This window comes from Chenopodium album, chromosome 19, assembly GCF_948465745.1.
Source record: "Chenopodium album chromosome 19, dcCheAlbu1.1, whole genome shotgun sequence".
Lineage (NCBI taxonomy): Eukaryota > Viridiplantae > Streptophyta > Magnoliopsida > Caryophyllales > Amaranthaceae > Chenopodium > Chenopodium album.
In genome coordinates, this window is record NC_137852.1 from 5,470,284 (window position 1) to 5,538,201 (window position 67,918).

The 67,918-nt window shown below is 34.1% G+C and overlaps 7 protein-coding genes, 1 non-coding gene and 2 pseudogenes across 8 annotated transcripts; 4 read left to right on the forward strand and 6 right to left on the reverse strand.

The window, feature by feature from the left end:
* Nucleotides 1-6,238: 6,238 nt before the first annotated feature.
* On the reverse strand, nt 6,239-11,038 carry LOC145595165 (uncharacterized). Its single transcript, XM_081651538.1, has 5 exons — nt 10,820-11,038; nt 9,663-9,952; nt 8,900-9,110; nt 8,245-8,803; nt 6,239-6,623 (listed from the first exon to the last, which is right to left on the reverse strand). The coding sequence occupies exons 1-5, from the start codon at nt 10,887-10,889 to the stop codon at nt 6,620-6,622; spliced, it is 1,134 nt and encodes a 377-aa protein (XP_081507664.1). The 5' UTR covers nt 10,890-11,038; the 3' UTR covers nt 6,239-6,619.
* A 2,073-nt stretch (nt 11,039-13,111) lies between these two features.
* LOC145594853 (pentatricopeptide repeat-containing protein At5g15010, mitochondrial-like) lies at nt 13,112-15,143 on the forward strand. Its single transcript, XM_081651199.1, has one exon. The coding sequence runs from the start codon at nt 13,265-13,267 to the stop codon at nt 14,768-14,770; it is 1,506 nt and encodes a 501-aa protein (XP_081507325.1). The 5' UTR covers nt 13,112-13,264; the 3' UTR covers nt 14,771-15,143.
* A 1,276-nt stretch (nt 15,144-16,419) lies between these two features.
* TRNAN-GUU (transfer RNA asparagine (anticodon GUU)) lies at nt 16,420-16,493 on the forward strand. Its single transcript has one exon. It is a non-coding gene; the product is annotated as a tRNA-Asn (tRNA).
* Nucleotides 16,494-23,753: 7,260 nt separating this feature from the next.
* LOC145594833 (putative serine/threonine-protein kinase PBL7) lies at nt 23,754-27,276 on the forward strand. The gene is made up of 6 exons (XM_081651173.1): nt 23,754-24,434; nt 24,804-25,061; nt 25,157-25,329; nt 25,419-25,498; nt 25,622-25,769; nt 26,490-27,276. The coding sequence occupies exons 1-6, from the start codon at nt 23,885-23,887 to the stop codon at nt 26,826-26,828; spliced, it is 1,548 nt and encodes a 515-aa protein (XP_081507299.1). The 5' UTR covers nt 23,754-23,884; the 3' UTR covers nt 26,829-27,276.
* Nucleotides 27,277-28,019: 743 nt separating this feature from the next.
* LOC145595880 (polcalcin Che a 3 pseudogene) lies at nt 28,020-28,280 on the reverse strand (annotated as a pseudogene).
* A 630-nt stretch (nt 28,281-28,910) lies between these two features.
* Nucleotides 28,911-33,742, reverse strand: LOC145594463 (putative fructokinase-6, chloroplastic). Its single transcript, XM_081650769.1, has 7 exons — nt 33,412-33,742; nt 31,806-32,017; nt 30,505-30,717; nt 29,875-30,072; nt 29,642-29,779; nt 29,440-29,556; nt 28,911-29,288 (listed from the first exon to the last, which is right to left on the reverse strand). The coding sequence occupies exons 1-7, from the start codon at nt 33,575-33,577 to the stop codon at nt 29,154-29,156; spliced, it is 1,179 nt and encodes a 392-aa protein (XP_081506895.1). The 5' UTR covers nt 33,578-33,742; the 3' UTR covers nt 28,911-29,153.
* A 3,982-nt stretch (nt 33,743-37,724) lies between these two features.
* Nucleotides 37,725-41,673, reverse strand: LOC145593868 (uncharacterized). The gene is made up of 5 exons (XM_081650233.1): nt 41,551-41,673; nt 40,248-40,409; nt 40,004-40,147; nt 38,286-39,922; nt 37,725-38,145 (listed from the first exon to the last, which is right to left on the reverse strand). Exons 1-5 carry the CDS (start codon nt 41,671-41,673, stop codon nt 37,725-37,727), a joined length of 2,487 nt encoding a protein of 828 aa, XP_081506359.1.
* Nucleotides 41,674-44,203: 2,530 nt separating this feature from the next.
* Nucleotides 44,204-45,086, forward strand: LOC145594788 (putative calcium-binding protein CML23 pseudogene; annotated as a pseudogene).
* Nucleotides 45,087-49,557: 4,471 nt separating this feature from the next.
* LOC145595356 (GDP-L-galactose phosphorylase 1-like) lies at nt 49,558-53,706 on the reverse strand. The gene is made up of 5 exons (XM_081651753.1): nt 53,018-53,706; nt 51,689-52,116; nt 51,361-51,546; nt 51,000-51,260; nt 49,558-50,213 (listed from the first exon to the last, which is right to left on the reverse strand). Exons 1-5 carry the CDS (start codon nt 53,142-53,144, stop codon nt 49,875-49,877), a joined length of 1,341 nt encoding a protein of 446 aa, XP_081507879.1. The 5' UTR covers nt 53,145-53,706; the 3' UTR covers nt 49,558-49,874.
* A 2,659-nt stretch (nt 53,707-56,365) lies between these two features.
* On the reverse strand, nt 56,366-60,242 carry LOC145595357 (receptor-like protein kinase FERONIA). Its single transcript, XM_081651755.1, has 4 exons — nt 60,093-60,242; nt 58,629-59,237; nt 57,927-58,363; nt 56,366-57,519 (listed from the first exon to the last, which is right to left on the reverse strand). The coding sequence occupies exons 1-4, from the start codon at nt 60,236-60,238 to the stop codon at nt 56,507-56,509; spliced, it is 2,205 nt and encodes a 734-aa protein (XP_081507881.1). The 5' UTR covers nt 60,239-60,242; the 3' UTR covers nt 56,366-56,506.
* Between the last annotated feature and the right edge of the window lie 7,676 nt (nt 60,243-67,918).

Below are 67,918 nucleotides of genomic sequence, written 5' to 3' on the forward strand. Positions count from 1 at the left end.
TTGCACTCGCAAAATGACTTTCTTAAGTACCCTTGGCTCATATAACGCTGTCCTATGCAGCCTCTTGCAAGGGGGTCCGGCAATATGCTGTAGTTTCTGACGTGAACCTTCATTGGCTCAGAATCCCGTACTCCTCGACCTGAAATCAAAATTGGTGTCGTACACTTCACCATAGACAAGACAATCTCCGATTCAAACACGGATATCGGCATGGAAGCATAACCCTTAAGTCCAAACCAACAGAAGATCCAACCAAAGCCCCATAGCCAAAAAACCCGGCTTAAATCCTGCACCAGAAGATCGGTACACCGATCTGCATGCCCCATGTCACCCAAACACACCACACAGACAGAAAAAATAACAAAACTAAACAGCACACAAAGACTCCTAAAACAAAAAACAGGAAGAAACTTAAAAACTAAAACAACGAACAAAACCCTAACAACCCACCCCGCCGCCACTCCGAGCACAACCACCAAAGCTCCGAGGACCACCAACCTAACCCACATGTCGCCTGACAATAAAACCCGAACCACCAAGGCCCGCCCGAGAAGCCCATACCCCCCACACCTCTGAACCGCGGCAGCGACGACCCTACGCGAGGGACTAAGAACGGCCCTACGTGAGGGACTCAGAGGGATCTCCCTCCCCGTTCTCGACAACAACGGCGCAACGACGGACAAAACGAAGGGGAATAGCCACGGCGGGGAAGCGGCAACGAAAACCGGCGGCAAGCCGGCAGCAAGGCCGGTGAGAAACTGTAGCGGCCGAAAAGGGGAAGCAGAGCGCGATGCTAGGCCGGAAAAACAAAACACCAAAACAAAAACTAAAACGCAAGAGAGAAAGGAAAAAAACAAAATAAAGGAGGAGATCGGAGGCTCGCCGACGCCGTGGCATGGGCGGTGAGCCGCACGCCGGCCGGCGAGCCTCATGACTGGAGAGGTTAAGGGGGAGGCGAAAGGGTTTGAGAGAGGGAGAGGGGCGCTTGAGGTGGACTTTTTTTGCTACCTTATATTATATCATTAATATCAATAATAATAAGATTATTATTACTCGAGAATTATTTGTACAGTAGTAAAAGACAGTTCACCTAAGCTAATTTAGTAATTTATCCATAATTATACGTGTTAATTTTGGATTGAAATTGTATCTTGGGAAGCTAACATAAGTTTAGGACTTTAGGCTGTGTTTGTTGTTGATTATTAACGAGTTACAAATTCTACCTAGAGTTAGGACTTTTTTTGTGGTTTATAGGAATTAACAAGTTTAATTAATTTGAATTTAGGAGTACTAATTAATCAGTTTGCATCATAGTGTAGATTTATATATATTGGCGTCATCACGACTTAGCTACAGTAATGAGTGGCAGATCTACAAATTCTATAATTAGGTAAGCACAATTATAGGTTTTCTCTGTTTGGTATTACTTTGTATTAGTCAAATACAATTTTAGTACGGAGTTCTATTTTGGTAGAGGATGTTCTTATATTAGCTCACAATTTTTTTTTTATTTTTTTTTGGTACATACGTTTATTGAGTTGAGAATGTCCTGGCTCATTTAGTGGCAAAATTTAGTCCATCTTGAGTTCTTAACAGAGTAGAGCATGTTTGTATCATATCGACAGTTTAACAACTGTTTCACCCAAGATATCATAATCTCAACAGACTTACAGACGATCTAGATACTATTATATATTTCAATTAATAAAAGTTCATTCATCGTCATTTTCCCTTGAAAAACTTGATTGGTGAGGGGGAGGAGACTAAGTCTTCCACATATAAGGTTATGCAAAACCTATCATTTTGGCTTGATTTGGAGCCATCAAACCAACATGGTCATAAAACAATGTTTTAGTCCATCCTCCGTCCTTGTAAGTTCTTGTCAATATTATTGTACTCTGGATGGAAGGGGTTCTTGATCCCACCACTAGATATTACGTATATAATATTAATTTTTATAAATACAATTACGCTCAAACAAATAGTTTATTGGTAAAACTTTTTATGAAATGGTTCAACAACAATAGTCATAACAATTAGTCAATTAGTATATGGTGAAACACTGGTTTTCTTTTCAACTGTTCAAGTAATATCTTACCTTAGTTTAAGTAGTAGCTAACTTGTAATGATGTGTTACAATAAGCTATAATAACTGAGACAATATATATATATATATATTATGAATATCATATGCCTATCTACGGACATCTACATACAAATTGTTTTCGTGTTCTAATTATAAATATTTTTATTGGTTGGTAAAAATTGCAGATTCTTGATATAAATATAACCGTTTTTGTTAATACGGCCTATATGGTAGGCGGTAATAAATCTCTAATGAAAATAAAGCAAGTTAAGTTACATACTATACATCATATGAGAATGAAGTTGGTTTGCCGGCCATATAATTCGAGATTTTTATTATTAAATTACGTATATTTAATTCATTCTCATTATTTTAATTTTTCATTACCACGTACCTATAGTATTTTTAATCAAAGTGTGTAAAGATTTCTCAAATAAATAATGGTATATTTATAAATCTTCATTCGAAAAGTAAAAAAAGAATTTGCTTGAAATATCTTGCAACAACATTTAAAGCTTCGATCTATTATACGTAAAATGCCATGAATCATGATGCTCATCATAACTTTGGTGAAATCTTGAATATCGAAAATGTAGCATTAAAAGAATGTGTACTAGTACATAGAATTTGAATAAGTCGTGAATCATGAGGGTGAAACAAGCTAATAAGAGAGCACATGTTTCAGTAAAAGACATGAATTGGAAGAAGAGGCAGTATACAGTATAAGTACAACAACGTTGGGGACCAATTTATGACTCTCATTGTAACAAGCGCTCGCACTTCCCTTGTCTCTAGGAGATTATGCTTTTCCCACTCTATTCTTCAGTTTTTAAAACTTGCTTACGTCAAATTACCTTTTAATATCGTTTGGTGATTATCGAATTCTAAGGAAAAAAAAAAAAAAAAACCTATTATGACTTCTTATACGGAGAACTCTATTCAAATTGTATCGATTATCAAGTTAAAAAATTACACATCATTCAACGTTGCTATGTCATATTCCGTAAATGAATGTAACCCTAAGCTAAGCATGATGCTACCTTTGTAGTTTTAGCATGAATTCCCATTTGAATTTGAAATATTTCTGATTGGCAATGACTTTGTCCAAGGCTACCACATTATCAAATCCTATTCCTACTTTCCTATGCATGTAACACATTATCAAATCCTATTCCTACTTTCCTATGCATGTATGACGTTACATCTTTTTTAGGGTATATAAGATAATCCATAGACACCTTTCATTTAATTTATATGAAGATTAGATTCCTAATTAAATTGCATTATTGGGTAGAATATTATTCCATACTAACTCTAACCTAGATGAGTTGTAACTTTTTCAATCTTATTTACGGGTCAAATGACAAGAATTATCTACCGGTTAGTTGTTAAAGAAAGCTAAATGCATTACACTCCAGATATATATCAAATTCCTTACCATTATTAGAAATATCGAAATGGTTCTCACAAACATGACTTCGCTATCTTAACTATAAAAACAATCATAAGAGGTTTATCCGTAATAATCAGAGTAGAGTTTCTTTTACTTACCTCCCAAATGAACTTTACGGGCACCTTCTATGTATAGAACAATTCCATAGGACTAATAGGAATTAGTATAAGGTTTAGATTAGCCAAAATGAACAACCATACTTCCACACATAATTACGTTAACTTATTCCTTATTCGTAGTAACAATTTTCGAAGCAACTCATCGTACATTATTCACAAATTAAATAATTCCAAATTTTCTTTTACGATTAGTTCATAAAAATAAAATAAAATCCTTCTTGAGCCACTAGCTATAGACCAGACATATTAATTGAGCAGCGGGTATGATTAAAGAAATATTATTAGTGGAAGTAGCAATTATGAATCATATCACAACAAAAATCTCCATTATTTTTTTTTTAAAAAAGAAATTAGTACAAAATTGAAAATCTCACTCTTGGATTTTGCAAATTACAAAAATTAATAATTATACTCCAGTAATAAATGAGGTGGTTGTACTTTGTGCTTAGGCATGTTGGCTCTTTGTTAACTTCCGAGGCTCTTTAATGTAATATATGAGCATTTCCGTGTTTTTGCTAATTTCGAACAATATTGTTGACATCTCCTAACATCTGTCTTTAATTCAAACTATTTTCTCTCTTTTTTTATGAATCAAGATGTTAGATAAATGGAAAATGATGTATTCGATTTTATAATGAGCTAAAGGCAGAATGTTGTATTCGTACAAAGTACTCCATCCGTCCCTTAATACAAAGTCTCTTTCATGCATTTATTACTCATATAATAAAGAGAAAGAGGTTTTTAATTTAGAGACGGAAGGATTACTATTTTAGAAAATATATCTTGTGTAGATAGAGTTTTTTTAGCTCCAATTCATAGATCATAGATATACGTACTGGAAGTCTTCAGATCATTAATTGGTTTTTTTGTACCCATTGTAACTTTATCTCTATGGGTATGTTAAATTTCACCTGATTTTTACTTATCTGATCTTATTAGACCTAATTAAAACTTATTTTACTTGTAATTTAAACTCGGACAACCCTTATTAGAACTTATTTTCCTTGAACTGAACTTATCTTAACTTAAATGAACTTATTAAAGTTGAAATAAGTGAAAATAAAGTGAACAAAATAGACCCTGCACTTCTTTCTTTAAGAATGATACAACAATTATTTAAATTAAATTTAGAGTTACTAATTAATATTAAACTAATAAAAAAAAAAGTGGAATTTATTTCTGACATATCTCCAAAAACAAAGGGAAACTAGAGTTTTTTTTTTTTTTTTTTTTTTTTTGATAAGAAAAGGGAAACAAGAGTTACTACATTTTTTTAGTGTTATCTAGATCAAGCATACACAAACTTTACAAAAGTATCACTTTGGGTAAATGGGTCGGATTTAGTATGGCCGGGTTTGGTTTAAGTTTAAAACATACTAAATTATTGTATCTATATAAATTAGGTCGGTTTTATTTACCCAGAATTAGTATGGCTGGGTTTGGTTTAAGTTTAAAACATACTAAATCATTGTATCTATATAAATTAGGTCGGTTTTTGACACCTCTAAATACACTTTGTAAGCTTGTTCATAATGTTACAAGTAAACCTTGCCCCCATAATTCGGACTTGATAAAAAAATTTGGAAAAAGGAACTTTCAAATACTTGGAATTTAGCTTGGAAGTTAGTCTAATTTTGTCCTTTCTTCTGATCTTATGATTGCAAAAATATGCTTATGTAGAAAAAACAAGGTTTTTATCTTGTTGACTTATTATGAGCCGCTAAATTGTAAAAGGAAATTAGGATAAATAAAGGCATAATTTAGCATATAATTTTGAGTAATTTTCAAACTTTGTGGGCGTATCTTCATATTTTTGTGCCCTTATAGCTGCGGCTGCTCTTAGCATGGTCCAAAAATCCAATTGTTTGAAAGAAATAAAATAAGAAAGAATTATTTTTTCATAATAAAACCTAACAACAGTATAATTTCACCAGAAAGGAACAAATAGAGATTTTTCTGTTGTATCTCTTCAACCAGTTTAATCATCCAAGGAGACACCGACAAAATACACATTTTCTTTGAATTTGGATTTTGGAATACATTTATTAATATTTTATTTACAAAGTAGCATTTGGTTTTTAGCGCATGAGAAGCATACACCAATTTTACTTTTTTATTTTCATTTTTTATTTTATTAATATTATATATTTATATGAAAAAAAAAAAAAAAAACATACACCAATATGGCTTCTATATTATTATGATAATAACAACAATGTAAAATTAGGAAAAAGAATGTGTCAAAAAAAAAAAAAAAAAGGAAAAAGAAAAGAGTCTACAATTTTATCGTCCAACAGACATCCCCAAATCTAAAAGTAATACTAAAATTGTTTGCGCCATGAGTACGTTTTTAACACGGCCCAGCCCTGCATACGCTACTCGGCTCTCCTTAGGCCAAAGTCCAGATAGTTGGCCCAATGTTGGCCCAAATAGCCTAAACTGAAACCAGTTGGGCCCATTAGGTTTTGAACACCTTACATTCTCCCACACAATAACAAAATCTGAACTCTGAGCTAAAGCTGTGAGCTTGAGGCTCATAAGACAGTCATTACTCATTAGCTGTGTAAAGTTGGTTAACTGTTAATGACAAATCGAAAATTGAGTATTACTCCGTCTTTACAACCATAAAACATGATTTGATTCATGGTCTAAAATAACACATTTTAAATTACAAAATACTACTTGTTTGTTACAAAAGTTGGTCTGCCACATACAAGAACCCAAGCTAAAGTAAAAACTAATTGCTTGCCACTATTTAAAGGCATGGTTCCTAATATATACAACAAAAGATGGAAAATCATCATAGGAACTTTAAATACACAATGTAGTAATAGTTGGCAATCTTGGTATCATTTGACAAAATGGTAGTACATCAGCAAGTCTATGCGCATTCATATATCTCTATCAGGTTCCACTTGTTCGAGAGTTGTCTTCAAATACAACAAAGGTTCAATACCGGTATTACCTAGTAAGAGGAGAAATTAGATCACTGAATCCTGTAATTATAAGAAAAGATAGAATTGTTGAAAAAAAAAATATCTGTGAACGGAAGTTCACTAACATGTTATAAGTCAACAAGCTTCAGCATATGTCATGCACACATGAAAGCAGCACAAGCTTGAAGTAGAGAGAGCCTCCCCCCGCCCTTTAAAAGAAGAGACGGTATTGGGAGCTCAACAACAATTATTACAACTCAGGGGAAAAAGTTTGTAGTAGACAATAATTGACAAATTAGTTCATTTTGGAACTGAATGTCAGACTCACAGATCTGTGACCTGCAAGACATAATGCACAAATAAACCTCACACTACTTAAACCAAAAGGACCTACAGAAAGATACAATTAATTACTCCATTTGAAACAAAAGAAAAGTGATTTCACCTAATCCTTCTTGACCCAATATATACAAGTTGTTCTACAATACCAATGCATTACTAAATATCATTGTAGTAACATTAATCAAAACAATACTGTGTGCCACTTAACAATGTTAACAATATTAAAAAATTAGCTTCTTTCTTGATACTTTTATAAATTGCTGACACGACTCATTTATTAGATCAAAGGAAGTTAGTAGTAACACATGCAAATCATGCATAAATGTGTAATGTGTGTAATGCCTAATCTCTTAGGTGGCAATGTAAGCCACCAAAATCTTTGTCCATAAATGTGTGTTTAGCAAATCATGCATGACCAACTTACAGCAGGGGTTAAGGATTCCAATAGATAAAGGAGCCTAACCCAGCAGATTTTGTGGATTTGAAGAAGCCAGAGGCTCTGCATTTAAGTAGGAGGTCAAAGCAGTTATTGCAGCTGCTGTATACAGTTTATGACAAGCTAGGAATGATTCAGTTTTGAACAAGGTAGATTTTGTAGGGAGATTTGTACAAATTGTTTAGCATACAGTAAGAATATAGATTATTGTATAAGGCACAAGGCAGGTAGAGATATAGACTGGTTTTACAGTTTGTGATGATTACAGTTATATTTTGAGATGTTTAGTATATGGTATACAAGAAATCATGTTTTCGACATCATTCAGTCTTATCTCTGAATTCATATAATCATACACGATATTAAGTTCATTGCAAAAAAAAATTGAGATTATGCACATGATCAAAAAGAAAGTCAGTACAGAGGATAAAAGTTGGTCTAGAGTGTGCAATGTATGTACTGGACCAGGCTGTTGGTTTATGTACTGTTTAGCCTTTTGGTCTTTGGGTGATCTTAGAATTTTGTCCAATTTCCAACTCGGCTTAAATGTGTAAAAATGTTTTGGTAATAGAATTTTACTTAACAAAAAAATGTAGTCGTGACCAGGTTGTGGCCACTTTCATTTTTAAAACTTTAGCATGTCCTTCCTGTAAAATTAGTCCCTTACTCCCCATGCTTAAGATTTAATTTTAAAAAATTAGTCGACAATACTCTACTTACCCAAGAAAGAAAAAAAGAAATTACCAAGACACTAACTTTAGGCCTATAGGGTATTGACAAAGCCAAAGATATAACCAGGTAGACATTCAGTGCCCCAAGAACATTGCGAAATGCATACAAAAATTAAAACAGTAAACCACACTTAGACTTACTGTATTTCAATTTTGGCTTTCTTGTTAGCCTTTTTCTTCTTTCTACGCTTCCTTTTCCCCACACTATCTGATGCATCTAAAGGAGTTGTTTCCCCCAGTGAAGATATAAATTCAATAGTAAGCGGAACTGGTTCAGAACATGTCTCTAGTACTGGCTTTCTAAATTCATCTCTGGGTAGAATATGAGACTGTCCCCGGAGAACATTTAATAGAACACTACCAATCCCATTACTAGATTGGTCAGTGACTTTTTCCTTTTCACTCGATTGCTCTGGGAGGGCCAATGCAACAACATTCCCACCACTAGCTTGGTCAGCACTATCTTCCTTTTTGCTTGATTGCTTTGGTAGGGCTAATGCAGCAACCTTCAAAATCTCACCAGCTTGACAAGTACCTTCAGCATCTCCTTTGATTGCAGTAGGCCCAAGGGCGGTTCCGGAATTTGGCTGCAAAGAGGAGACACATCTATCTGCATTTGCATGAATATGTTCATGCACTGCAGAAAAAAGTTTAGCTTTGGATTTTATAATCTCAGATAGATGCATTCCTTCTTCAGTTGCTGCACAATCAAAGATACCATGTAAAGTGCTATATATACAATCGTGCATCACATCAAACTTGAATGCATAAGTTTCACATTAAGGTAAGAGCGTACCTAAAATGGATAAAATAACAGCACGTGCTGCTAACTGCTCAGCCTCTTTCTTGTTTACACTAGCTTCACCAACATACCTTACCCCTCTGAATTCCAAAGTGGAAATGAAAACAGGAATAAGCCCCTCTGACTTCACAGTATCATACTTGGGCTTTTCTATATTCATTTTCACAGCGAACTCATGAAGAATAGACTTACAAAATACCTTATCCTAAAACATGGATTTGAATATGAAATATTAGAGGAAATTCAAAGGCACAAATCTGAACTGAAACTTGAAGAAATGAAGATCATTTTATCTTCAAATGCTGCCCATCTTTCTAAGATATGTCTTACATCATTGTGCAATGTTAGAAAGAGCATGATAGTCCAGTCATATACAATCAGATGAGATGACCATCTGCTTTTCTTTGATCTGGGAAGTTGTGATACAAATAGCCCTGATTATTGTTGTATGGTCTCTCCCACTTGAGCAAGATTAATTTGGTAGCCCAAATTGAAGGATATTTTGTATAATTAATCATCATTCAATAGACCTAATTATTCAGAATTGGTGGATCTAAGAAAGGATAAAGAGCATTTATCAAGCATCACACAATAGAACACGAAATTATGGTTGCAATAAATAATACTTCGTAAGAGTCAAATGAGGAAAAAAAATCACAACTCTAAGTTGATGAAGAGGTCCAAAGCAAAAAATCAAAGAATATTGACAAACCACAAGCACTAAATAATTTCAACCTATTATTGATAGGTAATGTACCTGAAAAATTGGAGGAAATCCTCCTTCAGTTGTCTTCTTGGATATACAATTCTTTATCTTCTTAGATATTCCTTCCAATGCATGCTTTGCAGCATCTTGCTCAGCTGCCTTTCTGTTAGTAAGTGTGTCCATAGATGTGTAAGTTTCTCCATCTATCTCAACAGTAGATGTAAATCTTGGAGCTTGTGAAGGTCCTCCATTGTTTATGGTACGATAAACTGGTAATGGTATGTTTGCTCTTTGAGCATACTCTTGCAAGCGATTCTTGTATAGCAAATGCTCAGTGATACCTACATTAGTGTGAGACACAGAAACTTGATTATACTCCACAAGTTGATTACGCTCAGGAGTCAGGAATGACTACTTCAATGTGAGACACGTTTTTACGTTAAACCCTAGCACAAATATGAATAGTGCACAAAGATCATCCTCGGTAGTACTCAACAGTCGCATATAAGCAATCTATGTGCAATTTTTGTAGAGCTACTCCCTCCGCCCCCAAGCATTAATAACATTAATCAACGAGTGATTTTGTCATGCATTCCAATTAAATACAGAACATCATATTAAGAAAATATATTGAATGCTAAAGATTGTAAAAATAATACGGAGTTATTAATGCTGGTAATTAGTGGTCTTGACTCTTAATACAAGCCGGTTTCGAGGGCGACAGAGCAAGAGAGCAACATACCATGGCTCAGACTCACCACATAACAATACTGTACATCAGTAAATTATAAAATCTGTAATCTTCATTGAGTTTGTTCACTTTTCTCCCCAATTCCCTCATTCAAATTTCAACTTTATGCTTCTTAATCCTATTTATTTAGCCGTTAATTCAACAATTACCCACTAAACCCAGAAACAAAATCAAGCATGCATACACTTATTTAAACAAATCTGTAACAAACAAGGGTAATAAATTCCAATTAAACCCACCCCAATTCCCAGAACAAACAGCATTAATTCAAATTTATTCACTTTCACTATTTAAAAAAAATTAATAATAATAAAAATAAAAAAAATCAAAATGTATTCACTTTTACATAATCAAATAAAAAAGCATAGAAGCTGAAATTTAAATTACTAAAGCCCAAAATAAAAAGAACGGTAAAAAAAAAAAAAGGGAAAATAAAAATAAAGTAAAATAACCATACTTTGAGAGTGTTCTGGTTGCTGGGGTAACAACAGCAGTGAGCTGGGCTGGGAACCAGCTTCTTCCGCCATTATAGTACTTGATTTCAACTGAATTTTAGTAAAAATTGAAATTAGGGTTTTTCAGTAAATTTGGGAATTTGGGGAAGAAATTAATCAAAAAGTTGGTGAGTATTAATTTGAGTAGACTACCTTAAACTAAATCTGTATCCATAAAACTGAAGTAAACCCCCCACATTTTCGAGGTGAAAAATTACTCGGAGATATATTGCCCAAGTCTGTCAAAAAATAAATAAATAAATAAATATTGCCCAGAGGGCAGAGGCCACTAGGCCAGGCCCATATATGGTGAAACTGTGAAAGCTGTCAACCCAACACAACTCTTTCCTTACATTTTTCCCCAATTTTAGAAAATTAAAACTACAATTTATGCTTTTTTGTTTTTTGGTTTTTTGTCAATACAATTAGAATGGTCCAAATTTCGATCATACGGAGTATTTAAATATTTTTAAGATAGAATTATGTTACTTGTTAATTAAGATAGAATTATATGACTGGTTAACATAGAAGTACTACGTATGTTAATGCGCTTTTAGTTTTCTTTTAACCAGGGCAGCTAACGCGCGCGATGCGCGCGTCATAGCTAGCCATATCTTGAAGGTTTTTTTGGTTTGACTTTTAAATCACAAAATTAGTTAAATTAACAATAAGAGAAATTTTTTCTAAAAAAAACAATAAGAGAAAATATGTAATCAACTATATTTATGTGGTATAAATGTTCAAGACAACTAACATTTATGAAAGCATAAAAGTACATAAATATTTTAGAGGGTATAGTTGTCTAAACACTATTCATTAAAATAGCATCTACATATTAATGAGGGTATGTATGTAAATACACATTTTGAAGGGTATAATTGGCATTACACTATTCATAAGAGTATGTTTCTACTTTTTATAAGGTAGGGAACGCAAATTTGTCTTACTGATTTTCATCTATGTTGATATGGAGAAAGGAAAAGTTAATAAGAGTGTTGAAAAGACGAAGGGAGATGATGGATTGAGTGAAGATAACATCAAACAAAAGTACTTCTCCACGATCATATCGACAAAGAACAAATATCAACGAAAGAATTGTATAATCGTTTTTTGGAAGAAGGAAGACTGAGTTTGCAGGAAGAAACATTGATGCTGCAGTAAGAAAGCCACTTAATTTTGAGGATCCTTGTTCAGGTTATGCAATCCAAATGTGGTCTGATTCAAGGGAGTTAATCATGGATAACGATTGGCTTTACATGCAATCTGTACTTACAGATGTTGATTAATAATATATTTTTCAAGGTTAAATATGCAAAATGTAATTAGATGATTAGATCAATAATTCCATTTGCATGAAGCAATACATATAAATCAACAAAAATAACTTAAGATGACTTAACTATGAGCATCAAACACCAAAATTTCGAACCTATTTTCACCTTTCAAATAATACAAATCCAATAATTTATTCCTCACAGGAGTCCTAGCATCAACCATTTTTATCAAGTTTACACATTAATTATCAATTTAATGATATTTCACATAAGTAACTCAACTCATAATTCCATTTGCATAAAGCAATTCATATCTCAATAATAAACCAAGTATAACTCAAGATCACCCAACCCTGGGTAATAACTCAAAAATTTGGACCTCTTCACCATATAATTCACATAAAAGTGTAATTCACATTCAATTTCATTTCCAATTTAGGAATAGTTATCGAATAATTACAAACATTTACCAATATACCTTGAATATAAAATTCCCACGATACCATTCAATTAGATTAGGTATGGAGCCACGGAGCCATGGCCTCATTCCCTTAGCTTAGGAATTTTGTGTGAGAAACTTGAAATCTATACTTAGTATTTAAAAAAGCAAACCAAAAAAGACATATGTCATCAATCTATTAAACTTCCCTATCAATTCTTCAACTCAATGTGCCACATGTCGTTTTATATTTTTTATTTTTAATTATACAATTCTTCTTAACTCTTTCATTACACACTTTATCTTCATCTCCCCTCTTTAATTCAACCTTTTTATTTTCTCTCTTTGATTTTAATCCCTCCATCTTCTTTCTATTAAGTTTCATTTCAAATTAAAGTCCCAAAATTTTTATTTCTTTAATTATGTTTTCAGTTACATATTACACTCATAATTATTTATTGATTTTTCCTCACTCATCTCTCAATGCAATTTTCTATGAACAAGCCGTGCATTGCACGGGCCAGAAGGCTAGTTGGAAATTAAAAAAAAAAAACCAAATTGAATTAGGGTTTATACTACTTCCATTTTCCAGTAAATAAAAATAATCTTTTTTATTCAAACTCTCCGAAACCCTAACAAAATTCTCCCTTTAATCACCAAAATTTCTGGGTTTTCTCCATTGGAATGGTTGCATAATGAAGCAATCAAAGCGGCGTCACGGCCGCGATCGATCTCCATCACCACCATCATCGAAGAAGCACCACCATATTCACGGCAAAAGCCCTCAACGCCAAATTCATGATCTGGGTAAGCATCGCCCAGCTTTTATTTCGTATCTTGAATCCCCAAATTTACCCCCAAAAATCAAATTAATGTGTGAAATTGTAGCTAGTACCCCACCTTTATCAGTTGCGAAAGTTCTAGATGATAATGGTATTAGGGTAACTCAGGAAGATGTTGAACAAGTTCTTAAATTGTCATATGGTTATCCTGCTGCTGCTGTGAAGTTCTTTAGGTGGGCAGGACACCAATTGAATGATAGACATAGCCCTTATGCTTGGAATTTAGTTGTTGATATGTTAGGGAAGAATTCATTGTTTGATGCAATGTGGGATGCAATTAAGTCTATGAAGGAAGAAGGGATTCTTTCGCTTGCGACTTTTGCATCGGTTTTTAGTAGTTATGTGTTAGGGAATCGGGTTGATGAGACGTTTATGACGTTCGAGGTTATGGATCAGTATGGTGTTCCCAGGGACATTGTGGCATTGAATTCGCTATTGAGTGCGATTTGTAGGGAAGGGAAGACGGAGAAAGCAGATGAGTTTTTGAGGATTGCTAAGGATAAGATTAGGTTGGATGCTGATTCGTTTGCTATTTTGTTGGAGGGGTGGGAGAATGAAGGGAATGTAGCTGGTGCAAAGCGGACTTTTGGAGAGATGGTGGAGGAGATTGGTTGGGACCCTAGGAATGTGCCGGCTTATGACTCGTTTTTGTGCACATTGATTAAGGCTCAAAGTGGATTTCATGAAGCTTTGAAGTTCTTGAACACCATGAAGGAGAGGAGGTGTTCCCCTGGGATGAAGTTTTTTGGGGTTGCCTTGGAGGATTGTGTGAGGAAGAGTGATGCCCGAGGAGCTTCCTTGCTGTGGGAAGCGATGACAGTGAGGAGCGATTTCAGGCCTGATACTCAAATGTACAATATGATGATTACATTGCATTCTCATCTTGCTAATTTTGATATAGCTAGAAGGTATTTGGATGAGATGGTTTATGATGGTGTTTTTCCAGATTCAAAGAGTTATAATACTTTGTTTCAATACTTAGTTAAGAGTCATAAGCTTGATGAGCTATCATCTGTATTTACCGAGATGGTGAAGAATGAATTTTTACCTACCCAAGCTAATTGCATTGCTGCTGTTAGGCTTTACTTAGACTCTGGGGATCCATACATGGCTATTAAGGTCTGGAAATTCATGGTTGAGAATCATCAGTCTGATGAGTTGGAAGAGACTGGGAATTTCTTGGTTTTAGGGCTTCGTGACTGCAATAGAGTTCAAGAGGCAGTTAAGTATGCTGAAGACATGATTGAACGGAAGATAAAGTTGACTTCCTTTACACTATCTAAATTGAAACAAAATCTTGTAAAGGCAGGAAAAGGTCCTGTATATGATGAACTTTTTAGGAAGTGGAAACTTCGCTAAGTTTGCTTTATCACTCTTGGGATTCCTATGTCATTTACAGATTCAAACATCTCTGTTTCAAGGGTATGGACTTTATTTCCCTTACTTTGAACAGGTCGGAGCCTTTAAAAGCATTGGTATAATTTTAATTTGCCGGTGTGATGTCATACTCACTCAGGGATACTCACTGATCTGAGGTAACAAGGATAGCAGTCAACATTATAATCATAAAATCTAAACACTAATTTGTTTCCCTTTCCAAATATGTTTCTGAAGGCACACCCTGTACTCAGTAGCCAGAACTGTACAATTGATCTTATGACGGTTTTTTTTTCTTCTTCTGTAAATAAGGGAGAAAATACTTATGTTCATTTTTATCCATATTTCTTTTTCATGTGTTTGAGCATTGAATATTTTCTCATGTGCCCGGTGTTGTCTTCTGCTATATTGCTTAATAGCCCTTGGTTTTGTGGCACTCATTTTCATCCTGATGATTTGTGCTGAAATGTAACTTCCGCATCAACTCCAGATGTCCTTGGTTGATATACAAAGGAAAACCAACATGGATATTTCAGACTGAGTTGTCCTGAAAAAAGTAATACACCAAAAGCTTGTTCGATTCACTTGTGATGTCGAAGGCCTTTAAGGTGAGTGGTAGGATGTGAAACTCTGTTCCACCCCTGAATTACTCGTGGTTGGTGAATGTATTTAACCAGTTTCTCTACATCTTTCAATTCGCACATGATCTTAATTAGAATTGACCCAAAAAAAAAAAAAAAAAAAAAAAAAGAGTACATGAACAAGAGAATTCAGAATAAACCCTCAATAAGTGAGACATTATACGAGAACTCTGTACAATGATTCTTTGATGAATTATATATACCTAACGAACTCTGTACATGGAGCAGTTTGCCTTTGTTATTTACAATTTCATGCTCTCATGGTTAATTTTATAAAGGGTTGCTCTATGATGAAGTTGATGTTAACAGAAAAGCTCAAGTTTATTACCAATTTTTATAATATCAACATTCGACCTCTTTGCGTTCAACAACACTCAATAAACATGATCTTCCTCAGTAGCCTTACAATATTATGCATGAGGAACTTACTAAAAGAAATTATCAGCTTTGAAGTTATAAATGTGGCTCCATCGCTTCCCGGAAGTCCGGAACAACCAACTTCGGAACTTCCTGTGCCTGGTGAGCTCTGTATAGTCCATATAGTGCATAATGGAAGTAAGTGGTCTTAATTTGAGAGGAAGAAGTATGAATTATATTCTGATTTATACTTTTATTAGTAGTAATAATTTTTTGTATTAAGGCCCTGTTCTCTTCACCTTAAAAAAATAATATTAAGTAAAAATAATTTCAGTTCAGTAAAAATAAGTTCAGTTCAGTAAAAATAATTTCAGTTCAGTAAAAATAAGTTCAGTTCAGTAAAATTCAGTTTTCTTAAAGAAGAATTATAATAGAAAATCAGTAAAAATAATTTCAGTTTAGTAAAAATAATTTCAGTTCAGTAAAATTAAGTTCAGTTCAGTAAAAATAAGTTCAGTTCAGTAAATATGATTTCAGTTCAGCAAAATTAAGGTGAATCAAACAGGGCCTAAGTGTATTCATATTTATATAATTTGAGATATAAACAGATCAATGGATTAACTAAACAGCAAAGCTGGAATAGCTCAGCTGGTTAGAGCGTGTGGCTGTTAACCACAAGGTCGGAGGTTCGAACCCTCCTTCTAGCGTTTAAGCATTTTTTTTTTTGTTTTTTTTGGTTCTTTTCCTTTTTTTGGTCTTAAAAAAACGATGTTAGAGAATCGTTAGCGGGCAAAGCCCACATGATTTCTAGTCATGCCCGATAACCACTCCGGCACGCCCACAATCATATTTAATTATTATTTTAACTTGGATATAATATTTTCTCAAAAAAAAAAAAAAAAAAAAACTTGGATATAATATTATTTCTCTGCTTTTTTTTTTTTTTTTTTTTTTTTTTTTTTTTTTTTTTTTTTTTTGACTTTTACCAAACTACTCTTTGGCTCTTTGCACTCACATCATTCACTCTAAATACCTTAAGTCATACTCGCATAACGTAAAATTACAGTTAGTTACTTATGAGAGAATTTATTATAAGTATTTCAATGTGTACAGTTTTGGAAGCTTGATGTCTAGATTTTTAATACCAAACCATATTTCTAACTAATGACTTCGGTTTTTTAAAATTAAATTAAATTTAAACCATTTATAACTTTCATTTTAAATATTTTAAGCCATATTTAAGTAATAAGAGTACAAAATGTAAAATAGTTTTATGTGGTCGTTGTAACGTAAGAAGCTAGATGCCTAGAATAATGTATGGCTCGTTATTACAAAAACTAAATTGCTCATAAAGGCATGCATTCACATTGTGAACATACCATAAACATGCATGCATGGTACATTGGTACGGTTCTTTAATGAGACCACGTACCATATAACATGCAAATGGAGTAACGGTGAAGGCAATTAAATTAAGAGTAGTTTTAAACTCTTAATGATTCTTGAGGCAAGGAAGCACGTAAAGAGGTAGATCGATCACGAACAAACACAGTAACCCATAATCATCAATCCCCAACACCCAAGTTTCTCATGCACACGTGACGATGGGCCCATTTGTAGCTTATGATAAAATTAATTCCCCAAAATTTGGTAAGCTTAGCTTTGCTTTCTTGCATAATTTCTCCTATTAATGTTTTGCTTAACTAAACAAGTTACTTTAAATTCTTAATTAGTTTAATTAATTTAGTTTTATATGTGTAGAATTTTGCAAGCCTTCTAGAAACAATCCCTTTCATAGTTTAATGAAATCATTCCAAATCTTAGTTATGTAACAGTAACACTAGCTTGTTTTAATAATCGTGATTGTATTTTGTGACAAGTTCATAATTTTTAAAACAACACATATATTCAAAGTTCAGTCAACATGGTGTATGTCTTAGCATGTTTTATTTTATTTTGTCTAATTTTATCCTTACTATTCTTCTGATAGCGAGTGTACGCTATTGAAAGATAATATGAACTATGATATAATGTGCACTTATTTAACTTTTCTTAAAAAATACACATTATTATTTATAATAATACATTAATAAATGAAAATTCACTAAGAAAATAATTGAAGCACTCTTTTTATCTAAATAAATAAATATCAATACTTTAACATAAATTAAATTCCAAGGAATTCTTGCAAATGATGGGAAGAATATTTTGTACGAAGCATTGTTTGTTCATGTATATATTCATAATATAATTTAGTACTTTAGTAATCACAAGTAAGTCCAAAACTCCAAAAAATTAGATTATTCTTGTACATTTACAAAATTGAGATTATAATGATTATTGGTGGATTAATAGATCATCGATCTACTGTTGATGTGCAATAATTATCAAAAACAAAATATGATTTTGGCCAATTTGTAAAAGAATTCATACTAATTACTCGTACAAACTACAAATAAAGATGCAAGGGCCATGTGCAAATTAATAACATATCCACGTGTATAAACAAATAAAACAGTCACAAAATCTTCAAAAAATCAAAAAAATTCTAGAGTATGTATGTTGATTGTGATTCATGTTCAGCCCTTTGTTGAGTTGAAATGAGCTTTTAGGCTAAATCATTAAAGCATAATTATATTATAATTTAATATTATGTTGCTAAATGATTGATTTTTGGCAACTCATCATGCATGGAAAAACCATAATTACATAATTAGTGGGTTCATTAGAAAGTAATTCGATCTATGAACATGCATGTATGTGCATTAATATATATAATATAGATATATAGAGACAAAAGACGTAATTAAAGAAGATTAATTTCATTCATTTTTATAGTTTGTGGCCCCTAATTGTTGTTGATGTACACCTTACAATTGCCATGATAATTAATAAGTGTCAAAATGATGGGAGTGTTTGTTACAAGATATGGTTTTAATATGATCCAATGTATGACTTGTGTAAGATATTATGTCTCCTTAGGTATTTTATGTCCCACTTGGTTTTAATTAGGGTCACCTTAAGTGCATGAAGATTAAGGAATATTATTGACCCTATCTTATGGGTCCCACATTTCTAATAGTTTCCACCTTGTATTTACTTGCTATCTTGAGAAATTGTGACGAGTATATATATACAATATCTATGTACAACTGTACGAGTATATGGGTAGTGTGTAGTACGTAGTGCCATATACTGATCCGAGATTATAACAGTTGCTATATCCGATCTTCGACTTTTAAACGTAAATTTAAGTGTCGTATTTCACCAAACTCATTTTAGAAGAGATTTTCTTGATAAAAGTTACAGCTGATTTATACTTTGTATATTTACATAAAAAGTTATAATTTGTTATAATACTTTGAATATGTAAGGATTATACTACTTGGCCTACTTTATTTATATATTGCTTTTTTGTTTGTTTTTTCTTTTCTTTTTTTTTTTTTTTTGTTTTTTTTACTAAGAGATTTACTAGTCATTAGATACGTACCTAGCTATACTAGTAATTTTTAAATTCAAAGGGAAATCCCCACATTATAATTATGTAGTTGAGGGTGATGAATATTAATTAACCGCCTTAATCATAAGGTGAGAGCACTATCGTATGCCATACGTTTACCTCAACTCCTACTAGATTATCTATTTCATCTTTGAATGAAAACGGTATTAACTTCTTAAGATATACAAGTTGATTATTGTCATTCTCATATATACCATATGATTAGTTTTTATAAAGACACTTAATTAGTTTAGGTACATCAAATACTATTTTTAATTTCATATTAGTTTTGTTTTGGAGTTGTTTTCTTGCGTGTGCAAAATATGTGCAATCACAATCAACCAAGATAAGAAAAGTCCTTAAATCCTTAGTTAAGACGAGTTTGGTGATATATTATAAAGTCCTCTTATACACGGCTACAATAAAAATTATAAAAAACCTTGTGTTATTGACTAATTTGATATATATCGTTCGCCTACTTCTATGTTTTTTTTTAGTGTAAAATGCCTTTTCTTTACCAGTCACAGGTGAGCTACACGTTTATGCATAAAATAGCAAATTACATTATTTAAATTACTTACTTTTTTATTGGTTTAAACATATTTACTTGTGGGCTATATATGTACCGTACCGACTGCTGTTTTGTTGAAATTTTAACAACGTTGGTTTACAATTACATGCAAGTTTAGGTTTTTCTTTTATTTATTTATTTTTTTTTTTTTTTGAGAAAACATGCATGTTTAGGTTAATTAAAAGTAATAGGATACATTTGAGTCTAAATTATAATAAAAATACGAACATAATTTATGCTACAATAAGGGCCTGTTCACATTTACTTAATTTCAGTTCAGTTCAGCTTCAATCAGTTCAGTTCATTTTAGCTCCAATCAGTTCAATTCAGTTCAGCTCTTAATTTCCTTCTCTCATAAAATATTCATTTCAGCTCAATTCAGTTCAGTTCAGTTCAGCTCCAATCAGTTCAGTTCAGTTCAGTTCAGCTCACTTCAGTAAATGTGAACAAGCCCTAAGGATGGTTTAATTTAATTGTTGTACACTTGCATGTATAGATACATATTTATCAATTGATCTCTTTGTTCTTTTAGGTTAATTGATATATACCAATTAAAAACATAGGTATTTTGTAAAATTTTAAATTAAGATATTAATTACTCGTAAGTTTAGTCTTATATGAGTACTTTCAGATTGCGTTTTGCATAATGGTTGTGCTGGTAATTGATTGGTTCAATATTGGATGATTTTTATGTATCACAATAATAAGATTAATGCATAAATATTAATATATTGATGAAGTGATTAGGGGAAGAATAATAACATACAAACAATTCTTCTTTCCTTGAATTATGAATTACAAAATTAGGTGACCCTTTTATTTAGGGTTTTAAAGGAGGGACTGAGGGAGAGTATCAAGCTATCAATTGAATAACTACCACTTTCAACCGACCACTCAGTAGCTTCTTACATAAATTGCTATCTTGTCGTGAGCATTTAAAAGCCCTACAAATTGAGAGTGATAACAATCCAAAATTAAATGATCAATTAACTAGCCCTACAAATTAAAGCATCCAATCCACCTTATCTCTTCCATTTCCATTTTCATTTTCTCCTTTATTATTATTTCAAAACCAAATAAAAAAGTGAAACACAATTGAAAATGTGATTTTTGTTTCATTACAAAGTACGGAGTATTATTTTTTTTAGTAAAAAATCATTTCCTCTTGAAAACATTTTACGTCAAATCACATAGAGCATGCTTTAGTTCAAATCATTCCGAATGATCACTACTACAAGGCCCATACCCATATCTCTTAGCATAACTAGTATTAATTGCTTTAAAATTAAAATATTGATAGTTGATAGTTGATACCCTTTATGATTTTTATAAAGAACCATGTGGAATTAAATTCCATACTTCTTAAATATGAATTTAAATTATTTTGCATCCTTTATTTTTATCTTATTCATTTTTTTTTCTTCCTTAGATTATGCATTATAAGGAGTATTTTGCAGTTTTGCTATATTCTTAAGGTTTGTCCTTTAATTAATAGAAAAATATATATAGGCCCCTAAGAAGCCATAACCAATAATTATTAGAAAGTTCATACCTAAAAACCGGTTAGTTTTGGCAGAAAGCTGAATAATACCAAAGGAAGGAAGAAGGTAGTATATCCAATTCTAACCAATTTTAATTTGATTGTGACTTCTTATTTCCCATTTTCCTTAATCTGCCGATGTCATTCCATTAATTAATGCATTCACAACACATGTCATGCACATAATACATGTATCACTAATATAGTACAGTAGTACTTCATACTGATTGTTATACTTTCTATTTTGATGTTTGATTTTCCTAATTTTTTTTCCCATATCTAGTTATCTTATACTGTATCAATTAATGAGGGTATTTTTTTTTTAATGCATCATTTATTATACCGTAATATTTTTAGTTAGGTATTAGTAAATATTAAAACCAAATAAAATTATGAAATAAAATTTTATCAAACCCTAAGTTTATTTATTACTCCGTAAAATATATATAGGAGTAGTGATCACTAATGATAATTATGGTCAAGAAATATAAGTAAAAGTCAATTCGTGTGTTCTAAGAAATGACACTTACACCTTCACCACACTTTTTGCAAATCAATTTTAGCCAACATTTGAAGTTTTCAAAGCATAAAAGTTTTGTATAAAAGTGTTTGTAATCTTGTGTTCCATAAACAAACAAAAATAATACAACAACCCCAACCCTAAATCTCAAAAGAGATTGATCTAGAAAAAATATAAAAATGAATAAATGAAAGATGTAAAAAAAAATTAAATGAAATCTTATACCTTATTGGTTGGCTTACTTTACCGGAATGTTATATTTAAGCTCGAGAGGGGGGTGGTGAGGATTAAAAATAGATTCGAAGTACTATTTCGTATTAAATATCTTGTACATTTTTATAATTAATGCTTAATAATGCAAATCTATTTTGCATAAACTTTTAAAATATAAATCATATAATATACGGGGTATTAAATACTTACAAAGTACAGAGTATGTACTATATACGACGTAGCAATAACAAATAAACACCGTGTATTACAAAAGTTTGGATTTCAAGTGGTGAGGAAACGAAGCTATAAATAAAAACATCTCAGCTGTCATGCTTAGTTGCTAAGGGGTGAAGAATGAAAAAGTGTCGGATGGTCACCAAACTAGTAATCATACTTGTTTAATTTGGCTACTAATTATCCTATTATTATCAATACTTTTTTAATCTTCATATCCCAACGTCCTAATCCCCATATCTTTTTTACAAGTCACAACCTTTCATATCTTGTTCTTTTATTTTCTTTTCTATTCTTAGGTAGATATATATAGACCACTTTTATCCCACTCTTTTTCAAATCTCAATGACCAACCATTCTATTTTGATTTTCCAACATGGCAACTATTCAACACCAATTTTAGATTTTAATTAAAACCAAATTTATTTAGTAAATATAAAAATTATTGTTGATGTCTGATGAGGTATAAGGGTCTGTTCTGTTTACCTTATTTTCACTTAATTCATGTGTAATAAGTTCACTTAAGTTCAGATTAGTTCTAATAAGTTTTGATAAAGGATTATCTAAGTACAAATTACAACTAAATTAAGTTTTAATAAGGTCTAATAAGTCCAGATAAGTAAAAATCAAGTGAATAAAACACACCTTAAATGTATAATAGCTTCTAATAAGTAAAATAAACTTTTAATAGTACAAAGCAGTTTAGTTACCGAATAAAACCTAAATTGTCAAATCCATAAAATTTTCAAGACAAATAGGTCAAACACCTTATATTTTTCTACACTTTATTTTCTTGAATTGAACCTTTTCACCCTATAGTTACTTAAGTCCAATCTATATACTTCGTATTTATGACTAATATGAGTAATCCAAATTATAAAGATACATACGCACAAATCTTTACCATATATTTACTATCCTTTTAGGCATACAATATCACAATCCTTGAGATTTGATCATAGTATGAAGTATATCCTAAAATATCATTAGTAGACAAATTTCGCCTAATATGAACTCATAATCCAAAATTAAACACGACGAACATAAATGCTTACCAAAGAACAATACGTGGACGACTTCTTCCATCCCAAAAACACCCTCTATTTAGGTCGATTAATCAATCCTCGAAAACACACTATAAACCCCCCTAATAAATCGATCACCCAACCTCACTACCCTCCAAATAATGGAGTAACGGTCCCAAGTAGGTGCTTATTGTCTTCATTCTCCTCAACATCAAGCATCTTCAACAGCCCACCCCCCTCACCCCCTCTTCATTTAATTAAATCTTTATCAACCAACAATTTTCATTAATTTTTAATATCTTGGTTTACTCTAATCACTCACATTTCAATTTTTTAAAATTTATTCACATACTTTAAAAAATTTTCTCATAAACTCTCTCTTTCTCAAAAGCTGTTGTATTCTGTTCCTCTCTTTCAAGTAAAGTAGCAATCTTTCTTACTTCCCTCTTTATATTTTTTTCTGGGTTTTTTGTATATTCTTTTTTTGAGATCTAAAATGGGGTTTTCCCAATGTGATTACACTGAAAACCAACAAATTCTTACAAATTCTTCAAATCCCCTCTCTTTAATCCCTGCTTATAGTGATACTATTGACAATGATGATGATGATTATTGTGATAATTACAATGAATTAAAGTTTAAATCTTTTTTGATGAAAATGATTTGGGATTTTGGGTTTGGTTGTTTTGTACCAAAAATGGGCAAAAATGAAGTGCATAAGAAGAGTAATTCAGAGCATAATAAAGCATGGTTACTTGCAGAATCTGGTGGCGATTTAGCAAATTGTGAACCTCACTCAGTTCACTCTTCTTTTAGGTTCAGTTTATGTTCTCAAAAGGAACTTGATTCCTTAAAAACTGCAAATTTGAACTCTTCTACTACTATTTTAATGGTGAATTTGGATAATAATTCGAGTGATTCCAACTCCAAAGAGCTAAAATGGCGAAGGATTGAATCATTGGAGAAGAGTATATCACCTGTTGCTAACACTTTGATCAGGTTTAGCTTTGCTGAAATTCTTTCTGCTACCCGCAATTTCTCTGAAGGTACTTTCATGGGTTTTTTCTCATTTGCTTTCATCATTTTTGGATTTCTTTTTTTTTTTTAAAAAATATGGGTTTGTTTTACTTCAGTTCATTCTTTTCTGGGTTTTGTTCGTTTTTGTGCTGATTATATGGGTTGCTTTACTTTGGTTCTGTATTTTTCTGGGTGCTTTTTGGTTGATTATTGTATTAATTGCAAAAAGTTTTTATCTTTTTTGTATTTGTTCGAAAATTTACAATTTATGAATCTTCCAAGTTAGTTAAATGGGTTGCTTTTGTTTTAGTTGAATCTTTTCTGTTTTTTTTTTGTTTTTTTAGTATTAATTGTTAAATTATGGGATTAATTTTGGTGTGTATTTGATGTGAAATCAGGTAGAGTATTGGGCAGAGGTGCATTGAGTTATGTATTTAGAGGTAGAGTTGGGTTTTTGAGAACAGCAGTGGCAGTTAAGAGGTTAGATAAAGAAGATAAGGAGAATACCAAGGCTTTTTGTAGAGAGTTAATGATTGCAAGTTCTCTTGAACATCCAAACATTGTTCCTCTTTTGGGATTTTGTATTGATCCTGAAGAAGGCTTGTTCTTGGTTTACAAATATGTGTCCAGTGGAAGCCTAGAGCGACATTTGCACGGTATAGCTAGCGCGATTCTTTGTTGTTTTATGAGATTTTTCATTGGTGTTCTGTAAATTTTGGATGGAAATTTGAATATGAGATGTTATTTGCAGGTAAGAAGAAGAGTGGGAAGGGTTTCGCGTCGCTTTCATGGTCTGCAAGGTATAAGGTTGCTGTAGGAATTGCAGAAGCTATTGCATATCTACATAATGGAACTGAAAAATGTATTGTTCATCGAGATATAAAGCCCTCCAACATTCTTCTGTCTTCCAAGAAAAGGCCAAAGGTGAATTGCTGGTTTCTTTCTGGATTTAATGTTATGTTTTGATTGTAATATATGATAAGATGTCTAAACTGAATTTATGAATTTTGTAGCTATGTGATTTCGGATTAGCAACATGGACTGCAGCACCATCAGTCCCTTTCCTTTGCAAAACTGTGAAAGGAACATTTGGGTATGGATTTACAAATAAATACAAGTGTTATTGTTTGTCAATTTTGTAAAAGAAATAAATTGGTTTTTCATCTGTTTCCTGTTTTTTCTTTATTTTACTCAATGAATCCTGATTATTTTGCAGGTATTTGGCTCCTGAGTACTTCCAACACGGGAAGGTATCCGATAAAACTGATGTTTATGCCTTTGGAGTTGTCCTTTTAGAGCTTATAACAGGCCGAAAACCAATAGAATCATCAAGGCCATCTGGAGAAGAGAACCTGGTTCAATGGGTATGTTACTGCTTCAATCTTGTATTCCTTTTATTAAAAGCCATTGAGATCAGATGAGCTAAATTTGTAGGAACTGTCTAGTTTCTGATTAGGTCTTAAGATAATCTGGTCCTGCCTAGATCATCCTGAAAACAAACAGTTTACCAAGAAGGTTACAGCATAACTTTAATGGATGACATTTGTCGGTTTGCTTTCGTTGTATACGCTGACCAGAAGAGCTGAAACTATTGTATTTGACTAGTTCTGGATTAAGATCAATTGATCCTTTTTATTTTCCTTAGTACAAGTTTGCATGAAGAGGGTTATAGCATTAACTCTTGTGAGGCCATCAAACCGATTTTTAGTTTCAATGAATATGGTTAGTACTCTTGGTAGTCCCCCACTGTTTGGTAGAGGATAATGGTGACCAACACCAACAGCCTGTACGGTGTATAATTAGTTTGACAAAGACATGGCTCATTAGTTCATTTATCGATAGTTTTTGAAGATGTTCTGTTTTTATATCAAGAATTCCCTTTAGACTCCTTCGTAATGGACCTACCATATCTTTTCAATTATGCAGTTCTAATTTGATAAGAGTATCAAAATCCACAAATACTCAAATCACCTATGCAGTTTAAAATTATACGTAGTACTAATGTTTCTGAATGTACCGAAGTTTGTTTACTGTATTCAGGTATGAATCAAGATGTACTAAATCATCGTTTCTTGCTATTGCAGGCAAAGCCACTAATGGACCAGGGAGATTCAGCATTTGACAGTTTGCTTGACCCACGAGCTAAAGTTACTCCTAAAAGTTCAAAACTTATAACCCAATTGGTACGCGCTGCAGCTGCCTGTGTTAGTGGTGAAGAATCAAGTAGGCCAAGCATTAATGAAGCCATCATTCTGCTGAGAGGAGAAGGCTGCCTTGTTAAGGGTAAGGCAAGTTTAGGTAGTCGAAGAAGTTACATTCCTCCAATGTTACAACGAACAAAAAGTGAAATGAAGAGTCATTTGGCTTTGGCTATGCTTGGAGCATCTGAGTTGGAAGATGATGATTCCCTGTATGGTCGATGACACTAATGGAAGTCCGGTGAACTTTTTTTTCTTGCGTGAATGGCTGTCCGTTTTTTACATCAGCGTTGTTTATTGTCGTCTGTTAGTTGACTACTGAGAGAATTTATCAGGCTCTTTCATAAAGTGGTGATAGGAGCAGGGATGCTAAATGTTTTGTATAGAAGTAGGATCAGTGTGTACATAGATATTTTCAATGTGTTGCTCGAGAGGGATCGAGCTTCTCGTTAACAAGTTGATTGGGGAGCTGAGAAACTTAACATTGTGAAAATTTGTCCCGAATTTCAGAGTGATTGAGTCTGTTCTATAATTTTTTTTTATTTTGACACTTCAATTTCACTCCTTTTATGATGCAGTAATATTAACTCTGTTGCAGTGTTGATGCAAGAAATTTTTGATGAAATGTCAATGCATTTGACCTATGAATTTCAGTACCATGTTTTTATTTCAAGTATTCTGTTCAATAATTCTTTCATTGTTTGACTCATGTCATTTAGAATCAGCCACATAAAAAATGAGAAAGTCAGAAAACTGCCCCTGAATTGTTTGAATGAATGAATTTAATGTTTGTGTTGCTGTCTGATTTATCTTGCAACCTAAATGAATAAATCTTTCTTGATTCGTCAAATTACCAATTCTACAATAACAACAACAAAGCCTTAATCCCATGAACAAAATATTGATTATACGGGGTAATATACACTCTAATTTGCCAATTTGGAATACCGAAACAATTACATTTTCATACTTTCCGTACAAGTCCAAGTCAGGTTTGTTTCGAGTTGGTGAATTCAGGGATAGGTCTGTTTTAGTATGGATTCTGAGTTGAGAAAATCGCGCTTGTCACTCGAAATTATTACAATATAGCATACACCTTCCGGAAACATAGGATAAAAAAATTCCTACCACTAGACATGAAATCACATGATCACATGTAGATTCAATTCCTTGCTTGCATATCAAATAATGCGAAAGATTGACACCTTACAATTCATCAAAATATTACAGAAAAATGATTCAATAACTATGTAAAGACATTCATGCATGTACCTACAGAAATTCATGTGTTTTTAGTGCCTTGTTTTTATATTTCTACCAAAGAAAAAACATATATTTTCTACAAAAAAAATTTTAAAATACAAGAACCAAAGACACCCTTTCATGTTCATTAGTGTAATGTTTATAGCTAATCAACTAAAAGATCTTGGAAACATCTTTAACCAATCCACGGTTAGCCCGAGCAAAGTCAGTGAACTCATCAAACGAAATGAAACCATCACCATCAGTATCGATCTCAGCCATCATCCTTCCAACTTCATCAGGGGTGACTGAGCCGAGAGTTTTGAGGGCATCACCAAGCTCAGAGGATGATATTTTGCCATCACCATTGGTGTTGAAACGCTTGAAGATTCTCTCCCTATCAGCAATGTCTTGGGGTGTATCCTCAGCAGCCATGTTTTCGGTGTTAATTAATAGCAAACAAAATAACCTCTTAGCTAGTTTAGTTATAGGATTAAAAACTAAGTTTTTGGAACATATAGATTTGTTTGAAATATATATAGATGTTTTTTAATTTCAGAGTAGTGAGGTCTTCCATTGGTTTTAGAGGATAAATTAGCTTACTAATCGGATTGCCTTAAGCTTAGAGTTGAAGATGTGGTTATAATTAGAATCTAAATATTGGTTATTGTTGCTAAAAATAGCCAAGACTCAAAAACTAGATATAATCCTATTTGTGGTTATAAATTTCTTTACCACAGAATTTTGAGATATCTTAAATAAGGAAGATTTTTTATACAAAAATTACGAAAATATCATATTAACAGGTTTATTGTACTTCTCTTTAGGCAGCGTCTCTACTCTTGCATTGACTTACGGTTGCCTAATGAACATCAGCATAGTCGTAAAGCATTTGATTGATGAACGGAAGTATGATGCAGTTTTTCAGGGAATTCCTAACAAAAACTTCATAAACAGAGTATATGTAAGAGGAAAAAAAAAATTAAAAAAAAAAATCTAGCAAATTTCGGTGTAACTACATAAAATTGAAGCATTTCATTCACAACCCATTAAGGGTAAGAAAAATGTTAGCAAACCATCTCTCAATTTTTTAGAAGAATTGTCAAGATTACAAGATGTAAGAAAACTGCCGGCAAATCCTAAGATTGCAGCCATACTAATATTTGGCACGCTAATATACACGACATGCAATAATGCAAGGCCCATTATTTAAACCAAAGTTGACCTTGCAAATAACATTATTAAGCATCATTATGGCCTAAAAATGGGGGAATAGTAGTACAAAAATTACATGGATTCAACAGAATCTTAAGCCACAGACTTCAGCATTGCATTAAGCACTGCTTCTCTAGTTGGCAAAGCAGGAATCGCACCTCGCTCTGTAACAGTCAATGCACCACAGGCGTTGGCAAAACGAAGAGCGTCTCTTAAGCGATCCTCTTCCTGCAAAAGTACCACAAAATGTGTGTGACATAATAATATTGTCTTATGGCAGGCATCTTTTACATTTCAATGCACTTTGCTTAGACTAGATTCCACTGTTTTTTTCGATTTAAAAATTCTCAGTAATAGATATATGGTATCGGAACCTTACCTGAATCAAGTTCGTGTCAGAAGCTAGTTGGGATAGCATTCCAGCAACAAAGGCATCACCTGCACCTGTGGTGTCTACAGCATCTACCTTCAAACCCTCAATTCTACCACTAAAGTCCTGTAATATATCACATACAATACACTTTAACAATAATTTTTTTTGTTTATTTTCCTTTTCTTTCTCTGCTTTTAGAAAGTCTTACCTTGGTATAATACCTACAGCCTTCTGCTCCCTCGGTCACAAGCAGTAGCTTGAGGTTTTGATGGTATAGTTTACGCACAACATTATCATCATAAGGATCTTCTCCTTGAGTTAAAAAGGAAATCTCTTCCTCGCTTATCTATACCCAAATGATTTGTCAGAGCCATCTTTCACCTTTAAATTATTAAAAATAAAATACAATATTTAAACATGAGATCACAATTGGTCTCCAACCTTGATAATATCTGCAGTATCCCAAATGCTAAGGATCCCTTCACGCGCACTCTCTGCAGATGGCCATAATGGAAGCCTTAAATTGGGATCATATGAGAGCAGCACACCAGCATCTCTAGCGGCATTAGCAGCAGCAATGTGAGCTGACTTACATGGTTCAGTAATTAAGCTTATTGATCCATAATGAAATATCTTTGCCTGTTGATTGATATAGTAATAACATAGTTATATAGTATCAGACAGCACATAGCTTATAACTTCAAATCACATAAAATCCTTAATCTTAAAGCAGAACAGCTAAATGCAACATTCAGTTTTCAATTCTTACTTTGTTAGAATAAGTTCATCCTTTCCGATTTCCACCGAAGAATTTTGGATTCTGATCATAGTCCTCAAGGAAAGAATATGGAAACAAAATACTTAATGATTCAGCCTTAACTAAACATGCATGCAATGTTGTGCTTGAGTTTCATAGCATTGGTCACTGTGATTCTCATCAGTACCGTACCATCCATGCACTTCAAGCTCACAAGTCTCACCTTTTCATCAAAAAATTATTTGATGTACATGAATTCACTTTGTTTAGCAAGTTCCCTACATTTAATCAGAAAGATTTTTTTAAAAAATTACCTTCCTAATAAGCTCAAAATCAAGTTCAGATTCCTGAAGCAGCATGTCAGCACTAGGATTACGATAGAACATAAATTCACGCTCCCCGTCTTTCCTCAATGTCACGAATGCTAACGCAGTTCGTGCTCCAGGATCAAATCGCATTCCTTCATTGTTCACATTATTCTCCTTTAGAATATCAGCAAGCATGTAGCCAAACTCGTCTTCACCAACCTGCATGTACAGATAACATCACGCAGAAACACAGCAAAAGAGCTTTTGTAAGAGGCGGCTGTGCAAATGAATACTAAGAGCAATATGTAGCAATATGACAGCAAATTATCTCCAAAGATAGTAAGAGCAACTAAATCTTCATAGATAGACCCCAAAAAAAAAATGAAGGAGAAAGCCTTATCGAATGTCAACACCCTAAATATGTTCAACTGTGTTTCTGCACTCTGTAGCTTCACAAGTTTTGAGGTGTGAATGGCCCCAAAACAGCAAAGTGTTTAGGAATATAGTCCTCACATAGGCGAGGTCGGGGAAAGATGGACCATCGCATAATGACTAAACTGAGTCTTATGCATATAGTCAAATACTTGTCAGTACAAATACAAGCAAAATTGGAGCAGACTCTAATAAAACCCCTTATATATTGTGTCTAGATTTGTGAGTGAGCTTGTTGAATTATCATAAGTTTATGTTAGATTTAGCCACATATTCCATTCTTGAACTAAGTTTAACAACATACAAGTCTTAAGACACTAAAGAGATCCAAGAAAGTTTTTCTGCACAAATTGCAATAGATAATTCTGTATAGGACGTAACAATCAAATTTTCAATACACTCAGTCACTCAGTTTGTTATGTCTAACTGCAACAATGAAGTTTGTCGAGCTTGAGATACTATAATCATGAAACTGTCACAAGCCTCGTCATTCATGGCAAACCTGAAATTAGTTTCGGAAAGCATATAAATTCAGGAGCAAAATGTTTGATTCAGATTTTTACTCATAGCAAGTAGCAGGATTAAATACATATGTGTTGCAAATATGGAGAAATTTGATATTCATTCTCCTCCATATAGTCATTAGAAACAGAATGTTGTACTCCTTAGAAACAGAACAGTCTTCTGCAGGATATTGAGGTAAATTTAGCTCTGCTTCAAATGTAACTCAAAATACAGGATATTGAAAGTTAATAAAGGAAAAACCTGTGAAATTAAACTGAAAGACAATGATTACATGAGACAATGGAATGTGCAGCACAGCAACAGGGAGGGCGGGGTGAGGAGGGGAATCCCAAGAGGTGGGGTGTTGTTACCTTGCCAATGAATGCTGATGAACCACCAAGACGAGAAATTCCAACGGCAACATTGGCAGGGGCACCACCAGGAGCTTTCTTAAATGCAGGTGCTTCAGCCAAGGAAAGCCCACTTGTTGTGGGCACAAAATCAATAAGCATTTCCCCGAAGCAAACCACAAGTGAGGAGTCACTTGCTTCAATTGAACCATTATTTCCAGATTGTGCCCTAGCTACAAAAGATGAAATAAACATGGGAAGGATCAATCTCATAATCAACAACATATCAAATAGGAGAAAAAAGATCATGTACGCAAGATTAAGCACCACCCCCACATCCTGAATAGTTCAAATAACCAAACTTGTCAATATTAGGAACTACAGTATACTCCAGAAGACCAGAACAGAAGGGGAAAGCAACAATAGGATAGTTTTCTTTATATATCCTATTATTGTTTCTTCTGCAACAATAGGATATATAAAGAAAACTGCTGCGGACTTGCGGTGTGGAGTATGGAGGTAATCGCTGAGGTTGATCCCTGCCTGTAAGGACAACAATCATACCTCAAGGGGGTTTTATCAAGGAAAGAGAGGATAAAGTACCAAGAAGTTTGCACATCGGTACACTCTCGGAAGTGGAAATTGTGATATGTATACCCATAAAAGGCCATAATTCTAAAACTTACTATGCTTTGATAAACCTTGCATAGCACAGGAAAGAAAAAGAAAAATAAAACCCAATAGTTTACCAGAATTATTACCAATTCTCTACTGCTTACTACTTTTGAGTCATCCATTTCAGGATACATTTAAGTTAATGATATTTCCTCTTTTCCCTTGAGCCCATTTCATACCAAAATTGCAAATCAATAGTTATAAGACTTGAAACTTACAAGTATAACTAAAAAAGGATATTTACTATAAAGTCTACCAAAATGCCCGAAAAGCAGCGAATGCTGATCAATCACTATGTCCATTCCAAGAGATCTGTCACCTTTTACCTCATGATGAAGCAAAAATGGGAAGCAATTAAATAGTATCAACACTTTTGCTAAAGCCATTGCTGAAATTGGTTTCAGCCAAAGTTAAAACTTTATGCATTGACTACCCTACTTGATGTCTTGATTCGATCCGAAATACTAATTAAAGCAATTTCAATTCATTGATAGAAGTACCCATGTCAACAAAGGTTACTTTTATAGGTGATCATCAATCCTAGGTCCAAACTTTATAGTTTATACACTAATAATCAAAGTTAAAGAATCTTTATCAACTCAAACACAAAAATAGCTAGAATTTACAAACCCCAAATCAATTTTAACCCATCAATCATTTGTTATACCCTAAAATTCCCTATTTTTTGCATTATAAACCAGTATCAACTCTCAATTATCACGTGAAATTTCAGGGGAAAATTAATTTCAAAATCACGTCATTTGAACTTTAATAAAAAGGCAAAATCACTTTTTTTTTTTTTTTTTTTTTTTAACAACCTCAACTAATTCATGTTCATAGTATAAGTACTAATAACTGTCACATTGATAAACACAAACTCACTAAACTTGACAAAATAATCTAAGAAAACTAAATTTAATCAAATTTATTAAATTAAGAGAGAATCTGATACCTTTCAAGTTACAAAGGCGACCGGAATCAATAGACGGCGGAGCAGCAAAAGTTCCGGGAAATTCTCGCCGGAAAAAGACGGCGGCGCCGGGAAATTTAGAGGGTGAAGAATAATCAGATTTGGAAGAGAGAGAAGTGAAGTGAAAAGGGGATAAATACAGAGCCATTAATATATTTTGTAAATTTAATTTACAAGTAGTACAAAATTGTAAATTATGCTATTATATGGTTAATTTTAAGAAAGTAGAATACAAGTATAAGAAAGTGATGGAGCTGAAAATATGAGTGAGATAAATTGGGAAGAATTTGGAGTGAGTTTGAGTAAGAGCTTGAGAGTGTTGACTTGATTGAGAAAGCCTTGTTTGCAGATGAGGAGGTGGATAGTTTTGTTCTGGTTGGGGAAACAAAATTCTGGCTATTGTTTTTTGGATTATTATTTTTAAAAAAATAAAAAATAGAAATCTAAGATATTTTGATGATTTGAAATTTTTAGGTTTTGTGGAGCATTATGTTTGACTTATTTCAAATAAATAAATTCAAAGCTCACAAAAAATAATAATAATAATAATAATAAAAAATTAAAAAAAAATTCAAGTAATACAATTTTACTCATTAACATATTCTCAACATAAAAAAATTTTACTGATAGGAAAATTAGCTTAAAATAATTCAACTATTAGTGGTGTGTACAAAATAATACAACCTCAACTATTTGTTATTAGCAATACAATCTTGTATAATATTACCCCCGTTTCATATTAATTGCAATGATTGGACATTTTTCCTCTCTAATTTATGTCAAATCGTTGCAAATAATACGAAACGGAGGTACTATATGCAAAATGATACGTCCACCACCAAAGAAGGTATCTTTGAAAAATAATTTACAAATCATAGGAAGTACAATAGATACACAACCTCAGCTAAAGTAATCAAAGGTTGTAGAGATAATTAAGTAAAAAGAAAAAAAGTTAAAAAAAAAATTAAAGGATGAACCTATCTACATTCTACTCTGTGTCAAAATAGAAGTGTATTGTCCAAACCATACAATGGTTTTGTAAGTGGATCATCTCATACCCTACGCTTAATATTCCACATTTTCACTTGAGAATGGAGGGTGGATGAGATTTGAACCCGTGACCTTTGTGTCACGCTGGCTCTAATACCATGTAAGTAGATCATCTCAACCAAAATTTTAAGTAAGCTGATGGTTAAAGCTCAGAAATATGTTTTATATTCTATCTGATTTCTCTAATAAAATAAAGGAAAAATAGCTTTTATTAATCTCACCTTTAACCGATTCGCTGTTTATAATCCCACATTTTGATTATTATCTAATAATCCCACCTTTATACTAAATAACATGTGTCACTACACGATTGGTCAACAAATAATAAAAAAATAATATTCAAGCCCACAAGGGCCACAACACTTCACCTCCTTGTTCGCCACCTCCCACCTCCCTCCTCACACACAACCCACACAATTACAACAACCACCGCACTTTCTGAGCAGCAACCCACAAAACTCACCTTCCCGTTTGCCACTCTCCCTCACAGCCCGTACTCCATTACTCCCTCAACATCAACATCACCACCCCAATCACACATCGCAACCACTGTCGCGCCACCCACACAACTCTAACGCACATCACTGGCAACCCAAATTCAATCATCGCACCCTTATGGAAGTTGTTAGGAAGTTGAAACGTTGATTTTGTATTAATTAGGAGGGGTGGAATTTATCAAATTCGCCCATACTCCCTGCGATTAACAAGAGCAATGGTTTTTGTTTGGGTGAGGGTGGGGAAGGGGCTTCCAATAGTGGGAGGTGGGGAGGGAGGTTTTCGGAGGGTGGAGGGCGTGGGGAGGGGATGGATGCCGGAGGGTTTGGGGTAGGGTGGCGTGGGGGTTTGGGGTTCGCTGGTGAGTTACTTTTGCTAAATTTTTTTAGAAAAAAAATCTTCAAACTTTAACTTTTTTAAAAAAAATCTATCAACTCATCATAAAGTGACACGTAGCATTTTTATCTGTTAAAACCGGTTACCAACAAGTAAAGGACCAATAAAAGAGAATGCCCTATAAAGGTGGGATTATTTTATTAGATAATAATCAAAAGGTGGGATTATTAACAGCGAACCGATCAAATGTGGGATTATTAAAATCAATTTTTCCTAAAATAAATAATGCAATTAGTATTATATATTCCCGGATCACGGTACTCCATACCCAATATACTTGAGTTATTTTGCCTAAGTCTTATGTTATTTTGCTTAAAACCTTGTGTTATTTTGCTAAAATAATATGTTATTCACTTGTTTACTTTAACATCATGTATAAAAAAAAACATGTGTTTATTAAAATAACATGTACTTATTTAAAAATAACATATATATAAATTGAAATAATAAGGGGTTCACATCAAAATAACATGATTTTTATAAACCTGGAGTACCATTGCACAGGGGCGAAGCCAGGAATTTAAATATGAGGGGGCCGAAACTTATACAAATAAAATAGTACTCCATATATGTTATATTTTGTACGTTTTTTTCATTGTTAAATTATTGTTTATGCGCTAATACAATTATCTTTATTTGATCATATATATTTTTTAAACTATTTATTTTAACTTTTAATAATTATTACTACATCCGTGTCTTATTACTTGCACCAAAGAAATTTTTCTATATCCTAATACTCTTTTTGTTGCAAATAATAAGACACGTAGGCAATATTAAAATTACAATGGTTAAATTTGTATAATATGATGATAAGTAGTTCAAAAATAATTCAAGAAAAATGAATAAAAGATTCTAATTTAATAGTAAATTGGCAAAATTAATTAAATGAAAGATGTGGTAACCAAAGAAAATATGTGAGAACTAATCAAAGAAATATTAGTTTGGAGTAATAAAATACAAGTAGTAATCCGAGGAAAAAAAATGTGCAAAACTAACCAAAAAATATAAGAAAGTACACGGACAAGGTTTGATCTTGGGCCTCCGGGTATTGCAACTTCATAAATTACCACTGAGCTATAATTTTTTCATGTATCAATTAAGAAACATTTACTATTTAACCTAATTTTAAAGGGGGCCAGCAGTTAAAGATAAAAGAATTGGTGTTTGGGCCACGGGGGCTGGGCCTCCACCAGCCCCCCCTGTGGCTCCGCCTCTGACCATGCACACAGTACTCTAGAAGTAGAATAGAATTGCGAAATAACGGGTTAGCCTGGCTTAAATTCCATAAAATCAATCAACTTCGTCTCAATGACTAAATAGTAAATACGGTAGATACTTGCATGTTGTGAAAGATACTAAACATAGTGAAGGTTCAAGACACTTCTAGATTAATGTAGCAATTTATAATGAAGTTTCTAACTCTCCCTCCATACCACCAAATATCAACTATAAATATGAGTATTGGGCGACGTGATCCACCACAAATCCTCCAATGCTATAATCTCCTACTCCATCCATAATAGTGTATTACTTAATAGGGTTATCATAATCTCCTACCTTTTAAAGATGGAGTACGGAAGAAAATTCATAAATTATATTAAGTATAAAGCTTTAATATAACAGTTTAATAGAACTGAGTTTTATGGATAATGATGAAAAGAAGTTCTTTGTACTGTATAGCAAAGAGAAAATGTTGGAATAAAAAATATCTATTTAAGAATAATCAAAATTTTACTATGATGGGTTTTATAATGTTATACCTACAATTTGTATCTGCTCCAACTCTCATATACACTATTTACATCATTAAGATCTTTCTAAGAGAATAAGAGGTGACTGAGAGTTTATCTGATCCTCTGTTCCATAAAACACATAGTATTGGCATAACTCATTGGTTGAAATTTAAAGAATGTCATTGGTCATGTTTCCTGTATCAAAAAAGTCGTTTTGCCTCTCAAATGGGGTAAAAGTCTCCTGATTGAATTTGGCTACGTCGTGTCAAATGTTAACATATATTATCTATGGTGTTAAATGAAAATTTTCAGCTTGTTTCTTATTTGGGCACTATCAGTTCACCATATGTCAACTCTTTTTCATTTGTTTATCTTATCCACTTTCTACGCACCATTAAGAATTGAAATAAGTTAAGTATTGATTTTAAAACTAACTTAATAATATATATGCAATTTTTTTCGCACGAGCACTAACCTAATATATTAGTATAAATATGACGGGTTATTCATTACTATATATGTTTCTAAAAATTTGACTCACTTATTCACGTAGTCAAAATCGAATAACTTTGATCATATTTAACGATTTTTTTTTTGAAACAACGCTGCGGATTATCATTATAAGAGGTCAATTTCCGCCAAAGTTGTCAAGCTTAGGGGGAAAGGACCAAGAGAAACACGTTCATTACATCCCCTAGTGTCCCATCGTGCAACACTATGGGCTAGGGTATTACCCGCACGCTTAACATGAGAGAAACAAAAAGAACTAAAACAAGACGCCAAACAAGAGATATCATCATACAATATGAAGATAGGAGAGAAGCCATTAGCTTTCGACTTTACGGCATTCACCACACTAGAAGCATCAGACTCAAGGTGCACATTGTTGAAACCCAATCTCCTCGCCACTTGCAATCCGTATCTGCAAGCTGCTGCCTCAACAACATCAACTTCCCAATCAGCCCCAATTACACGAACTGCAGCAGCTAAAATCACCCCCTGCTCACTCCTAATCACCACACCAGCCTTGTTCTCGTGCCTAAATGTGCATCACAATTCACCTTGACCATCCCTGAAGCAGGACAACGCCAAGAGTTTCTGGCATTGTTTGCAACCTGAGCTGATGCCTAGGCAGTCTTTAAGGCATATTCATTGCTCTCCTTCACGAAATTCACCCACCCACGAGCAACATCAACAGCACAAAAATCAGTTTTCTCGAATATGGCTTTGTTCCTACAATGCCATGATGCCCAAGCAAGGGTAGCAATAGAGAGCAGCTCATCCCTCGAAGCATTCTTCGAACACCATAAGAACCTTTCAACAAAGCTATTATCAGGGGCAACACTCACCTTGGATGCGAGAGGGCTAGCAGCCCATATTTCTTGCGCTGCCATATAACCAAATGTTGCGTGAATAATAGACTCCTCAGGGTCATTGCAAATTCTACAAGACTTTTCAGCTACAATGTGACGATTGAACAACCTTTCTTTAACAGTGAGAAACCCCTTACAAGCTCTCCACAAAAAATGATGCAATTTTGGAGGACATTTTAGGGACCAAATCAGTTTCCAGACCTCATTCATATCCGCCCCTTGCATTACAGCAGGAACCTTCTTGCAGAGCCAATACTCCGATCTAACCGAATATGCACCATCCTTGGATGGCCACCAAAACATTTTATCCACGGGGCAGCTTGGAGACAGAAGAATCTTGAGAATTTTTGCTGCATCCTCACTGTTAAAATTACTTGAAATAATGCTCATATCCCATTCGCTACAATTGTGGTCAATTAAATTGCTCACTCTTAGCCCCATATCACTATTTGCAATTGGAGTTGGGACGACTATTGCCGATGAGTTCCCCGGTAACCACGCTTCATCCCACACATTTATCGCACTTCCATTCCCTACTCTCCCACTTAAGCCCCTCAAGTAATACCCCTCTTGTGCCCCACATACTCCTCCAAGCATAGCTTGGGTCGTAGCCACAAGAGGACTTGAGAACCTCACAATCTTGAAAATTGTATGAATAAGAGTGCCCGGATTATGATGAACTCTCCATAATTGCTTAGCCAACAATGCTTGGTTAAAGCATCTTAAGTCCCTAAACCCCAATCCACCCAGAGCCTTAGGTTGACATAAGCTCTCCCATCGTTGCCAATGCATCTTTTTTGTAGTCTCCGTAGAGCCCCACCAAAATCTTGCAAGCATGGAATGAATATCATCAATAAAGTCGCCGGGAATTTTAAATATACTCATCATACAAGTAGGAATCGCCAGGGCCACCGCTTTTATAAGCACTTCTTTTCCTGGTCTAGATAGTAGCTTTTCCTTCCAACCCTGCAGTTTCTTCCATAATCTCTCCTTCAGCCCTGCAAAAATTGCTTTTTTCGATCTACCGATTATAGTGGGCAAGCCTAGGTACTTCTCATGTTTTTCAACCTCCCTAACACCCAAAATTTGAATAATTTCTTGCCTTCGATTCTGTACCACATTTTTACTAAAAACAACTTTAGTTTTGCTTAAATTGACGTTCTGACCCGAAGCTCTCTCATATTTGCTGATTATATCAGCTATAACCGAGCATTCTTGCACACTTGCTTTAGCAAAAAGTATACTGTCATTTGCAAAAAATAAGTGAGACACCCTGGGAGCGATCCTGCAAATTCTAGCCCCATGAATTAAATTACCATTGGCCGCCTTTGAAATAAGCGTCGAAAAAGCATCCGCACATAACAGAAATAAGAACGGAGAAATAGGATCACCCTGGCGTAATCCTCTAGTCGGGATCAAAGACCCCGAAACCTTCCCATTTATCTTAAAAGCAAAAGATACGCTCTTAAGACAATGCATAACACGATGAATCCACATATTCGAGAAGCCCAATCTGATCATTACCTGCTCCAAAAACACCCATTCCACCCTATCATATGCTTTGCCCATATCAAGTTTTAGCGCAACATTGCCATCCTTCCCTTCATCACCTCTCTTCATAGCATGAAAAATTTCAAATGCAACAATGACATTATCAGTGATGAGCCTCTAAGGGACAAAAACACTCTGATTCGGAGATATTACTTCCCCGAGAAATTTTTTCAATTTATTTGCCAACACTTCAGAGATGATTTTATAATTAAATAACATTGCAACAGCTTATAGGTCTGAATTCCGAAATCAATGTTGGCTTATCACATTTCGGAATAAGTACAATGCAAGTGTTACTTATTTCAGCCAAGTCCACATTCCCATTCAACCATTTATGAACATAAGCAATTATATCTGACCCAACAACATGCCAAAATTTCTGAAAAAATAAAGCGTGCATACCATCATTTGTGAACAAAATTTCAAATATTTAACGATTAATATAAAAGAATTAATTAACATGTGGGATCTTACTTTGTAATAGATTTGTTTTAATTAGTGTAAAGTTTTTAAATATCAACTTTATATAATTTTCAATATCTAGCTAAAGATTTTAATGGCAAAAAATGTGCATTGGAGACTGCGCAAATGCAAACTGAGTCGAACTTTTAATGGGTGGAATATTTTATTATATATACTCTTATATCACTTTACGTGGTCCCACTCATACAGACTCAAACTTTTTATTTTTAATTTTTATTTATTTTTTTTTATGTTTTGTGTATTCACTATAATATCTTCATTCCTTACTTTTTATCTCAATTGTACATCCACAACCACATATAATAATATCGTGTTGGTCAAAGTGCTATAATTAAAAACAAATAGAATACTTGCTCATTGAATAATATTCAGGCTTGACCCTGTTTCTCATTTGTGAATCATCATTATTTCTCAAGATGGCAAAATTGGTAAATAATACAAGTATCAAAGTTACCAATATTTTATTGTTTATTGTGGATGACTCATCCTCTTGTTTCTCCTTCTTCAACCTTTCTGATCTTCTTTAACCTTTCCCATCATGACAAACTCCCAGTGGCGGAGCCACGTTAGAACATGAGGGGACAGCTGTCCCCTCATTTTCAAAAAAAAAAAAAAAAAAAAAAAAAGAATATCGTTAGCTTAAACAGATGCAGTAATAAAATAAATACATCACATAAAGTGTTTATATCATAAAGATTATATATGGCCTGGTGGTTGATGGGCTTTAAGTAAGGCTTATGTCTCCCTTTGATCTAGGGTTTGATAAATCGTATTTATCGATTATTGGGGATTACATAACTTAAAATTGGGGGTTCACCAACAAAAAAATATTTTTTCGTTGATAATTTTATTAATATGCAATGAAATTATGAAACTATTAAAAGCTCCTCTTTTGCCATATAAAAATAATTTTTAGTCTTAAAAATATATATACTTCGTATATAGTTGTCATATTTCAAATGAAATTTTAAATATATAATAAACAATTTATGTGATTTGATCATTTTTTTCTTAAATTTTTTGTCAATTTATTAAACGTTCGAAATTTGTCCCCCCGCATTACAAATCCTGGCTCCGCCACTACAAAACCCAACACCATAACAAACACCATGACCAACACCACTAACACCATAACAAACCCCAGCCCCCAACACCACCATATCCGACACCGAATCTAAGTAACTAAAACCCCTAAGAAATATATATAAAGTTGGGGCATAATTAACCCCAAATGGTATATGTTTGTTGATTTTGTGAGTTTTCCTTCCTTTTGTTGAAGAATACCTCGACTTTTCAGTCATCTATTGTTGAAAAATTCTCAACTTTCATTGAAAGGAGAGAGAGCTTAAGTGAGTTTATGGGTTATCAATTTGCAAAAATGACACAACTAACCTCGCTAGTTTGAATAAAAATACGAAAATGCCCCTTTGAGAAACACATAATATTCAGCTATTTATATGCAAACACTATTGTTTTCAATTCAATGCAACATATTACATATACATCCCTTTTCCTTCACTCATAAGGTATCTAACATGCTAATATGAATTTAACTAATTTGTAAGGGATTTCATTCTTATAAGACAATAACCCTCCTTACAAATTACACATATGGATGGAAGAGTTGAACATGTAGAATAAAAATAAAAATCCTTTGTTAATGAAAGCAGATCCGTGAATCGGGTCGCGAAATCTGGATATGTGGCCGTTGTGTCACTCACCAATTAAGAGGATAATAATTATCCATACAAGCAATAGACTATATAGTATAAGTAAAATTGATTGAAATTGTACCCAAATAAACGCGTCCAAATAAAAGAAGCCAAACCAAAAAGCCCACAGAAAAGTATAAGACCTAACTACATCACATGGAGCTTCTATTTGAACATGGATCATAATAAATTGGTTGTCTATCCCTTTCAATTAACTGCTTTTCTTACGTTTTGGGAGTTTATTCACTTTCTGAAGTTTTACTTGCTCACACTTCTCGTGTATGTTTTAAAGCCCAAACTTGTCTTTAACTATTAAGTTAAATGGCTAACTTTAATAAGTTGATCATTTGCTATGTTATTTTTAATTTGAAGAAGATCATTTGCTATGTTTAATTCATTATACATTAGTGGATACATTTGATGTGTAATGATGTAATATGCATAAATCGGTGTAACAATGGTTAATTTGTTATATTTCATGTATATTTTTTTTCCGCTTTTAGTATTTTTATAATATACGAGTACCTATATGTATTCTGACAAGTTTATTTTCCTAATTTGTGCACGTATAGGTAGAATAACAATTGATACTCTCTTCGTTCTGTAATCATTGACATACATGCTTTGACTTTTATCACAACATGGTCTAAGTTATGACAATAATTAAAATGTGTCAATTATTATGAAACAGATGAAAGAGAGAGCGTGTGTAGGATATGCATGAATTTCAAATAATTTATTCTATTAATGATATTGGTTCTTTAAGCTTGGCTAAAAAGGTTGGAGGCAAGCTAGGTTGTGAAGAGGGAGCACCAAAGTACCAAACCATACTTATAGGCTTCTATAGTTAAAAAATAGGGTTGTGTTATAATGGGCTGTACATACATGAATCGGATTGAATTGGGACTACTTACTCGCATTAATTAACTTAAGACGTGGCCGTGGGTTAATTGGGGCTTGTGTCAGATTGACAAAGTGTTTTTAAAAAGTGAATTTAATTTCCAAAATAGGCTAAGTTCATAGCAAGTTTGATTAAGTCATACGCTATAAATTTAATCCATAAAATCATCCACTGTAAAAATTGGATCGCGTTGTATTATTATTAAATTGCAACTTGGGTCGTGGTTAAACAAGTAGCAGCTTTGTCCATCACTAGAAGGAATGATTCAATGATATAATCTGTTGCTTACTCGCTTTGTTCAACCATAACAATATGACAACATAATCACATCTCTCCATCTCGAATAATTCAGAAATCATACATTATTATTTACATAATTAATAATATAAACCCTAACTGTATAATAAGAGGCAGCAGCAACACTACTACCCCCAACTAACTTAAAAAAATAAAAAAATAAAAAAAAAACAGAAAAAAGAATCTAAAAAAAAAATTGGAAAATTTGTCAGAAACAACCTTTTAAAGTACCCACTTTATTTAAAACAACCTTTTAAATTTTTTTTTGCAACTTCAGACCACATTATAAAAATTTTTTATCAAAAACAACCAAATGCTACTTTCTGGCGTTGATTCTATTTTTCCCGATGTTGACCACTAGTGTGCAACGCACATGACCTCATATATTGCTTAATACACTAATTTTCCCTCCAATTTACTCGTACTAAAATAGGGATGAAAGAGAAGCAGGGGTTTTAATAAGAGTTAATTGGAGGGAAAAGAGGGTGTATTAAGCAAAATAGGAGGTCACGTGACTCGCACCATCGTGGTCAACATCAGGAAAAATAGAGTTAACGCCGAAAAGTAACATTTGGTTGTCTTTGATAAAAAAAATTTATATTGTGGTTTGAAATTGCAAAAAAAAATTTAAAAGATTGTTTTAAATAAAGTGGACACTTTAAAGGGTTGTTTTTGACAAATTTTCCAAAAAAATAAAATAAATAAAGAAATCATATAAAAAGAAAGTTGGTTATTACTCAACCGCGTCCTCCTAAAACCGCGTCTTCTCCAACTATAAAATAACTCTTTCACTACCTTCTCAAAAAAACCTTTTAATCTCCCCTTTTTCTCTCTCCTCTTCTCAACTTTCTCTCTCCTCTCAACCCTCACTTTCTCTCTCATCTCATCAATGGCGAAAAACTCAACTTCAAATTCAAATCCTCAGAAAAAATCTCAGACAGAAATCGAGATAATCTTCCAGAAATTCGACAAAAACGGCGACGGAAAGATCTCGGCGTCGGAACTGAAGTCGCTGTTACACGCCTTAGGATCGGAAACTTCGACGGAAGAAGTGAAGAAGATGATGGATGAGATGGACAAAGACGGCGACGGTTACGTCGATCTAACTGAATTCTCCGAGTTTCACGCCGGATCTGGCGGCAATGCCGGCTCCACTAAGGAACTTCAAGAAGCTTTCAGTTTATACGATAAAGATGGTAACGGTAAGATTTCAGCGCGTGAGTTATACGATGTGTTAAAGAGTTTAGGTGAGAAATGTTCATTGAAGGATTGTAAGAAGATGATTCAATCTGTTGATGCTGATGGTGATGGTCATGTTGATTTCGAGGAGTTTAAGAAGATGATGGCCGCTTGATTTATTCATTGATTGATTGATTGATCGATGAATTCGTTCGTTAATCTAGAGAGAGGAAGAAGAAGAAGAAGATTAATTGTGTATAGGTGATGATTTTTAATTTTAATTTTAATCTTAATTACTACTTTTTTTAAGTGTAATTTTTTGATTGTTAATTAGTGGTTGAATATACTACTGCTAGTTGATAATTTCTTAATTGACGATTTTTAGGGATTTAAGAAGGGAAAAGTATTCTTGTGAATACACTTTGCTTGCTAACTGGTTTTAGTTTAATATTTCTGATTTTAATTCGTAATTCTCTTTTCTTTATTTTATTCTAATTGTGGAGTTATTCGATTTAGATTCACTTAGGTATTTTAATCAATTGCTTGCTCAATTTCTAAATATGAGTTAGTGGAATATTGTGTTTTACTTTCAATTTTGTCGATTTTAGTGCTTGATTTGTGATGGGATTCATTTATGGTATGAAATTGACAGATACGGTGTATATTTGACAATCGTGTAATCGATATGGGAGCTAGTAGGGCTACTTGTGATACTTTACGGGAAAATAAGATATAGTATCGAATTATACCGTGTTTTTTGGGTAAGATTTTAACGTGTGAACTAGATACATCTAGGATAATAGATACGTTTAAAATAGTGCATGCCGTACCATATTAAGAAATCATCACTTATCAATATACTCGTATAAGTTTAATCGTGTTCAACAACGGATGGTGTAACAAATTTGAGTGCTTGCAAAGAAAGCGAGTTGCCCATACTAGAAATTTCATGACCACAGAAACAATCAAGTGTGCATTTACCCTATAATTAATGTTCACACAAAATAATTTGGTTAATTTTGGGCTTTTCCTCCATTGAAATTATCGTGACACATCATTATCTAGTGTATTATAATGGTCATCACGATATAGACAATAGACTCTTGAAGAATTGATTAGTCATGTGGCGAAAATTCAAGACATGTCTGAAATGTTCAATGGAGCGCGGCAATGGCATATGCCTCAGGGTTTATAATTGTTTACTAAATTATTTTGGGTACAAAATCAATGTAAATTATTCAAATCAATATTTGATTTTCAAATTCTCTGTTAATTATTTTAGTTAACAGTAATTTTTTATTTAACAATTACTTTAAATATTCTTTGTCAAAAACTTAAAACATTCAAAATAATCTCAAAATGAGATTGAGGGATAGAGCTTCCCTTGGGGTCGATTCTCACCCCGTCCATATGACTAAAAAAAAAAAAAAAATTATGTCAAATTATAATTAATCCCTAAGTAAGTTACTAATATACCCTGACCCTCCTATTATTTCGCATTAATTTATATTATATAGTATTACCCTAACTTCGTTTTGTCTTGTTTTTTCAAAAGACTTTCACGAAACAAAATTACAATGGATAAATTAAAAGAGATCGATAGAATATTAAATACGATATACAGATACAAAGTAATGTACTCCTATATGTCACATACGAAGTATATAACACAATTACTGAATTACGGTTAAGGTTTGTTGTTTAGCTTAGAACTTTTCTAAGGTTTCCTGCGAATGTGGAGCAGGAAGTGGAGTAATATATGGGAAAAGAACATGTCGTACATATAACCTATTCTAAATAATGTCAGAAGAATTTATCAATGAATTTTTTAATTTTTAATCATTAAAGTTGTTTTCAGCTACACTTCTTCAAAGGAAAAAAAAGGCAGAAAATCATCTTCTAAAATTCTAAATGTGGGCCCAAGCTCCAGAACTCCAATGCTCAGATTGGTCACTATTTACCGAGTCACCGCAACTATTTCTGTTGATGACCCACAATTGCCCCCTTAACATTTAAGTACGAGATTCCTAATTAGTTTATTTACTATTTAATTTGGTTGTTAACACTTTCTAAATTTATCTAAGAAAATGGAGTATTATTTTGTTAGATGCCCATATAATTATTATTTCTCCGTTTTAAATAGTTACAACACATTTTTGTGGTAAGCACTTTGAGACCAAGATTATATAGTGTAATTTTATCATAATTAAAAGGAAATATTGTCAAAAACTACCAATTAAAGTGCGTGTTTTGAAAACAACTACCTATTAAATTTTTTTTTTAAAAGAACTACCACAAAGTTGTAAAAAGTTTAAGTAGCACTACCACTTTAATAATTCCAACTAAAATATTCGGCATGTAGGTTCTACTTTTTACCTTTACCTCATAAAATAATCATCTAAATTGACTCAGTTACCCTTCATAAAGGTAAAAAGTGAGACCCAAATACCGGAGATTTTAGCCAAAATTGTTAAAGTGGTAGTGTTAGTTAAACTTTTTACATCTTTGTGGTAGTTCTTTTAAAAAAAAAATTTAATAGGTAGTTGTTTTCAAAACACGTGTTTTAATTGGTAGTTATTGACAAAATTTCCTAATTAAAATAAATTTTACACATGCTACGGGCCTATTCTCATACGTTGAAATTCAGTTCAGTTTAGCTCAGTTCAGTTCAGCTCCTAATTTCCTTCTCTTATAAAATATTCAGTTCAGTTTAGTTCAGTTCAATTCAGTTCAGTTCAGCTGAGTTTAGTCAATGAAAACAGACCCTACCTAACCTTTTTATAATTCTAGTGTTAAAATTATTTTTTAAAAATCATTCCTTTACCTTTACTTAACTATATGCTTAATAGTTGTGGTAGCGGAAGAAATAGACTTCAACCACGATATGTTTACTCCTTATATATCTCTACTCTATAATTGATGATACTCTATATATATCAATTTCATATTGATCATCTCACTTTGACCATCTTTGTTTCACAAATATAATTTAAGTGAGAAAACCAATATAAAATGAAGGGGTTATCATATTATCATTGTACTTTCGTAGTGTCATATTAATCTATAGTCGATTAAAGCATTGAGCTGATATAAATAATTTGATAAAGTCTCATCTACATTACCAAATAAGTGATGACCTATTAGCATCTAAAAATGAAAACAATAAGCATTTAGTAATCGTGTGTAGAATGTATTCGAACCGTAAGTGCTATAGCCTATAGCCATTAAGAATCTTAAGAATAAGGATTATACTTGTTCCTTCATGATCTAATCCATATAATAATCACTAAAAAAAGGATTTGTACACGATGCTTGACAATTAATATCTTTAGTTATTTCTTAATTTAAAACTTATAATAAGTTTATTTTTACTTTTTAGAGGTATGAATTGAAATGTGTTGAGTAGAATCTATGACTTTATTTTTTCAAAAATACTTTGAAAAAATGGTATTCCGTATAAAAAAGTGTGTGAATATAGTGAAGTCCAAATAAATCAATTACTTGAAAATGGAGGAAGTATTTAACAAACCCAAATAAGAATTACTGCTTGAGAATCAGAGAATGGAGTGTTAGTTGTGAAAGTTAAGAATATTTCACATCAAAAAGTCAATCTCAATTCTCAAACGTAACAAAGAGGTCAAAGACGAAAAAAAATACTCCTTATTTTCCATAAAACTTTATCAGATATCAGATGGGCTCTTAAGTGTATTCAACAAAGGTCATTTATGTCTCAGAGACCATTTCCAAAGCCCATCAGAAATCCTCCCTAAAACCACAAATTTTAAGATGCACTACAGTGCACCTAGAACTAGATGCACCACGTCTATGCTTTCGAACATTTAGTAAAAAATCTGAACGTGTAGTAAATACATCCGAACATCGCAAATTTTGAACATTTAGTTAAAAAATCTGAACAATCGCAATGCATCACGCCTATACTTTTGTACATTTAGTAAAAAAATCTGAACATTCACGAATTTTGAACATTTAGTAAAAAATCTGTATAGTCGCGAATTTTGAACATTTAGTAAAAAAATCTGAACAATAGCAATGCACCACGCTTATACTTTTGAACATTTAGTAATAAAATACGAACAATAACAAATTTTGAACATTTAGTAAAAAAATCTAAACAATCGCAAATTTTGAATTATTACGTGTCAGACAAATATTGAAAGAAGTTTTTCCGACTCGTAATGATTCAATAGTCTTGTAATACAAATTGAACATTTATTGTATACAAAATGAACATAACATTAAAAATTGCATGTTTATGTTCAGCTTTTGTGATGTGGTCATACTTTTTTTTTACTAAATGGTCATTTTTTTACTAAATGTTTAAAAGTATAGATTAGGTGCACCATGGTGCACATAATACTAATTGCACTAAAACTATATCAAAACTTCAAAAGTTAGAAGCTTTCCAAACATAGAGTGATAGAGGTCTGCGAGTCTGTTATTTGTGAAAACGAAAACGCTCATGTTGTCAACTTGTGTACTTCGTATGTGTTTATCAACGCATTTCGTCATTCAGTAAGGGAGACCGTGATAGACGAGGTTATGAGGATGAGACTGTATTAATCAAATTCAATACGGTAGACCTTAATAGATGAGGTTATGATGATGAGACCACTAGCATAACATTGTTGACAACTTGTATGTTTATGACTATCAACGCGACAACGCGTTTTGGTATTTAATAAGGGAGGCCGTAATAGATGAGGAAATCACTAGAATAGCATTAAGATCAACAAAGTAGCTAGTAGACGGAGCCTAGTGTTGTCAAATGAAGAATCAAGTTTCCAATGCTTAGAATTTCATTAGATATTAAGAAATATGCTCCCGACATAGATAAAGTTCTAGGTTATGAAGCAGAATGTCCAAACTACTGGGCAATGGCTTGAGACAACTGATGAACATGAACATAAATAAAATACGAGTAGCAGAAAAAGGTATTCATACTCCAACAAATGATGGTACATTATTTTGAGAATGTATATATTTACAGACAATAGACATTTGTTTCTCAGATAGAGCTTCTGGAGTTCCAGGACTTGAGAAATTTTACAAGCCTATCTTGATTTATTATACAGAAATTAACCTCTATCCAATGAAAATATCAGAAATGAAAAAAAGTAAAAGCAGAGAAAGCAGTGTGGCCAAACATGGAGGTCAAGCTCTTAATTACACGGCAGTAAAAAAGTTAGCACAGTGAAGGCCAGGCGGTAAGGCACTTAGTACACTGCATCAGTGCCAACGCTGGCAGCTCACCTCACTGCAAAACTATACAATCTTTTGGCAGCAGTTGAGCCGATTCACAAGACTCTTGGAGAAGTTCTTCAGCCCCTTCCTCTTCTTGTATGCAAGTCCTACAGGTTAAAATCTCTTTTAGACCCGAAGCTTCTAATACTACTGCCTTCACCTCATTGAATCTCTCCTCTGACAGAGATACCTCGGCCAGAAGCCTCCATGCATATTCCTCTGATGCCTTATCAAAATCCTCTCTCCTTTTCAGCACCATGTGTCCACTGATCTCCCACACAGCTGGGTTCACCTGTGTGTCCAGCACTTCTGGGCTCACTTGTCCCAGAGCTTGTTTTTCAGCATAGCACTGTATTTCAAAAGAAAACATCAGATACTAGTCTCTTTCCTTGCAAAGCGCAAGCATCTTACTCTCAATTGATAAGACTAAGAACAGCAAAACACTTAAACAGTGGTTTGAAAAAAAATATTAAGTGCACATTTGAACACTTAAACAGTGGTTGAAAAAAAATATTTAGTGCACGTTTGGTAATCGGTCATAAATGGCGGGGATGGTAATGGGTTTATATGTAATTTTGCAAGGAAATCCTATGGCCATTACCATGTCAATGGAATCTCACCTACAAATAGTATTTTGCTAACAAATTATTATTTTCACACAATACCACCTCTAAAATGGGAATGGATGGTGATGAAATTTTGTGAAGAAAATGAGGTATTTGGGGAGGGACTAGCATTACCATGGGTATTGGGAATCTTCTTCACAAAATTACGAATACTTATAAACTCATTACCATTACCACCAATTAATACTAACAATCAAACATGCCATGTATTGATGGAATGGAATACATAATTTCAATCATTTGTCAAACAACTGATTTCAAGAAAACATTGGCTACGAAAATGAAAATCAATCACATAATTCCATCAGAAACATACCCCTAATCCTGTCCTGCCTCAATATATAAGTCTGTATGAAATGATATATGAAGTAAACTTTGGAAAACAATGGCAGCATCCTTTAATAAATCCCAACAAGATATAGATGCAACTAGACACAAAAGTCACTAAGAAAAGCGTGACGCAATTTATCTTTAAGGTTGGATCACGGCTGCAAAAGAAAAAAGATTACCTGAGGGAACAAGAATATCCTTTTCCCACAACCAGATATGAGAATATTGAAAGGGACATTAGTACTTTGAAGGCGAATGCAAGAATTAGCAACAGCATCAGATAACTCTTGAATGGTGTTACCACCCTCAAAGACAAGCCCCCGAACAGGATACTTCAAAACCTGAGATATCACAACTCCATTACGAGTAATATCTTTTGCTTCAAATATCACTTGAGTTGGTGCTTTCTCAGCAGGAAAAGGCACTTGCAAGTAATAAGCCTGTCATAAGTAAGAAAAATAAATCACATGTATCAATAGACAGAAGTCAATTTGTAATCCGTAAAGTACTCAAAAAGATTTCTACTGTATTAAAAATTACCTGAAAGTGCAGGTGATTAATTGTGGCAAATGCACCTAAACTATTATAGCCAACTCTAAAGAAGGGATCAGCTGCTGCTTTTGCAAAATGAAGAGCAGCCAAGAAGCTTGCATGATCAATCATCTGAGGCAGGCAATCGAATATACGAGGAATCAAAAGGACGTGTCCATACTCTATCGGGCTCACCTGGCAATCAAACCAAGTTCCCATGAGCCAAACCATACACAATTCTTGTTGGACAAATTAATCTAATATGCATAAATAAAGAGCAATTTGCTTTTTAGGAGACAGCAGGAAAAGCAAAGCTGAGGTATACAAACAAACTTACATTTATAGCAACAATGTTTGGTGAATCGGATTCCGATGTGACAGGTGCACTTGGAAAATAATGAGTCATATGGTCGTTACTAGGTTCAAACCTTAAAAGTGCTTCTTCTTGGCCAACCTTTGTAAAATTGAACTTGTTAGCATCAAATGGTTGAAGAACCTGATCAACCCGGAACTCAGTGGGCCGTTTCTTCAGGTGACGTCCCTCATTAAGCTGGGCAATAAACCCATATCTTCCCGTAATAATTTTAGTTTCACATTTGGTCACATCGTATCTGAAATACCCTTTCCTCATCCTGTCCTCCCACTGACCCAGCAAGAGGTCATGTAGAAAGGAAATAGAAGGCCCTTGATCCACTGAGTAGGCCATGCCATTTTCACTCATAGCATCATCCTCTTTCTTGTATGCATATAAAGGAAGCTTTGACACTGAAAACAAAACCCAACAAATGGAATTTGAGATGGGGTAGATAGGATAGCATATTCTACGTACAAAGAACTAAGGCAGGAAACAAATCCACCTAACACTAAAGTGACCAGAAGCTTCTTAGTAATCCAGAAGTCCTTGCATCAGTTATCCTTATGTAGACACACTAGCCACACATTGACTCTAATACTACAAAGCTACACGTTCTCGATTCTCATGTTGTATCAAATTCAAACAACTGATGACACACACATTTACACTGGAAACAATGGCTGAACTACAGGTCTACAGCATATGTTCATCATAAAGTAATCAAAATAATCCTGATCTCATCTCTAAAGCAATTGCTAATGAATATCCCAATCCCAAAATAAATCTAGGATTGGACAAATTAAGGGGAACATGAACATAAAGTAACCAAAAGAAGTATGCAAGCTGCTCTAAAACCGAACACAGCCAAGAGCGAATCACGTAGATAAGAACAGCTTTACCAAAACAATTGTATAAATTCAGAATCTAAATCCTACAGAGGAGAATATCTAAGACAATCAAACTTACACAAGCTTCCATGATCAAGTCATGGGCAAACATATAAAGATCAATAAAGCAATCTCTATAACTAATCAATGTGATTACAATCCCAAACATGATAGATAAAACAGCACAATCAAAAAATGCACTTTTCAGTAGTATAAATGCAACAAATTTTCAACATTGAATAGTGGATTTTCATGCTACTTGAGCCATAAATGCCATGATCACAAGCAAAACATCAAATCATTCAACAAAGGCAGCTCCTATTTGATCAAATTATAAACAAAAATTCCGAAAAAATATCATGCAAATCAAGCTAAAAAAAAAAAATAATAAAATAAAATTAATTGCATCAAAATCAATACATACCAAGCAAGCAGCATTTCCCGAGGCAATTGCGCCCACAACCAAGCTTCCCAACATCATCCTCCTCCTGATAATTGGAAAGAACCGTGGGAACCCTCTTAATAGTAAGAGTTCTATCCAAAACCCCCATTTTAATACTTCCCAAAAATTCTCGAAAAAACTAGAAAATCAGCAAAATCTCAGAAAAAACCCAGAAAAATTTAAGAAAAACGACGAAAAGGGTAAGTCAGAGAAAAGCCACCACAAGCAAGGAAGAGGAGATCGGAAGGGCAACCGCCGTCAGAAGGCAGAGCACCCCTGCCTCCGTGAGGAGAAGGGGTTCTCAATTTATCAACACCCAAATTAGTCAATCGATCAAAATTGTTGTTTTTGATTTGGGATTTTTGGTGGGATTTGGGGGTTGTTTGAGCGTTGATCACAAGGAAAGCCGTGATTGAATATTGTTGAAGGAAATTAAAGACTGCAACTTTTTTTTTTTTTTTGTCTCTCTTTCTTCTTCAATTAAAGGTGGTGGTTTGGGGGTTTTTTCATGGAATCCATAAATTTTAGAAAAGATGGCGGAATTTGAGAGAGAATCAAAGGGAATCAGAAATTTAGAGTTCCTATGTTATTTTTTATTTTTATTTTTTGATGGCCAATTTCCTAAGTTATTGGTATTCCACGAGAAATCTACCAACTTTTTGGGAGTTTATTTTTGAAGGATTAGGTGCCTTTTTAATACTCGTAGGTGGATTTATACAAAGTCAAATTGGACATTTGGACATCTAAAATTGCAAATGGTGTAGCCTAAAAAGTATGTGCCGTCTAGAATACACTCGTGTTACACTATTACAAATTTACAATGTTACTACCTTTGTGTCAAAAAAAAAAAAAAAAAAAAATGTTACTACTTTGTTTTTTTTTTTTTTTTTTTTTTTTTTTTTTGACGGGTACTACTTTGTTAAGTTACACTATAACACTCAATCTGATTTTCCAGCAGAAATTGCCGCGAGAAGGATGATCATAATTTTGTTAGCCTTTTTGGGTTTTGTTGAGTCATTGTAAACCTGATCATGGAGTGGCTCGAGCAAGGGCCTTGGCTAAAAAAAATAAAAAAAAACTGACCCATATTAGGCCTAAGGTTCAAGCCAAAAAAGATTGTGCCTAAACTCGCAATTCCAAATAAAAAACACTAGCAGTTTTAGGCTATTTTCAAAACAAGTCAAAATTTAAACTAAAATTAAATTCAATTGAGCCGCCCAGATTCCAAAAAAAAAAAAAAAAAAAAATATTCTATTTACTATTTTTTCAGGTTGGGCTAGATTAGCTCTAAGTCATTCAAAACCTCCTTGTAGTGAATAATAATCAAAATTGCAGAGACTTTTGTTGCTTAAAAGGCTAATTGAAAAATAGAGTGATCAGATTTGGGTATTTCACCACCTAATTTGTTTTTAGAAATGTTGATATCCTAAATACTAAGGAGATTCAACTCGATAACATGTTGAAAATGCTTTATCCTCCAAACAAAGTGTGGGAATATGAGACTAGCTATTGGTTAACATTTTACTGGATTATCTTCTAAACTAGGTATGTAAATCGCTATTGGATAAAGATTGAACTCGACATGATCTCCAGGTAGCTCTAACACTCACCAGTGAGAGGAAGTGTTGAAACCCATTGTAAATTCATTTACAAGTGTCATATATTGGAGAAATTAAAGAATAGCGGTGATTTTACTTTTTAAGAAAGGAGAGGTGTTACTTCTAATATCACCAATTGGTTTGACTTTTAGTTTGGAATTTCTATATACCTTGGTTGTGGGATCGAACTCCTCCTTTTCGTTTGAATTGCCTAGATCCATTTTATATATATCCCAAAATTGAACAATACGTACCATCTTGTCGTGGAACAAATTAAAGAAAAAAAATCCTCTATAATTGAGCTAGACCGACAAACAACATAAGCACGTATGTACAAAAAATGTCACGGGCACAAATGCACAATAGTCTTCTTCACTAAAATCTTGGCCTTGATCTGACTGGCCAGTACGTTTTTTTATTGTCAATGACAAGAACATAGTACTACATAAAAGTTGGTCATAATTACGTGTAAATCTTAATTTACAAACAAGGTTTTACTCCGTATATCATAGTGTAGTACCTGTATATACTTTTGTGGCAATATTTTTTATTGAAGGATAGCCTTATCAAACCATAAATATTGCTTAATCAAATAGATAAAAAAGAGAGTTAAACACTTTATATATATATACTCCGTATAAGGCAAGAAACGACTCTTATTGTTATACATACTTTTTTTTCCATCTATTTTAGTTGACACATCTTGATTTTCAACATTAATTTTTATTTTCTTTTTTAATTTTTTTTACGAGTGAGTAGAAGGATAAGGGAATCAATTGTAGGCCAAGGCTTGGCGTAATAGTGAGTACGTAATACGGTAAACCATAACTGACCTATGATTTCTTATCCAATTCTTACGTAAATGTAAGCGCCCACTCTATAAAGTGATGCAAATAATTCAATTGGAAATTACTCGTGCTTGCAACTATCATACCTTATCTTGTCAAAGCAAAAAAAAAAAAAACCATAATAAAGATGGTGAAAGTAGTAGTAGCAATAATTCTTCAGATACTTGTTTGTGTAGCAGTTGCAAGCAGTGGAATGAGCACACCACAATCATATGTTGGGGTAGCTGATGCTGTTGGCAGCGGCGGCTATGACAATATCTTGTACGGCAACTTTCAGTCGGGATATTACACTTATTCTACATATCAACGCACGCAAACTTGTAACTATCCAGCATATCAAAGCTGCTTGTATTCGGCTGCTTACAGGACGAATCAAATTCCAAATCGTGGCTGTGAGTTTATAGATAATTGCCCTAGGTTAGACTACTCAACTATTGATTAATTATTAATAATTCCAAATTATGATGAAATTTAAGTTTAATAGCAAGTCCGTATGTAGTAGTATGTATTTGATTTAATTATGTTCAAATGTATGTCTATGGATTCTAGCTACTTATGTTGAGCCCATGAGTAAACCCACATGTCAGTGGTGTGTTGTCCCATATTGACTGAGTTTAAAAATAAGAGTTTGTATTGAGATGTTCCCACATTGAAGAAATAAGAAAGTTGTGTCCACTTTATAAGGCTAAGGGGCACATGATATCCAATTCCGCAACAAATCACAAAGGTGAAGAGAATTGTTTCAAATTTATTATTATTATTATTATTATTATTATTATTATTATTATTATTATTATTATATGGAGTAGTCTTATAGAAAAGTTATCAACCACGGAGAGAAGTATTCCAAAAATATGATGTTCTTGGTGAAACTAAAATTGTTGTCTAAGCTGATCATATTGGTTTATATATTAGATGAGAAAATCATCACCAAATTTATGAAGACATGTTTCCAAACCACTGCAAAAAATAATACTATGTATACAAAGTACAAGCTAAGATAAAGTCTTAAAATAAATCATAAGCTAAATGTATGTAGTAATAATAGGATCATTAGAACTACTTTGGGATGAGATTATTATTTCCTCTGAGGTGTTGATCAACTCAAAATCACTCGTAGTATGACGCATTCCATTGTCATTGTAATTGTCATTGTTATTGTCAACATTAGGAATAATACTACTAGTAGTAATTTCATTGTTGTTTTCATCAGTTTCTTGAAGCTTCAATGCAAACTCTAGGTACCATACTACCTCTTCCATTGAGGGGCGTTCGCTCCCTTGATCACGCACACACATCTCAGCAATCTCTCCGAACTTCCTTAAACACACTGGTGCAATCTCGCCCCTTACATTAGGGTCAACAATTTCATGTAGTGTATCTTCTTCGTAGCATCTTTTTGCATACCTAGCTAAATTTACTTTTTCATTTGGCAATGAGGGCATCATAGCGGGCCGAGCACATAGGACCTCGTATAGCACTACTCCAAATGAGTACACATCGGACTTATCTGTGAGTTGCTTCAGCCGAAGATACTCTGGATCTAGGTAACCAATGCTACCCTTTACTAATGTACTAACATATGTAGGAGCCCCCTCTTTTGTAGAGGGGCCTACTTTGGATATGCCAAAGTCCGAGACTTTGGCTATCCAGTTCTTGTCTAGGAGGATGTTGGTGGACTTAACATCGCGGTGGATGATAACCCTCCCTGTACCCGTGTGTAGATAGTGTAAGCCTCGTGCTGCCCCGATGCAGGTCAAGAGACGTTGCTTCCAAGACATGGGAGCATATGTTGGGGTGTCGATTTTGTCATCGTCTCTTAAAGAATATATATGGTAGAGATGATCCCGAAGGGTTCCTAGAGGCATGTAGTCATAGACTAAAACCATTTCACCATTCTCATCACAATATCCAATCAATGATACCAAATGTACGTGTCTTAGTGTTGTTAGCATCACAATCTCCGTGTGAAACTCAAGAGCCCCTTGCTTGGATGATGGGTTTAATCGCTTAATTGCAACCATGACTTCAGTCCCACCTGCAAGAAGTTTTGTTAATACGGAGCTAAGTAGTTTGTACGCATGAATTTGATGATCAATTACTAATATATAAAGCTTACAACACTTGACGTTATAACTTTAATATTTTGACAGTAGGTGGTGAAAAATAATTTTTAAATTTTTAGATGGTGGTAAAATAATACTTTTAAAAGTTTGGTGGTAAAAAAAGAACTTTGTGTTTTTTTCTTGATGGTAAAAATTCATAAAAACCTTCTAATTATCACTCGTATACCACAAGTGCTCTTCTTGATAAACAGTTTTGTATTAGATGTACACAAATCAATTGTTAAAAAAAAAAAAAAAATAGTAGTATAATCATTAATCATACCATTTTCTCCAAAAAAAAAAAAAAAAAAAAAAAAATCATATATACCAATGAACTTACCATTTATTGTAATGGATCCTTTGTATACCTTACCAAATCCACCCACGCCAATGACAAAATCATCATCAAAGTTGTTTGTTGCGACCTTGATCTGCTGCAACGTGAAGCAGTGGCAAAGATGAGACGGTAATGAGGGGCCGCCGCTGCTCGTGGAGTCATTGGATGGAAGGAGCCTCATACAGTCATTTTGACTTGATTTGCGCATCAACCAACAAAATGCCGATGTAATGACTAAGGCTATGAAAACAACGCTGCCTAGCACACCAACCAGAATTTCAATTAAGTGATGAGAGTTTTTACCACCTCTTTGTTGTAACGAATTTGGCTTATTGGGCCTATTTGGATCGTCGAGAAGAACAGGATTTGGCCCAGCAAGATTCCCATTTGGTTGACTCATCTTGAAAATTTCCAATCCATTTAATATCACATCATGATACCTAAAGGCAATTATTTAAGACTTAAGTTAATTGGTTCCTTCAAAATAAAAGTTAATTGGTTGACTTTCAAAAAAAAAAATGTTAATTGGCTGATAGAATGAAAACTAAAAGGAGTTATAAGGACCTTTAACACCACTTTGAACATATAAGATCCTTTTTCGCAAAAAAATAGCATATAAATACCTTTCTAACAATTTTTCCTTGAATATATGAATAGATAATTAAAATTAATTTGAAAAAAATAAAATTGACTAAACAAACTTACACGAGATAACTTCCAGTATCTGGACGGAGAGTAATTGATAGACTAGCTTTGGTTGAAGTCTCATACATGGAAGTCACATAGTCCTTACACACCGGAGTCGACCGCGAATCGTTACCCAAGTGGAAGGGGTCAACCTCATTATCAGCCTGCTCATTATTTACCAAAACTTCAAAAACTCTTTGAAGTCTATTTGTAACACTAGGATCAATCTCACAAAAATGGAGCCTAATGAGGTAGTCAAACCCAGAATCTACAGGAAATGCCCATGTTATATTGTGCTTCAACTTAAAACTGTTATCGTAATGACCCATGACCCTGGCTGTCCAGTACACGAGGTTGGGTGCAGTGTATTTGGGTACTATTGTGTAAGATATGTCCGTTATCAAGGTCTTGTTTGGGTTAGGGATCGCACCTTTGAAATTCCCGACGATGTAGGTATCGTCGTATAACCATGTCCGTGACATTCCGCCGGAGTCCATTTCCGACCTTACATCAGTGCCACCAACATTTAGTCGTTTCACTGTCTCTAAGGCTGTTGGCCTTAAGATTGTGAATTGTAATTGACTGCCTACGATAGTCTTTGCTCGGACACAGCCTTTCGGTGGAGACCTGTGTAAAAATATAATCATTTAGATTAATTGTAGTACTATTAGATTGTGTAAATTTAAATAAATATTCAATCATCTGTTCCCAATGCGTTTTTATTTTTACGGTTGTCAATGTATAGTTTCGACCAAATTATATCTCTAAATTCCAAAAATATAAAAACCGGCCTAGGATACTATGAAGATTAAATTGGGATAAGCTTTATGTGATTATATTTTGTTCAACATATACATCTACAAAAGAGGTCAAATGGAATAATATACAAGTAAATAGTGTAAATTTCCAAACATTGCAAAGCATGCATAAAGGGAGGTTGAAGGTACTTATTAGATTATACAAGTACTCGTATTTGTTTGATTCATTGATTTGATTTCGAGGGAAGATTTATTTTTTATTACTTTATTTTTGAAAAATTTAGTTGTTTGAAATATAATCATTAAAGGAATTGAATTATCAAACATACAAATAAATTTGAAGTGTCCATTACTACTCAAAGACATAAATGTGTATATATACATTACAAAGTATTTCCTCTGTTTTTTTAGTTTACCCTTTTGTTTATTATGGTTATCAATTTAATTAAGTTGACATTTTGAAAACATATACTACCTCCGGTCCAAGTTAGTTGTAACTTTGGGGTATTATTTGTGAGATATAAAATATTCCAAAGTTGCAACTAACTTGGACCGGAGGTAGTATTAAAACAATTTTAACAAATTCACATTTCACTATATTTATCAAAATTCTAAATGAAATTAAAGTAGAATTTATGAATGGTGTCAAGTCCACTAACAAAAAACGAACAAAGATACGGAGTGTAATTTTAATTTTAATTTACTGGAGTCTGAAATTTTGTACCTATTGGAAGATGTTTCAGAAGATTGGGGGTTGAGATAATCGTAGAGGTTGTCCGGCACCGCCACGATCTCAATGCCGTTGACAAAGGCTAAAGAACCCGTCAGTGTGGGTGAAAAGGTAAGGTTGAGCCGCGAGGACGTAGCCATAACAAGGAACTCTTTCCCAACAACAGGATTAGGAAAAGAGTTCTTGAAGAATTGATGGTGAAGATAAGCGCTATAGTTACCTAAAAGGGTGAAGGAACCATTGCCTCCGTCGGCCTTTAGAGTTAGAAAGAAGTTCTCAACGGAGGTATCGTCGTAGGTGGCAGAAGTGTAGAAGTAAAGGCGCACGATTTTAGGGCCGGGTGAGACGGGGAAGGAGTAAGTGAAAGGTGAATGGAAAATGCGAGCTCCACTACAAGGGGGTTTGCCTGAATAGGATGGATCCTCATTGTTGATGTGGGCTACTTTTGTGTTGTCTTTGTAGGATGTCAAAGGCGCGAAGGTTGAGTCCTCATCGGTGTACCATGTTTGGTTATCGGTGGTGGTGGTGGTGGTGGTGGGTGCTCCGCAGTTGATGAGGTAATTGTTAGTCTTGCAACTGCTTGGTGTGATTAGTAGGGCTATTAGTGTAACAAGGAAGATAATGTAGGGGAAAGATTGCAATAAGCTTACCATTTTTTTTTGTACTGATTTTGGATTGTTTCATCTTAAGCTATGTACATGGCTGATATATGCAAGCCTTAATATTATACTCCGTAGTTGACTAGCAGCATTAGTCGTTGTTAATTGATTTTTAAGTTGGTCTAATTTATGACTTCAATTTTCATCCCAAGATAAGTATTCTGATCAATAAGATTGGTCCTTGGCTCCCGTGAGATGCGGTGCACCAATGTCCCATCTTCACGGCTCCACCTATGACCACAAGAAAGTAAAATGAATTTTTTTAGGCAAATAGAAAAATAAAATGTTATACGCGTATTTAGATAAAATGACTATTTATAAGAAAGTTTTGAATGAAACTACTCTACCACCATCAAAGTTAATAATATGCTCACTCAGTAAGGTTTTTGTATTATTTTCAATCCTTCATCAAATTACAGTTATAGTGTTGTACATTATTGTATTTTATTTAAATTTACTTTATTTTTTGGCGAATCAACTGTGGCCTTAATTATTCAATGAGGATGAAGCCTAGCTTATCAAATAAAAGACCATATACATGTGATTATTAGAAAAAGTCGTACAAGTACATAAAATTATTGGTGGGTCAAGTACTATATACATAATTGCATCTACAATATGATAGACAAGGGACCATAAAAGGCCAATTGCCAACCACAGCACCTCATTTAGTGACCTTACAATTCTTATCCGACAACCCACCATTTTATTTTAATTATCATCTAGTTTTAGAGTGCGATCAAATCAAAGTATGTAGGATTAGTATTGTATCAAATTCACTATATAAGCTTCATGTGATATTTAACATTTTCAGAACCTCCCAACCCACATACAGCATACTTTTTTTTTTTCTTCCATAAGAAATCGATCATATAAGAGAGGTAAATAAACACCATGAAGAAGAGTAACAATATGTTCGTTCGTCGTGCTTGTTTCTCCCCTTCAATTCTTCTGTTGATCCTACTAGTTTTCAGTTTGAGCACCAACCTTGTCGTTGCCAATAATTGCATCGCAAAAACCAATAACCCGAGACCATACTGTAAAGCTGAAAAATATGGGAACTGCTTATGTGGAGGCGGGTCAACTGATAGGTGCATAACGTACTATAGATGCACTCGTATACCAGGGTCTGCTTCTAATGAGTAAATGTACCAGGGTTGTTCAACATTATTCACACAATAGTTTGTATTTTGACATTTTGTAATCATATAATGTTGTTAATTGTTATATACAAGCATATGCCAATTAGTATCTCATAAGAGGTAATAAGTCATGAGAATTTGAGTGTTTGTAGGAGTGCGAAATATCGATCAGGGTGCATCAAGTATAGATCGATCAAGATGAGCATGTGCCCAAAATGAAAGTTTAATACGAAGTATCTTTTATTGTTCATGGATGGAATAAGATGTATGTAATGTATCAGTCCAATGTATCATGGATGTTTGTAGATTTAAAAGATGGAATAATATATAAAAACATTGATCAATTTATCAAACTTACCCGCTATCATTTCAATATCTAAGGAATTCGCCGTATATAATCATCCCCGTACTTTTTTAGTCTATCCATTTCTTTTAGTTTATATTCACTTTGTCCGTACTATAGTATTACCTTGGTTCAAAAATAATGGCACGCAAATGAAGGCCTTTCCTGGCTAAGTAAATTTACGTACTGAACTGTAGAACGAACCTACTGCTTGGCTGGGAATGCATATTAAATAGACAGTGGCTGTGTGTAAAAAATTGCAGGCCGCGCGATGGTGCGTGAAGAGTCACAGAATTGTTACTGAGCATTAGTTCAGTCGCAGACATAGTTGGTCTGTCTGCAGGGTTGTCTTGGACACACAACAAACCGATGGGGATGCATCTCAATATGTCAATTTCTCCAAGCCTATAATCCAAGCAACGCCACCAACATTATCAATTTCTTATTATGTTAATGTTTGTAGAAAAAAAAAAAAAACCAATTAAAATCATACGAAGTATATAATTGGCATTCTAGGAATTGAAAGATCGTCCAATAAAGAATAAATGGAAAAAATATATAATTAGTTAGTAGTTTTTTATTGGAAAGATCCAATAAAGAAACACAGTAAAAACAAGGAAATTTTGACAATTACCACCTTCTACTTTGGTCATTTTAGCAATTACCACCTTGTATTTTTTTTTTTGAAAATTACCACCTTCTCTTTTGCAAAACACTAAAACTTACCACTTCTCCCCTTTTAACTGCCATATGACGTCACGTAGGGCCCACCAGTTACCTTCCCCTCCCATTTCCCTCCTAATTTTCATTTCTATTTCGACACTCTTCTCCCCTGTCTCTCTTCTCTCTCATTCACCATTAATGTCATCAATTCATCCTCACCCACCTAAAAATTTCTGAGATTTTACTCTCTCTTGTCACTTCCTCTCTCTCTCCTCATTATTCTTGGTCAAAGTACTCGCTAAATTGCCCAGAATAGTACATTATTCCTGGAGTTGTAAGAGGCTAGCATAGGGTAAGAGACGTCATTGTTGAAGGGGGGACCAAGCTAGGAGCTTTTTCTGTTCGAAAATTGCAAAACGGAGTTAAAAAGCGAGGTAATTTTTTGCTGTAAAGTGTAATTGACAAACCCTAGAACTTGACAGTGTATTTGCATGTTAATTTGTGCAATCTGGTTTTATATTCATCAATTAGTTGTAAATTAGGGGTTTTTTATTGTTTAATTAGTGGAAATAATTAAAAATTGAAAGCTGCATGTTTCGATTTGAGTATTGGTTGGTCTGGCATTAGAATATTGCTTAAAATTGTTATGCATGCTTATATTTTTGTTGTTTACTGTGCTTGGTGTGTATGTTGTTGACCACAAGCAATTGATTATATATTGTTTGCTTTTTTTATTTCATTGGGTGCTGCAGTATGGAAGAAAGTATATATCCCAAGTTTGTTGATTTAAGGGTTAGATTAGGAGGTGAATTTGTTACTAAGACTCATAAAAATAGGAGGGTTGTAGAGTATCAAGGTGGTTGGACATATTTAAATACTGGAGTTAGTGTGAGAGACATGAGGGTTTCAACACTCAGATATACTGCTGCTACTGGGTTTAGGAGTGCAGGAATGGAGGTTCCCCAAAGGTTTAAGATATGGTATAGGCTGAAGGGAAGAACTCTTGGCAGTGGGAGGAGAGAGTTTAAGGAAGATTTGGACATTGACAAATTCCTGGACACTGTTGATAAGATGGGGATAGTGGAGCTGTATTGCACAATTGAGCCTGTTTTGGAGCCCACACCAGAATCTTTGCCTTTGAGTATGCCAACATATAGGACAAAAATTGCCATCCCTCACAATTAGTGAACCTGGGCCCAACCAGCAAGGCCCAACTGTAGCTCAATCTCAGCCCAACTTGCCTACTACACAACAAATTTCCAAGCCCAAACCTCAGAAACTAAAACCCATCAGAAAACCTAGGGAAGTTGAGGAGGCTGTGTTGATATCAGAGAGAGAGTTCAATAGGCATGTGAACACTTTGAAAGGGATTAGATCTAGTCCTAGGGTGAAGCATGTTGCACAGAAAGGAAAGGGTAAGAAAGTGAGCAAGGCAAGGAAACATGATAAGGTTGATAAGCATAAGAAGGTGAAGAAGACAAAGAGGAGATTGTTTGAAAAGGATGACAAAGAATCTGGCTCATCTAGTTCTGAGCCAAGTGATCTAGATGTTGATTGGAATCCTGGTGAAGAAGAGTGTGAATTGAATGTTGATGAATTTTTTGCAAGCAAGGGAGGGGATGGTATATTGCAGGAGGTACAGAGCAGTTTAGCAGAGGGGCTTAGAAGAGATGGGGTTCCAGGTCAAGGCAGGGCAGAAGTGAGAGAAGAAGAAGGTGATGATTCTGAGGAGCTAAGGAGCTTGCATGGTTCAGATTCTGAAGATGAACCATACACAACATTTAATGCCCTAACTGATTTCAGCAAACCAATTACATTGAAGGTGGGGCTGAGGTTTACTTCAAGTACAGTTGCTAGGCAAGCTTTAAGACAACATGCTGTAGAAAATAGGTATGACTTTTATTTCTTGCACAATGATAAGTCTAGAATTAGGACTTACTGCAAGTTCAAATGTGGATGTCCATGGAATCCAAAGGCTTGTAGAAAACCCATGTGTAGCTGTGAAAACCAATGCCCTTTCACAGTGTATGTTAGGTTCAATCCTGGGGAAAGTTACTGGGTAATCTATTCTATGAGACTAGACCACACTTGTGTAAGAACAACAGCAAACAAGAAGATGAATTCAGAGTACTTAGGAGATAAGTACATAGAGCACTGGAAAGCTGATCCTAGTTGGAAATTGAAAGCTTTTAGGCAGAGGGTGTTAATTGAAACTGGGATTAAAATCACTTATTGGACTGCATGGTTGGCTAGAGCTAGGGCAAAGCTCAAGATCTATGGTTCTGCAGCTGAAGAATATGAGAGAGTTTGGGATTATGGGAAAACAATTACCAAATACAACAAGGGCAGCAGGGTGGGGGTAGCAGTTGATGGTTTGGATGGGCCAGAGCCACCTATATTCATGAGAATGTATATGGCTCTGAATGGCTTGATAGAGGGGTTTACAAAGGGGTGTAGGCCTATCATAGGGGTTGATGGCTGTCACTTGAAGGGTGCATACCCAAGACAGATTTTAGTTGCTGTTGGGAAGGATGGAAACAACAACATATTTCCATTTGCTTGGGCAACTGTGGAGGTGGAAAACACTGAAACTTGGGTTTGGTTTCTGCAAATGCTGATGAAAGACTTGCCTGGTGAGGAAGGTGAAGGATGGACCTTTATGTCAGACAGACAGAAGGTATTCCAGCTTCATTTACATACATTTTTTTCAATTACAATTGCTGAATTTGCTTACTTAACATGTTACTAATTGGATGTGTGTGTGTGTGTGTGTTTTCCAATAGGGATTACTTGAAGCATTTAACCAAGTAGTGCCCAAAGCAGAAACCAGATATTGTGTAAGACATATCTGGGCAAACTTCAAGCTTCAGTTCACTGGGACCCTTTTCAAAGACCTATTTTGGCAAGCAGCAAGGGCAACAACATTGGTATATGCCCTGTTCCTCCTGTTCCTGTAAATTCAGCATGATTTTTTTTTTTTTTTTTGCTTATTTTCTTCTGTCCTTCAAGGTTGATCATGAAATTGCAATGGAGAGTATCAAATTTCTCAATGAAGATGCATATGAATACTTGGTGAACATCCCAACAAGGCATTGGTGTAGGCATGCCTTCTCAACCAATTGCAAGTCAAACATGTTGCTGAACAACATGTGTGAAACATTCAACTCAGTGATAAGGGAGGCAAGAGATAAACCTATTCTCACTCAAATGGAGTGGATGAGAAGGTATATGATGAGGAGGTGTAATGAGAAATGGGAGGGAGTGCAAAAACTGAATGGGAAGAATATGCCCTACATCACCAAGACACTTGAAAGGATTGAACATGTGGCTAGAGGATGCATTGTGCAGCTGTCAAGGGATGACAACTATGAGGTGGAGTTTGGTGGTGACCAAGTTGTTGTTGATATCCAAGAAAGGACCTGTACATGCTACCATTGGCAGCTCACTGGAATTCCCTGCATACATGCCTATGCTTGTTTGATGGATAAAAGAGTAGATCCAAATGATTATGTTGATGAGGCATACAGTAGGGAGACTTATCTTCAAGCTTATGGCACTCCTATACTTCCTGTACCAGGTGCTAAGCACTGGGAGAAGATGGGATTCAGGAAACCATTGCCTCCTGCCATAAGGATCTTACCAGGAAGACCTAAGTCAAGGAAAAGGAAGAAAGAGCAAGGTGAAGATCAAGATAAGGCTGCCCCTCCTAAAAAGACTACAAGATGTAGCAAGTGCAAGCAATTGGGTCACAACAAGAAGACCTGCAAGAATGAACCTGCTGCTGAGCTGGTCAAAGAAGTTGACAAAGGTGGAAGACCTCCTTCAGACACACCTTGGGTTAAAGAGCAAAGGAAGAAGAGGGAAGTTAGGGCATTGAGTAAGGTAATCTATTTAGCCTAAGGTTGTCAAGCTTTTACACACTATTTCAGGATCTAATTATGTTCTGTTCTATGTGACAGGTGGCTGCAAGTGGTTCCCAGCAAGCTTCTGCTGTTGCTGCTGCTTCTTCTCAGCATGCTTCACATTCTGCTGTTGACCACCCAATTCAATTGACTCAGCAAAGTCAGAACCAACCTCAACCACAGCAACAAACACCAAGCAGGACTAGGGAGAAGATGCCTGTTAGGAAAGGAAAGACAAAGTCTCTAGGTAGCTTGTACAAGTAGGAGTGGGGTATGTTTTAACAATTTCTAATGCACTTAAGTGGTCTGTAATTTTTTGGGAACAATGGTTATATCACCACATGTATGCTTTTGGAAACAATGGTATTTTGTTGAACAATCTTATGATTACCATGATTAATTAAAGTGCATGCCCATTATGGTTTATATGCTCATTTTATTTGGTTTATGTTGCATACAAAATGTAAAAGCATTAAGCAACACAGAAGAAAGTGAATGAAAGTGTCATTTTTCATTTAAGGATCCAAAAGATACATTTTTTTTCATTCAATACAATACACTTCATTCTAGGCAAAACATTGCCTAATTCATTCCTAATTCAACAAAAGAAAAAAACCAACAAGGTTTTTCTAACAACCAACTAACCTAAGCTACCAGAACTACTTAAACAGAAGGACAACAACAACCACAAACACTAGCACACAGCAAAATGCAGGGAGCATGAGTCCATGCTTCTTCATGAACTCGACCTCCTTCTTCAGTGCTTCATTCTCAAGTGCAAGGCTTCTTTTTTCAGCTTTCACATCATCCAGTTCCTTCTTCATCATCCTCAACTCCAGCTTCTGAGCATTCACATCAGCCATGAGTGAATTAGTCACATCCTTTTGCCATTCAGTCATTTCAAGGTCCACCCATTTGAAATAGTCACAACCCCTGCTATCAGTGTCCTGCTCATAAAATTGGCAAGCTTGAAACCTTCTCCCTGGATTCTGCTTGGTCCACGAAGTCAAATTCGAAGCAGGATACCCACACTTGCAGATGTGAAATTCAGTCTGCAAAAAAAATAAATTGTGGTTAATTAGTTAATTACTTCATTATTAGTTCACCATTT

Coding starts and splice junctions, on each gene's coding strand:
- LOC145595165 (XM_081651538.1), bottom strand. CDS start 10,889: ATGGCGGAAGAAGCTGGTTCCCAGCCCAGCTCACTGCTGTTGTTACCC. Junction 9,953..10,819: donor GCAACCAGAACACTCTCAAA/GTATGGTTATTT, acceptor ACACTAATGTAG/GTATCACTGAGCATTTGCTA. Junction 9,111..9,662: donor GATTTCCTCCAATTTTTCAG/GTACATTACCTA, acceptor TCCATGTTTTAG/GATAAGGTATTTTGTAAGTC.
- LOC145594853 (XM_081651199.1), top strand. CDS start 13,265: ATGAAGCAATCAAAGCGGCGTCACGGCCGCGATCGATCTCCATCACCA.
- LOC145594833 (XM_081651173.1), top strand. CDS start 23,885: ATGGGGTTTTCCCAATGTGATTACACTGAAAACCAACAAATTCTTACA. Junction 24,435..24,803: donor TACCCGCAATTTCTCTGAAG/GTACTTTCATGG, acceptor ATGTGAAATCAG/GTAGAGTATTGGGCAGAGGT. Junction 25,770..26,489: donor AAGAGAACCTGGTTCAATGG/GTATGTTACTGC, acceptor TTGCTATTGCAG/GCAAAGCCACTAATGGACCA.
- LOC145594463 (XM_081650769.1), bottom strand. CDS start 33,577: ATGGCTCTGTATTTATCCCCTTTTCACTTCACTTCTCTCTCTTCCAAA. Junction 29,780..29,874: donor ATACTGCAGATATTATCAAG/GTTGGAGACCAA, acceptor ATTTGGGTATAG/ATAAGCGAGGAAGAGATTTC. Junction 29,557..29,641: donor GCTGTAGGTATTATACCAAG/GTAAGACTTTCT, acceptor GATATATTACAG/GACTTTAGTGGTAGAATTGA.
- LOC145593868 (XM_081650233.1), bottom strand. CDS start 41,673: ATGGTGGTGTTGGGGGCTGGGGTTTGTTATGGTGTTAGTGGTGTTGGT. Junction 40,148..40,247: donor GACCTATAAGCTGTTGCAAT/GTTATTTAATTA, acceptor TTTGTCCCTTAG/AGGCTCATCACTGATAATGT. Junction 38,146..38,285: donor GCTGTTGATGTTGCTCGTGG/GTGGGTGAATTT, acceptor ATGCACATTTAG/GCACGAGAACAAGGCTGGTG.
- LOC145595356 (XM_081651753.1), bottom strand. CDS start 53,144: ATGGGGGTTTTGGATAGAACTCTTACTATTAAGAGGGTTCCCACGGTT. Junction 51,261..51,360: donor TTAATCACCTGCACTTTCAG/GTAATTTTTAAT, acceptor TACTTATGACAG/GCTTATTACTTGCAAGTGCC. Junction 50,214..50,999: donor GGATATTCTTGTTCCCTCAG/GTAATCTTTTTT, acceptor TTTGAAATACAG/TGCTATGCTGAAAAACAAGC.
- LOC145595357 (XM_081651755.1), bottom strand. CDS start 60,238: ATGGCTACGTCCTCGCGGCTCAACCTTACCTTTTCACCCACACTGACG. Junction 58,364..58,628: donor GATACTGGAAGTTATCTCGT/GTAAGTTTGTTT, acceptor AATTGCCTTTAG/GTATCATGATGTGATATTAA. Junction 57,520..57,926: donor AGGATCCATTACAATAAATG/GTAAGTTCATTG, acceptor AACTTCTTGCAG/GTGGGACTGAAGTCATGGTT.